The sequence below is a fragment of the Apium graveolens genome, chromosome 2 (assembly GCF_009905375.1).
Source record: "Apium graveolens cultivar Ventura chromosome 2, ASM990537v1, whole genome shotgun sequence".
In the NCBI taxonomy this organism is placed as follows: Eukaryota; Viridiplantae; Streptophyta; class Magnoliopsida; order Apiales; family Apiaceae; genus Apium; species Apium graveolens.
In genome coordinates, this window is record NC_133648.1 from 311,034,216 (window position 1) to 311,106,304 (window position 72,089).

The following is a 72,089-nucleotide window of genomic DNA, read 5'->3' on the forward strand; positions in this document are numbered from 1 at the left end:
AATCCTCATTTACCTTTGTTGTTTATCTCAACAGTCATCTCAATGTTGGGATATCTTCTATACTTGGTGTCTCCCTTTTGGGTATCAAGTCACAGGTGTTATATACACTTCACATTTTTTGTTTGAAGGTTACTTCCTTCATCCAATTTCTTAATTTCTTGCTTTCATGTCTCCTCAGTCCATCTGTGTTCCCTTATTAATCCATCAATCTATCTCGGAGTTTCATCGAATACTCCCAACTTAAAGGGGATAATATATATATATATATATCATTTATGCCTTCAACCATCAACTTTAACTCATGGTGAATCACCCTTGTCCTGATGATCACATACTTTTCTATTTCTATTACTACGAGTCTTTGGGGTTTCCTCATACTTAAATCCCTTATCATTCCTCAAACTCTATTTCCTTTATATTCCTTTCCACTTCAGTTTCTTTTTATTTTCCTTTCTTTTGCAATCATTTCATGAACCCACTAATCATTGACTTCAAACATCACGTCGTTCTGGGATTCATGTCCTCGGAACGAATATTGACAACTTTTACAACTTAGATTCATAATTCATCATACTCGTTCGCCTTTGTTCTGGCTCTAAAGCTTTTACACTATCTTCATAACCTTGGAAGTACTTTCCCGAAAACAATTGACTGAACTTTAATCAGTTTATTATAACCTCTGGCTCGGTGCCTTTCTTGGCCTTTCACCAGCAGGTGGCCTCTCTCTTAGGAAGGTAAGTGACAAAAATAGTCTTTTGCGCTTCGTCAGTCATTTAGAATCTCAAATGATTCCTATATTTCTTTTAGCCAGGCTCTTGCCTCGACCGGGTCAGCTTGTTCTTTGGAACTTTGAGAGCTTAGCGACTTAAAGGTTCTGAAAGAATTTCCCGCCGCATTGTTTCCTCAGGGTGGTGGTTGGGGATAAAAGTATAAGTTTTGTTTAGGCAGGTCCATGCATTGCCCCATAGGAGTACCGTCTGTTAGGAACAAAGCATGCGCTAAATAATTCACGCAAGTATACGTGTTCGCAAGCAATATAGAATGATTTCTAGTTCGTTCCCACAGAGACTCTTATTAATTATATTTAATTAACACTTACTCACCAATGTATGATTATTCTTCAATGCCAAGACAATTAACAATTAAGATTGATTAACTAATATTAACTACGAGAATTAAACACTTGAATTAACAATATTAAACACACATGAGATCATAACTTCATTACTACTTCATTCAATAATTATTATTACCCTTAGCATGTAATGGTGATGATATTAATCGAACAACACGAAACTGATAAACGCCAACTTTCGTTGTACGAATACTATTCTACCAAGCATCCACAATTAAGATAGAAGTTGAATAGGCATCAATTATGTTGAGACCCTATATGTCTACAGAATTTGACAACATAACGATTTAAGTGCAAGTTATTCATTATGATTACACAGGGCAATTAAAACGGTTAGAGTTACCCACTAATCATGCATACAATACATGAACCTATGCTAGCATGGCAAGTTCTAAATCTCAAGATTCACTGTCGCTTCACAAGAGATTAACAGGCTATCTTACATTTCGCGACGCACATAAGACGAATAAGCACAACCTATGCTAGATATCATACAATCACCACATACCAAGGTATTAAACAATTAACTAAAGAAATCCATAGTAAATCAGTTATGATCCCATGATCACGATTAGCCCATAATAAAACTCATCATCACCATGGGTTAATATGAAAACATGATAATAACTCAACGATATAAACTAATAAAAATACTTAACAAACAATGAAGTACGTCATAAGAGTATTAAGGTTCAAAGAGTAAAGAAAACTAGCATCCACTGTTATAACGAATTAAAAGAATCACAAGCTAAACGTATGCTTCCTCTTATTCGTTGTTGCATGCTAAAACGGTCTTCTTGATCTTCTCTCCTTGTTACTTGTAGTTGAAAACGTCTTCCAAGATTGCTTATATAATAGCCCAAAAGAATCAGCACTCACAGAAGCCCAATAGAACTCGAATTCTAAAAATCAGATTCTGAAAATCTACACCCAGGCGGCCGCCTCCTCCTTCCAGGCGGCCGCCTCCTCCTTCCAGGCGGCCGCCTGCTACCAGGCGGTCGCCTGCTCTCAATAGGCGGGCGCCTGCATCACTTCTGGAAAATTCTTATTTTTGCTTCTGCTTCTTCTGACTTCTTCGCACATCAACCCGAGACGGATTCCAAGCACTTCCTTAGGCTTTATTCAGATGAAATCCACCTATCTAAGCAGTTATACCCTGAAATGCAAAAACACTAGAAAAACGCATCAAATACACAAAATACTCGAGTTCAAGACACCAATTCAAGCCATTATGAGACGCTCTAAGTGGTATAAAATGCCACTTATCACACCCCCAAACTTAAATCGATGCTTGTCCTCAAGCGTCACAGATTCAAACTCAAAATAAAACATGCATGAATGCAAACTATATGAATGCAGCGATCCCCATCGCGATGACTAAACCAACCAACACATGAAATATCAACAAATGCAATTAGGCGACTAAAGATCAATAAAATCACGCAAGCTAACATACAACTAGAAACGTGGTGTGTGTGAATGCTTAACAGATATGCTTTGAAACTAGATCAATCACCATAATTTAATTATCCTCAAGGCAATCACAATCTTATACGAAGAATATATTCTAGACACAAATGACTTATAACACTTCAAGATTATTGGATTTTATTACTGAATCATGTTTTTATTCAACACATAAACAAATGCTTATTTGATCGTACAATGAAAGAGGTCCACAAAAGACTTATGCAATGGTACCCATTTAGCGAGCGTTAGGTTAGCGGATCCCAGACTATAAAAGCCTTAGGTCACTAGGCACAATGTCCCCTAAGAAATTAATAAGTCAAATACCAAAGAGCTCACCCGTGATCAATTGTGCATTAAACCATTTTTTTTCTTCCTTTTTTTAATTTCTGAGCAAGTGCATTTCGCTCCCTCTTGCTCAACCCTAGACTACTCGTATACAATACGAGCCAGCTACTAGCCATTTGACGCCTAGCCACAACTAGCAATAAATTCCAATTTTTTCCAATTTTTATCTTTTCATGTCTTTTATCATTAAGAGCCTATCATGCATTCTAAATATAAGCAATAGATTAACCTCAAAAACCATCAAACCATGACAACAATCTAGTCCTTAAGCATACTCTAAGACTTAGTGAAATTACAAGTGTTTCTAGCATGCATGCCAACCTAACAAGATTCAACATCACTATAACGCTATCACTACACTCGCATCAATATCACATATTAATCAGTAAAGCAACACAAAGGGATAATGGTATATGCATGAGCTATATGACATGATAAATAAAGCTATAAAATAAAAATAAAAAATAAAACTATATAAAAAACTATATGGCAAAAATATGCAACTACATTAACTAAACTAACATGAAAATGCAACTACATGACACACGCACAAATATGTTCCTTAACTACCACCCCCAAACTTAAAATCTTCACTGTCCCCAGTGAAGGTAATAGAAAGGAACACACGGTATACATACTCAGAAGAATCATCATCATCACCCTTAGAGGGTGGAGTGTCAGGAGGTGGATAAACATAATTCTCACCAAAAATGGGCCACTAGATGTCAGCTCCAAAGCCTCTAAATGCAGTCCCAAGTGCTAGGGTAAGATCCTGCGCAAACCGACTCTGCGACTCATACATCGCATCCATCCTCCTGGAAAGCCTCATGTACTGGACATCAACCAATCCTGAACCATCTCCTTCCTAGGCTCTCGAAGAACCTGCCTCTCCCTGAGCCTGACTGGACTTAGCCATGGTAGCACCAGCTGCTGGAACTCCTCCTGGGAGCCGATATCCCAAACCATGTGACTCAGGCTCTCCACCCGTCCACTCCTGTATCGCATTCAACGTCGATGAATCAATAGGAGTGGCCGGTATCTGCAACTGCTCATAAGAAGGCCACTGGACTCCAACTGCCTTACAAAGCTTTGTGACAATAGAGGCATACGGGATAGAGTACTGCGACTTCCCCCTCAAAAACTTCAAAATCCCTTGGTAGATGAACTCACCAAGGTCCACATAATACTCCTCATTCAAAATCCCCCACAATAACCTCGCCCTCTCAACTGTAACCTCATGTGCATGCGAAGAAGGAAGAATATTAGCACAAATAAATATATTCCAAGCACGAGCATACCTGTTCATTGCGACCGCAGGGAAAGAACGATAATCGTTGGATCCCCTCTTAAACTTCCACACTGTACCCGATTGACAGAGAGTAGCAATAATCAAATCTGAATCAAAATCCTCAGGGCCCTTTTCATTCCAATTCTCCTCTTGCGGTTTCCTTTGTCGCTGCCCAATAACACGGCGAATTGCCTCGGGCTGATAATCAACATTAATCCCACGAACAATAGAAAACCCATTCCTGTCAGCCTTGGCGTTTGCATAGAACTCGCGAATAACACTCAACGGAACCGCCTCAGGTGACTCGCATAATGTAATCCATCCCTTCTCAGAAATCATCGGTAACAACTCACCATCCCTCCCTGATGGAAAAAAAACCCCTCTCCTTCATAATCGGCTTAGTAAGAAGCTTGGCATACTCCTCTTCAGCAGCCTTATCCAATAATCGGGGCCTCGCAGCAGTGTTCCTCGAAGAATCAGCAGTTGAAATTGTGCTGCTACTCCCTATAGTTCATGATCTCTTTGGGGCCATGTAATCTGAGAATAAGAGTTAAAGAATTGTGTTTGGTGTGTAGGAGAGATTTTGTAGAGTTGAAAGTGTGCGGGATGTGTATGAAGAGGTTGTATGTATATATAGGGCAAATTAGGGTTAGAATTTGATTAGGAGTGGGGTTGTTGCAAAGTATGGGGGTGAAATCGTGGGTTAATGGGGATTGTGGGCTGTGGTTTTTGTTTTGTGTTTTTCTATTTTTTTTATAGGCTTAAAACTATTTTTTCAGACATCGGGTCCGCAGGTGGTCGCCTGGCACCAGCAGGCGGGCGCCTGCTAGCACACGGCCTCCTGGTCCTGGCAGGCGGGCGCCTGCTAGGTCTCTGGGAAAAAAAAATTCTGCCAACATTTTTCTGATTTTTTTGGGTTTTTAGATAAAGTACTAAATTCTAAGGGTTCATATGGTCTCATATCTTGGGTTGCCTCCCAAGAAGCACTTCTTTTACGTCATTAGCTTGACGTAGAGTAATGCGATCAAGTTGACAATAAAACGGCACTAACCACTTCACGGTTTGCCGTATCCCCATAATAGTGCTTCAATCTCTGACCATTTACTTTAAATGCTTGGCCCGGATCGTTCTCAAAAATCTCCACCGCTCCATGTGGAAACACAGTTTTGACGATAAATGGTCCAGACCACCTTGATTTCAACTTTCCAGGAAAAAGTCGGAGATGAGATTTTAATAGAAGAACTTGTTGCCCCGGCATGAATGACTTAGGCAATAGCTTCCTGTCATGCCACCTTTTTACCTTTTTCTTGTACATTTTATTATTTTCGTACGCTTGAAGTCGAAATTCATCAAGTTCATTTAACTAAAGCATTCGCTTCTTCCCAGCTGCATCTAGATCAAGGTTTAACTTCTACAATGCCCAATAAGCTTTATGCTCAAGCTCCACGGGTAAATGACATCCCTTACCGTAGACAAGTTGAAACGGGGACATCCCAAGTGGAGTCTTGTATGCTGTTCTACAAGCCCAAACAGCTTCATCGAGCTTCAAAGTCCAATCTTTCTTTGACGGACAAACGACTTTCTCTAGAATGCGCTTGATCTCTCTATTAGACACTTCAGCTTGACCATTAGTTTGCGGATGATAGGCAGTAGCAATGCGATGATTCACATTATAACGATGCATCATAGAAGTGAACTTACGATTACAGAAATGCGACCCTTCATCACTTATGATAACTCGTGGCGTTCCAAACCTTGTGAATATCTGCTTATGAAGAAAACTCAAGACTACCTTTGCATCATTAGTCGGTAGAGCTTTGACTTCTACCCATTTCGAGACATAATCGACTGCCAGCAAGATGTACTAATTATTACAGGACGAGATAAATGGTCCCGTGAAATCGATTCCCCAAACATCGAAGACCTCAACTTCAAGCATCACATTTAAAGGAATCTCATCCTTTTTGGTAAGATTCCCAACTCTTTGGCAACGATCACACCTTAAAATGAACTGATGTGCATCCTTAAATAACGTAGGCCAAAAAAAACCTGCTTCAAGAATACGAGCTGTTTTCTTTTCACCACCATATTGTCCACCATAAACTATGGAATGACAGTCTCGTAATATCCCCTCCGTCTCACAGAATGGGATACATCTCCTGATGATCTGGTCAGCTCCTTGTCGAAACAAATATGGCTCATCCCACATGTACCACTTCACCTCATGTAGAAACTTCTTCTTTTGAGCCGCATTCATATTAAGAGGCATTATATTGCTAACAAGATAGTTCACAATATCTGCGAACCATGGCTCTTCCTCTTGAATTGTGAACAACTGCTCATCCGAAAAAGATTCGTTGATCAATGTCTTATCATGTGAAGTAGAATCGGGATTCTCCAATCTAGAGAGATGGTCAGCTACTTAATTTTTAGTACAATTTCGATCCTTGATCTCTAACTCGAATTCCTGTAGCAAGAGAACCCAACGAATAAGTCTAGGCTTCGAATCCTTCTTTGAGACCAGATAGCGGATGGCAACATGATCAGTGAACACTGTCACCTTTGTCCCAAGTAGATAAGATCGAAATTTTTCGAAACCAAAAACTATAACCAAGAGCTCCTTCTCAGTAGTGGTGTAGTTTAGTTGGGCTCCATTTAGCGTCTTACTAGCATAGTAGACCACATGAAAGATATTAGACTTTCGCTGCCCAAGAACTGTTCCCACTGTATAATCACTTGCATCACATATCATCTTAAAAGGTTCTCACCAATCAGGTGCCGTAATAACTGGTGCGGTGATTAAACTCTTCTTGAGAGTATCGAATGCTGCCAAGCATTCATCATCAAATTTGAAATGCACATCTTTCTCAAGCAAGTTGCACAACGGCTTAGATATCTTAGAGAAGTCCTTGATGAAACGCCGATTAAAACCCGCATGACCAAGAAAGCTACGGATTCCTTTCACAGAAATAGGTGGGGAAAGATTTTCAATGACGCCCACCTTGGCTTTATCCACCTTAAGACCTTTACTGGAGACCTTATGCCCAAGAATGATGCCTTGCTGCACCATGAAGTGATATTTTTCCCAATTGATCACTAAATTGATTTCCACGCACCTTTTGAGCACCAAACGGAGATTATTCAAGCATTCATCAAACGAATGTCCAAAGACAGAGAAGTCGTCCATGAATACTTCGACATTATTTCCAATCATATCAGAGAATATAGCCATCATGCATCTCTGAAAAGTGGCAGGTGCACCACATAAGCCAAAAGAAACTCTGCGAAAAGCAAACATGCGAAATGGACAAGTGAAAGTAGTCTTCTCTTGATCTTCTGGTGCAATGCAAATCTGATTGTAGCCCGAATAGCCATCCAGAAGACAATAATATTCATGACCAGCCAATGTGTCAAGCATTTGATCAATAAATGGAAGAGAGAAGCGATCCTTCCTCATGGCTTTATTTAACTTTATATAGTCCATGCATACCCTCCATCATATGACTGTTCGAGTGGGGATGAGCTCGTTCTTCTCATTTGCTACCACAGTAATACCTCATTTCTTAGGTACACATTGCACGGGACTCACCCAAGAACTATCAGAAATAGGATAGATGATTCCTGCATCCAACCACTTTAGAATTTCTTTCTTCACCACTTCTTTCATGATAGGATTAAGCCTTCGTTGTTGCTCAACAGTTGGCTTGCTACCTTCTTCTAGCAGAATTTTATGCATACAGTACGAAGGGTTGATCCCTTTTATATCTGCTATAGTCCATCCGATGGCCGATTTGAATTCTCTAAAAATCCTCAAGAGCTTGTCCTCATCACTACCTGAAAGGTCAGATGCTATAATAATAGGCAAAGTAGATGCATCACCTAAAAAAGCATACCTCAAGTGTTCAGGCAGTGGTTTAAGCTCCAAAGTAGGTGCTTCCTCAATAGATGGTTTGAGCTTTCCCTCAGCATTCTTGAGATCAGTACTTCTCAGAGATTCAAATGGCATGTCTAGCTTTCGTTTCCAAGGACAAGCTAAAGAATCGACCTTCATAGACAGCGCCTGAAGCTGCGCTACAATAGCTGTAGCTGCATCAACTTCCATAATACCTGCTACCTTCCCAGGCATCATCCTTTGAGTCGGGTTTTAATGCTCGTTTGCAGCCATAGTTTCAATAAGATTATAGGCCTCAGTATAGCTTTTGGCCCACAAGGCGCCTCTAGAAGCTGCATCGAGCATGGGCCGAGATTGGGCCCCCAAACCATTATAGAAACCAGTGATCACCATCCAGTCAGGCATACCATGATGTGGACACTTTATCAACATCTCCTTGTAATGCTCCCAAGCCTCGCACATAGATTCTCCTTGTTGCTGCGCAAACTGAGTAAGAGCACTCCTCATATCTGCAGTCTTGGCCATTGGATAGAACTTCACCAGAAACTTTTATGCAAGATCTTCCCAAGTAGTGATGGACCCAGCTGGTAAAGAATGTAACAAGTCCTTCGCTTTGTCCCTCAGAGAGAATGGGAAAAGCCTCAGCTTGATAGCCTCATCAGTAACAGCATTATATTTGAAATTACTACCTCGACAAAATTCATGATATGCATGTTAGGATCTTCAGTCACAACACCTCCGAAAGAAACAGAATTCTGCACCATCTGAATAGTGCCCGGCTTGATTCAAAAGTATTGGCCTGAATAGCCGAATGAACGATGCTTGACTGAATGTCATCAATTTTAGTCCGAGAAAAAAAATCCATAAGGGCTGGATCAGCTTGAACTATTCAATCGCCCATTGTTTCAAGTTCTTTCGTTTCACTCTCTTTATCTGAATCTTTCGTTTCAATTTGTATCTGTCTCCTCAGCTTTATCCAGATTCATCTTTCGAGTGTGAGAACGTGTTTGCATAAACGCTCGCTAGAGTTCCTGAAACACAACCGAAAGCAGTAAGTAACAAGTCTTAATCAGTGAATCATAATGACCACTGATGGCAAGTACATAAACTAAACAAATTCACACCGAGTCCCCGGCAGCGGTGCCAAAAACTTGTTAGGCACAAAGTATGTGCTAAATAATTCACGCAAGTATACGCATTTGCAAGTAATATAGAATGATTTCTAGTTCATTCCCACAGAGACTCAGATTAATTATATTTAATTAACACTTACTCACCAATGTATGATTATTCTTCAATGTCAAGACAATTAACAATTAAGATTGATTAACTAATATTAACTACGAGAATTAAACACTTGAATTAACAATATTAAACACACATGAGATCATAACTTCATTACTACTTCATTCAATAGTTATTGTTATTAACCTTAGCATGTAATGGTGATGATATTAATCGAACAACACGAAACTGAAAAATACCAACTTTCGTTGTACGAATATCATTCTACCAAGCATCCACAATTAAGATAGAAGTTGAATAGGCATCAATTATGTTGAGACCCTATATGTCTACAGAATTTGACAACATAACGATTTAAGTGCAAGTTATTCATTATGATTACACAGGGCAATTAAAACGGTTAGAGTTACCCACTAATCATACATACAATACATGAACCTATGCTAGCATGGCAAGTTCTAAATCTCAAGATTCACTTTCGCTTCACAAGAGATTAGCAGGCTATCTTACATGTTCGCGACGCACATAAGACGAATAAGCACAACCTATACTAGATATCATACAATCACTACATACCAAGGTATTAAACAATTAACTAAAAAAATCCATAGTAAATCCACTATGATCCCGTTATCACGATTAGCCCATAATAAAACTCATCGTCACCATGGGTTCATATGAAAACATGATAATAACTCAACGATATAAACTAATAAAAATACTTAACAAACAATGAAGTACGTCACAAGAGTATTAAGGTTCAAAGAGTAAAGAAAACTAGCATCCACTGTTACAATGAATTAAAAGAATTACAAGCTAAACGTATACTTCCTCTTCTTCGTTGTTGTGTGCTAAAACGGTCTTCTTGATCTTCTCTCCTTATTACTTGTTGTTGAAAATGTCTTCCAAGATCGCTTATATAATAGCCCAAAAGAATTAGCGCTCACAGAAGCCCAATAGAACTCGAATTCTAAAAATCAGATTCTGAAAATCCGCACCCAGATGGCCGCCTCCTCCTTCCAGGCGGGCGCCTCCTACCAGGCGGTCGCCTGCTCTCATCAGGCGGGCGCCTGCATCACTTCTGGAAAATTCCTATTTTTGCTTCTGCTTCTTCTGAATTCTTCGCACATCAACCCGAGCCGGATTCCAAGCACTTACTTAGGCTTTATTCTGATAAAATCCACCTATCTAAGCAGTTATACCCTGAAATGCAAAAACACTAGAAAAACGCATCAAATACACTAAATACTCGAGTTCAAGACACCAATTCAAGCCATTACGAGACGTTCTAAGTGGTATAAAATGCCACCTATCACCGTCCTGGGTCTCCTTTCCTTACTCGATATCTATTTTTTTTAGTATGACATGTTCTATCACTCTCCCTATAATCGGGGTCATCATATACGTTAAAATCATTGTTTTACACTTCATTATATTATAGGTTCCTTCTATCTTGATGGCGACCTCCTTGACTATCAAATTCAGGGTTTTCCCTAAATCTTATTCCTCGAACTATGGCTTTCATCTAAGATCCCGTCCTTAAGCTCTTGAAGGTTTGGAACCAAAATTATGTAGGAATACCTCATCATTGCCTTATCATCTTTCTCGGTATTAATCTCTTCTCCAGTCATTGGCTCTCTGCCTTCATTCATCAATTTTTCTTGGCACAATATGATATTTTCCAATAATTCAGGCTGCATTACAATCTCAAACAACTTTTCAGTACGGGCTCCGGTTACCTTCACTTCTATTTCCATTTTCTCAAACTTTCTTATCAACTCTCCCAAAGATATTATCATCTTGAGTCTCTCCTTTCTACTAAGGGCATTAGCCACCATATTGGCTTTCCCGGGATGATAAGAATCTCATAATCGTAATCCTTAATTAGCTCTAACCACCTTCTTTGGCGCATATTGAGCTCTTTCTGCGTGGAAATATACTTGAGCTCTTATGGTTTGTGTAAATCTCGCACTTCTATCCATACAAGTAGTGCCTCCAATCTTTAGGGCAAAACTATTGCCGGGAGCCCAAGATCATGGGTGGGATATCAAATTTTATATTCCCTTAATTGTCTTGATACATACGTGATTACCTTGCCGTTCTGTATAAGAAGCACCCTAATTCCTTATGCGAAGCATCACTACAAATCACAAAATCTCCTTTTCCATCCGGCAACGCCAACATAGGGGCCGTCACCAATCTTTGCTTCAGTTCTTGAAAGCCGTTCTCACATTTCTCTGTCCATTCGAACTTCTCAGTCTTACGAGTAAACCGCGTTAAAGGGGCTGCTATCTTTGCAAACTTGAATGAACCTACAGTAATAACCGGCCAATCCTACCTCTGGTAGTCGCCCTAACCACGATCATCAATTCCTCAGCGGTCCTTTCTTCATTCTTGTCAGGATCCTCCACGGGATCCTTCTCAGCAACAATCCCTTTTGGGATAACATCCTTAATATGAACATCATCTGATCTTAGGGTGCTCCATTGGATCCACAATCTGATCCCCAATATGTAGTAAAACATCATCATGTTATTGCTCTTGAACTTCAGGGTTCGGAGTCCCACTATCATATACGATAACGAATTACGCTTCTATCACAATATTTATAAGGGTTCCCATAAGGGTTTTAACTATCAATACTACGTTAGGTAGTCTAACTATGAACTTGGCAAGAGTTTTTATTATCTTACTGAACTTCTTATCTTAACGCCGCATCATCTCTGAGGTTTATAACGCTTAGCTCTGATACCATTTCTTTAACACCCCCAAATCCGGGGTCGAGGATCTGGGTTGTCACGAGTTCCATTTCACTTAACAACACTTAATCTAAATAAACAACCAAATACTGCGTACGGTGACCCCACAATATACACACACACCACAAGTTATAGTCTCAGAGATGAATACCAAAATAACACAAGTCATTTTACACCACAATTATAAGTCATTACACCTCAAAAGGGTTTCTGAATATATTTACATACTCTTTGCCATTATTATAATTCATAAATATACATAAGTCTGGTATATCAAAAGTTGAAAGCCTAACCTATTGGTAGTTCCTACCTCAGCTACAACGGCATCAACGCCTACAGGAAACTGCGGAACATTTCCTATCCGCTCGCGAATTGGGAGTTTGGTCATGTTCATCTTGTCTAGTTGTTGTTGTGTGATGAAAGAATAAAGTAAGGGTGAGCAACAAGCCCACCGAAATAATATATATAATAATTAACAATATATGAGCATTCTCACAGTACTCACGAAAGTCTTGGTTAAGAAGAAATGAACCAAGTTTGATATCTTATCGTGACCAAGTCACAAAATATGCAGTATATATTTATATATACTTTTCAAAATCTTGGAAATCCTCTTACATGCATAATATACACAGAGTTCCAGTTTATAACTGTATAAAAATATCGTTGCAAGGTGATCTCGTATATCTAACCTTGTCCCAACATTTTTCTAAAAATCTTTGTCATGCATAAGATAATTCTTTACTAGATATAAGTTGAAAAGATGAAGTCACAAGATACTCCCATATACTTATATCTTTTACGAATACTACTTGAACTACCACCGTTCAAGGTATAATCAGTTTCAAAAGTTCATCACATAGATGAGACTACAAGATAAGACTTGAATGGATTCAATCTTTGAAATATCATTTGAAAGAAATGAAGTTACGAGATACTTCATTAAGTCCCGATATATATACATACACCTATATATATATATATATATCTCATACATTCCTTGAAAACCTCTGTCATGAAAAGTATAAACAGAGTTGTAATATCTAATGAATTTGGAAAGAAGAAAACTTTGGCATAAACCCGATATCTTGCTGATCATGCAAAGATACCAATTAAGTAACCTTTTCTACTAGTAGATGGATGAATCCCCCACCGGTCATCACCCTGGCAGCATTAGGACCTTGTGCTGGACCGCCACCCGTCCTCTTACGCATTGATGGACTGCCACCCAGCCACTTACACTTTGATAGACCGTACCCCGGCCTGTCGCTTATGCCGGATCCCTCAGATTTTTAAGCGAGTATTTAAATCCCCTTCGAAAGGAAGATCTTAAATTTGAAAACAAGTTTTGGGATCCGCTCTAGCCTTTAAAATCATTTTGAAGAATCGAAAATATTTTTGAAATCGTTTGGAATAAGGATGATTTGATAGAATAAATCAATTCCAAGATAACCAAAGAATATCTGAATATTATGCTATAAATAATATTCCAATAACGAATAGCTTTTATCAAAGCAAATGAAGTAAAAGTTTTAAATATAACTTTCTGAAAATATTTAAGGTAAGAATGATTGACGATATCAATCATTTCTCGAATACTTGGCGAATAACGAAACATTATTCTTTAAGAAAATAATGAATATTATTTAATAAAACAAACGGAGTCAATAGTCCTCGAATGAATAATCAAACTAATATTCACTTATAATTTAAAACTATCGAATAAACATTATTTGATTAATAGTTTTGAAAACTATATATATATAATATACTCTGGAACATCGCCTCCCGGTTTAGAAAAATGTTAACCTTTGGGTCCCTTATACTAAGGGTATACGCAAATAATTCCTATCTTCAGCATAGGTATTATGCAGTTTATAACAGTTGAATCAACAATGAGATAGCAAGATTATGAAACAGGCATGCATATATATATATATCATGCTCCAATATATCGCAAGATTTCCTAATAACAATCATGCATTTATCACAAGATAATGCATATACATATTTACATCACAACAACAGTATAACGGGTAGAAAACTTGCCTGATTGTTCTGTGGTATACTTAAGCTTAGAGTGGGTCCGATAACCTATGAACAACAACATAAGCCGGAATTAAACCACGGTCGATTAAAAAACTAGACTTTATACACTTAGACCCTAACGTTCGCTTTTGCGCTTAACGATTTACATAAGTCGCTCGAGTACCCTCGGCTCCACCATTTTTATAAAATTAACCATTAAATATTTTAAGACGACTCTTTCGCAAGTACTTTACCAACTGCCTAATCCACCTTACATAATTGTTTCATGTTTTGATTAATCATTTAAGAGTCTCAATTATGGTCTCAAAGTTACTCGAGGTTTCGGGGTGCGCTCGCGAAACGTCGTTACTTAAAACGGTCGTTTCTCATTGCTCGTAACTCGGATTTAGACGAACGACATATCAAAACGAAGCTCATAACATGAACTATCTAAAAACGGCAAAGGTCATAATCTTACAGTGATTTCACGGGTCCTAAAGTTAAGCATAGAAACAGTTAAGGAAATTTGGGCATTATGACGGCTAGAACTTAGCGATTTTCAATATTTTTACCGCTCCAAATCAATCCCTTCCAACTACAATCCATCTACAACTTTAAGATTTAAACCTAGGATACTGATCTTAGCCAAAACAAGCTCAAGATCCTCAATCCAATTCAATATCATACCATCTCCATAATCAACTAATCTACTTAACAATCAAAGTTCAATTCAAGCTTAATCATTCAAACAACTACTCATTCATCCAAACCATCCCAAAATTCAAGCAAACAAACTTAGTACTTAAAGGTACAGAAATTTTATACCTTTATATGTGAGGGGAAAGTTTCTAGGAAGCATTAAAACCTTGATTAATCCTTATACAAGCTTGGATCTAACAAACAATCAAGAAAACACAAGGTTAGATTTTGAAGTTTCTAAAATTCTGATTGAAAGAACTATAAAAATGAGGGTCTTACCGTGCTTATTTGGACGAGACTTGTGAACAAGAGGTGTAGGACATCTCAATACCTTTCCAAAGAGCTATAGAACATAATATTTGAGTGAGTATTGAAGGAGATATAGTAGTTTGAAGTTGTTGCTCTGGTTTTGGCCGAGAGCAAGGGAAGAAATGAAGAATGCTTCTTGTTTGTCTTGAAAAATGAAATGAATTGCTTGGTTGAAATTAATATAGGTAATTTAGGTGTTAAAAACATGTGGATGGGAATTAATTTTGAACAAATATCTTCCTCCTTGATGACATCATCCATCATGCATCACTTTCTTGTCATGTATCAATCCCTTGTGGTTTGATGATGTCATAATCCTTGACTTCTTGTACAAGCTTGTCTCTTGGTCGCTTATTTCTTTTACGGTTCGCTTAACTCTCGTTCTCATTAATAGTTTGAGGGATCATATCTGGGATCTTATTACTTGAGCTTCCTTGAACTTTTATTAATATCTTATATTCCTTTAATGATCCTCTACTATAATCCTTAAATAAAAATCATTTTAATTATGTTACCTTATACTTAATCCTTTCGGTATCTGGTGGATTTTCGGGAAAAACCAAAGTGTTCGAATCCGAAGTCTGATGACCTTTACATACACTCAATTACTTTATGGAATACTAATACGATCTCAGAATTTCCATAACAGTACTCTTATATAGTGTGGTTTGATAATTTTTCTCAATCAGCATCATCAGCAAAAAGTTACTATTCATCAGGGTTTCAAATATTTCCAAAAATTGGGGTTATTACAAGCGACATGGAGAGAGAGGGAGAGACAGGCAGGCTATCAGACAGAGAAGGAGAGAGACAGAGAAAAATAGGAAGGAGAGAGAGAGCGGGGGGGAGAGGAGAGATAGAGAGAGAGGGTGGGAGAGGGAAGGAGGGAGAGAGGGAGGGAGAGGGAGGGGGAGAGAGAGAGAGAGAGAGAGAGAGAGAGAGAGAAGATGAGCACATGCATACTTCAATACAATAACATACACACAAACATACTTGAATACACAGACATATGCTTAAATAAACACAACTCGAAACCCTAATTTGAAATAAAAGTACAAGCTCAATTTATGAATAACACCTGATGAAATAAGAAAGCACTAGTTCAAATCAATCGAAACCCCCAAAACTTGACCTACTTCAACTCCAATTATAGAAGCCCCAAACTGGAACCCCCAATCAAAACCCTAGTTATCAGTAATCAAACCCCTAATTAGCCAAATCGACGCTGAAATCTTGAAGCCGGAGATGAACACCTTGAATAACCCCAAATCTTGAGAGAGTATGAGTGAGATTGTGTGTGAAGGGTGAGTGATTGTAAGTGAGAGCGTTGAGTTTCTTTTTTTTGCGAGGAGAGAGTGTGGAAAATGTGTCTGAAAACCGCCCTATTATATTTGTTAAAATGTCAACCCAGTTCCCCAATTTTTTTTCTCCCGCCCACCAATTTCAACTCTCGGCCCAAGTTCATTCTTAAAAACAGTTGAGCCCATCTTTTTTTGCTGAAATTTAAATGATTAATTTCTATTTTTATTAAATATTATTTTTAACATTTAATTATGAGAAAAAATAAATTAAACAATATGTAAATGTTGTAAAATTATCAATATATCAACAAATTAATGACTTGTAAAGTTTTATATATAAAGCGTTCAATTTATCAATATAATATTATAAATCACGTAACTAATATTATTAATTTCTAAAAATAAATAAAATATGTATTTCAATTATTATTTCATTTCTATGTAAAAATATGATCTGCAACATTTGCAACCTTGCAACCTTAATAATTTCGTATTCAATTTCGAGTAATCTCCTCTGTAATATTTGCAATCTCATATTCAACTTCGATCATACGCAACATTAACAAAACCTTAGAAAACTTTCACGAGAAAATGATTCATCGGTGTATATTATATTAAATATCCAAATATACACTTTTCTAATTTAAAAACATAACCTCGATGTTACGTAAATATTTAGACAAATTTGTTTATGTGTTTTTCTTATTATCTCAGGAAAATATCATGATATTAACTCTATTCTCTTTTGTAAATAGCTTTTGGTATTCTTTTATAAATTTCCTAAAGTATATTGAGATAGTCAATTTAAGTAGTCGAAAAAGTAAAGTTAGTCATTTTTTACGGAATGGTCATTTTCATTAATTTTATTTAAACAATGATTATTTGTAATTGGTTTCATTTGAAAAAAACGGGAGAAGACCGGGTCTAGAAAAATGAAAATTTTATAATTCGGACACATTGACCTGCAGAGACCCAAGTCAAACAAAGATCATATAAACACTTCTTGATTTGTGGCAGAGAATACACACACTGATTTATCACACAGATAAACATGTCAGTTATTCATGGTAGTTACTTTCCCTCCATAATTTCTGCAAAACTAAGCAACTACAAAAGAAAAACAACAAAACAACCACCACTTCCAGTTTTCATATCCACCAATCCATCAGATATCAACCCTTTTCACCTGAGAGATCTTTACAGTCAATGCAACCATTCTCCTCACCGTTTTCCAGTTCGAGATGTCGATAATCGAGTTGAGGCAGTAGAGGTTGACAAGCTCAGCATTGCAGTTGACAACAGTACTGTTGTTGTTTCTGTTTTTACTAGACCAGAGTTTGATTTGTCAGAGGAGAATGAAGATTTTGAAGGTGGTGGAGATTGGTTACGGAGAATGATGCCTTTGTCGCCTGCTAATGGACGGTTGGTTGGGTTTGGACGGGCTGTTTCGGATTTTTGTCTCACTGCTTCTATCTATGATGTTATGGTAAAATATCTAAACTGATTCTATATAGTGTTTGAGTTGCTTAAGTTTCGATAAGCTCGAATTGGCTTTGAGTTGGTGATTTTAGATATTTTAATAATTTGATGCTCGAGTTCAGCTTAATAAATTAGTCTAACTACTCAAGCTTGAGCTGTGTCCCGTCCAATTGTTTTACATCTTGAATTATTTGACTCATTCACACCCGCCCCTAGTTTAAGTAACTATTCTATTTGCTCTGTCTGGAGAAATCGATGCATAACATTATCATCTGATGTATATTGATATAGTTATGTATTTTATTTTTATTTTTTAAAATTTTGGTTATCAGGTTGTTCCAACTTTGCGACGTAGAGGAATTGGTAGAAGGATTCTTCAGAAGATAGTAAGGTTTGTGGAATTTCATTCATAATATGAATTTTTAAACTCCGTCTGGATCATTTGCTTCATAGTTTTTTATTATGCTACGGGGTGTTTGAAATTGTTGTTGCCATTTTATGATAAGAGATGGTGATTGTTGTAGTTTCGGCAAGTTTCTGTTCTTAATAGTTTTTTAGGTACACTGTGATATTGTTGTTTGGCTAATTGACAGATAGTTTGTATTACTTTCTGGTGATAATCTACTTATATACTGGTAGTTTGTATTTCATATATGTCGTGGTCGCTATTTTCTTGTGATTTTATTGATCTTTTGTCTACGATTTAAGTGTCTAACGCTTTGTGTCCATTGGCAGATCACTTACAAACAGAGGCATATATGATATTGCTGCCCTCTGCTCTGAAGAAGAGAGGTATCTTCTTAATTGATCAGACATTGTCTTGTGACTGTTATTGCTCCATTTTTCTGTCATGGTGATACTTTATTTTCAAAAATATGAAATGTATACAAACAGTTTCTAGCAGTATATATGTTTCTTAAATTTTAGAAGGCATCAACAAAGTTACTACTCTCTCTATTCCACAGAAAGTGATTCATTTTAATAAAATGGTAATACAATTGAAAACCTTAAATTCAGATCTAAACCTGGTTGATCCTAATTCAGCATTGTAACAGCACTGAGTAAAAGCATATCATAAATTTGTACAGTCTGTATTAGTAACACTGGTACAGCTACTACAATCATGTAAGACCTAGTGCATCGTTTAATTCTGCTTTGAGAAGCTTAGTCTATATTAACTGTCACTCTTCTCCGTATCAATTATTGGATAGTAAAACCAGGTGATGTAGTCATCGAATGAGCATGGTATAGTCTATAATCTATGGTAATGGCTCAAATAATGTTTATAGAGGCTTCATCTCATAAATCAGCATGTTAGATTTCTGTGCTGTAGCCATGAAAAACTTTCATCCTAAGCTATTATTATTCTATAAAATTTTCAGGCCATTCTTTGAGGCATGTGGATTAGGCAATGACATAATGGGTTCCACCACAATGATGTATACCAGAACCAGTTCGACTTCTCAGGCCAGTCAGATGGTTCAGTGCGCTGGTAGAAAATTACTCTTATTGCCACCAGATCGGGAGCCCTTTCGGTCGTGATATAAACATGTTAATAGTGGTACATTGATTCTTCTGAAGCTTATAAAGAAACATAGGGATCTTCTGAAACTTTAATACTATAGTCCATTTAAATTTGGTGTGTTCACTTTAATTATATAGGACAGAAAATATTTGATAGATTGAAGAGGAGAGTAGAATGGGATAAATAAAAGATGGGAAAAAAAATCATGGTCTGTCCTTGCGATTATTCGTCACCTAATGGACGTTTCAGCCATGTCTTAATGCTGTAACTTTTGACTCACTTAGATTCTTGTCCCCCTTTATGAGTAATGGATGAGAAATTAGATGAAGATAAGTCCAATAATATAATTATATTAGGGAAAAATGGCCCTGGCATCAAAGTAAAGTAGCCTTCTAAATGATGCAAAGCATCTTCACTTTATCTTTTATCTCTAATCAACTTTACTGAAACACAAAATGGTTTGTCTTGTTCTTTTCAACACCTAAACTTACGGTTAATGGGAAAAATCTGGGTTGAAATCTGCTTGATTTCTGCAAGGGGGCTGAGGCGTACTTCAGCTCTTTGGAAGCTCCAATGGTTTGCTGTTGGATGGATTGATCCGGATAATAAATACTGCACAAAGATTGATGCATCAGGGAATGCAAATCCAATTTGGAAGACTAAGTTTTCTATATTAGTTGATAGCTCGGAGTCCAATTTTGATGACCTAGCTCTCCACGTCGAAGTCTACAGCCGAGAACCGATCTTCCTTAGAGAAAGGCTCCAGGGAACAGCAGTTATTGTTTTGAAAGAATTTCTAGACAAGTACATTAAGAATTCAGAGGTTTCAAAGCCAGTTGACGAAGTAGGGAGCTTTCAGTTGCGGAAAAGAAATTCAAATAAACCTCAAGGGTTCGTTGATGTATCAATTCGAATTTCAGAGAGAGAGGAAGAATCAGATTTTTACCCAGGTATGTTAATCTGTCATGCTCTCTATGAATTTTTATTTAATTTTGTTTGTAGCATTATTCCCTTTTCTTTCTAGCAAAAGCATTTGTAGGGGACTTGATGTGTGCTCAGAGGCTCTATATGCTGAATTCTTGCAGGTAATGGGGAAGGATTCAAACTCCGTGATCGTAGAAATAGCAATAACATGGCTAATCCATATGAACCAGCACAAGCTTACTCACCAAAGTTGCCCTTAGACCCGTCGTCCCAGCAAGCAGAGAATGATTCACATGAAAATTTGCCTTACATGCACCCAATGCCATTTCCTACAAACAATTCCAGTTCTTCTGCTGCAGGTCCAAGCTACCAATCATCAGCAGGACCTAGCTATCAACCGCAGCTAACTCCAAGACCACCACCACCTTCTGCAGGACCAAGTTATCAACCTCCACGAACTCCCCCACCTCCACCCCCGCCATCAAATATTGGTTATATATCGACATTCAATCCAAGAACGCATAATTTGCCTCCCAGTTACATAAACATGCCACCATCTGGAGCAGCCCCCGGACATAATGGCCGACCTGGTTTGGGACTGGGGTTGGGCGCTGGAGCATTAGCAGCTGGTGCAGTTATATTTGGAGATGATTTTATTTCAGGGTATGATCTGCCAAGTGCTAGTTTGAACATATCAACTGATCTTCCATTCTGAGAGAGAGGTATCTGATTTTATTCATAAGATTGTTTGTCAATAATAAATGTACATTACAGTGACCATCTATAATCTGGTAGATGTGTTTCTCTTTCAAATCTTTTATTTTTCATTCCGGAATGTAATAAAATCCAAGTTCGTATTTGTAAACAATGAGCGAGGCATCAGTCTTTGAATATAATTCCGTTGTCACTTCGCAGTAGCTACAGTTAAATCTCGTTGCACTATATTAAGATTGACCTACACAAGGGGACAAGTGCTTAATAACTGCACCAAACCTTTGTTGACCAGTTTCCGGCTTTTCGCAATAGCCTACTGGGCAATAATTTTTTGCAGTAGCAATACTAACAATGATCAGTTTATCACCATTCCTTAACACTTACCTATTCTAGTAGCAGCAAAGCTATGGTGATGAGCTGGTTACAAATAAAGCACATAACTACATATAGTAAAGACTAAAAACTAACACAATCTAGAGTCTGCTCATTTGAAGCACACCAAATATGATAGTATAAATTAATCCTGTGTTTAATATTCTCACGTTTTGGTTAATACAGAGCCTGACTGAGTAACCTTAGGAATATCTGAAGCACTCTCTTTTATTCTCTTCTCTTTGTGTTAATGGAAGCTTTAGTATGTAGAAATCTTGGTGATCCAACAATCCCTCCAGACTCATCATCTGATTCCCCACTCACTATCTCAAAGTATCACCCTATCCCTGCATTGAGCTCACCAACTTCAGTTCGAGTTCGAGTTCGAGCCAACACCCTCAACTTTGCTACTATGCTTAAAGTTGAGGGCAAGTATCAAGAAAAAGCAGCATTGCCATTTGTGCTTGGCTCAGATTATTCAGGTGTGGTTGAATCAATTTGAGTTGATGTTCGTAATCTTAAAGTGGGTGATCGTGTTTGTGGTGTCACAGATGTTGATTCTTTTGCTCAGTTCATCGTAGTTGACCAGACTAAATTGTAAGTCGATAGTTACACTATTAGAGCATTCCATTCTTCAGGCCAGTTTAAATGGAGACTCCATCCATCCTTTCCGATTATTTACATTTATGAGAAAGTGTCCGACACCCATTTTAAGGTACACATTAAGTACAGTTTTGTAAATTTTCTTTACAATTTTTTTTCTGAATAAAAATTTAAACATCCAACTTTTATTCAGAAAAAAAAATTGTAAAAATAAGCTGCATAACTAAACTTTGTATCGAGCTTAAGATGCGTTCCGGACGTAAACAATCGGAAAGAACTGACTGAGTACTAAATTGTAGGCCAGCAGACTAAACTGTTTTGAATCAAGTAGAAACTGGTCTAATACTGTGCAACACATTGTAGGTATCAAGTACCTGATGGGTGCGATTTGGTTGCAGCTGCTGCACTTCCCCTTGCATTTGGAACATCATATCTATATATTATAAATTGCTGAATAACCCTTTCCTAAGGTTTGGTATCCATATTTTGGTTCGGATATGATTTTTAACTTTAATTTGACCTAGTGGACTATCCATTTTTTAGGTTCGGTATCCATATTAAGTTAATAAAAGATTCATGATCCATGTACTTATTATGACCCATTTTAATTATAGAAACTTTGCGATACAATTTTAAATATGAATGTTGTTACTTATGGTAAGTTTTTAATACAAATTTGAAGTAATGTTTAAATTTTAATAGATCTATTTATAGAAATAATCTCATAAAATATATAACATAAAAATAACATATGTAACGAAAGTAGTTCTTAAATAAATTTATCATAATATGTAGATGCAATACACTTATTATATAGATAATTTAATCTTTCATAATCATATTATTCAATTTGAATTATAAATTTATTTATTTATTTTATTAAATAATTTTTGAGATACCCGTGTGCGTAGCACGGGCTATAAACTAGTTCTTCCTTAATTCATCGAGCTCGATTACATTCTGGTCAGGTGTTTAGTCCGCCCTGTCTAGCTTTACATTCTGTCACAGATATTGCTGATTGCATTTGCATCATTTCATTATGGTTCTTAATATTTGCTAATAATTTTTTTGCACTTCAAATGAGTCATCAAATTAAATGTTATATTGTTATTATATATCTGCTGATTACATTGTTTTAGGTATTGCTTGTTCTGGGAGCAGCAGGAGGAGTTGGGCTTGCAGCTGTGCAAATTGGAAAGATCCGCGTGCCCGAAGGGCAGATGCCCGAAGGGCAGATGCAACAGTGTAGTTCCAGGTGCCCGTCGTTAGATTGAGATCTGCAGGGCGGTGGGGAATTAACTGCTTGGTATCAGGTGAAGAGAATGGGATAGTAGTAGGTGTTCAAGAGTACTTCATGTCACAACCATCTATTTTTTTAGGTTATACAGACCGATGGTTGTTGCTTCATCTAGAGAGAAAAGAATGATAAATATACCGGTCATTAGAAATTTAAAAGGAAGAATGGCGATAAAAGGATTTCTCATGTATCGTTTGTAGCAAAACTATGAGCGGGAGCAAATCTTTGTTCTTTCTTAGTTCTTTTGGCTTGCCTTTCTAGGTAGTAGTAATATTAGTAAGGAAAAAATAGGGCAATCATATCATTCATAAATGTAATGTTATCCTGATTATTATGATAACGATTATATATATTGCAATATTCTGGATCTTGGTTATCATAGTACTACGACCTTCGAGAAAAAATATTGGATGTCTTTTCAACCGAGAAACAAAAAAGATGAATTCATTCCATTTTTTGTAAAATAGTGAAAGTAAACAAGAATACCCAAGATAACTACCACTATATAAATGAAGTCTGTAACAATTGCAATAACCCTATAGGAATCCAAAAGGGAGATTGGTCTACGTCACTCCGATCCCATTGTGAACAAGTAAGGTGACAACGGGCACCCTTTCCTCAGTCCAATGGTTGATTTGAATTAGCTGGTAAGAGTTTCAGTCTTTTTTTTTAAAGGGAAATGTCCCATAAATTCAGTTTGAGTCATCTAAGTCTAATTCGGGGTCGTCTGATAATAAAAGAGGTGCATGTCATACTATACTTAAACGAATTCAACCATATAGTCAAAGTGTTTTGTTTTCTTAGAGATGTATTTCATGATTTACGTACCAATTTAAAATGAGATTTATAAATACATGTATTTATTTAACTATCACATGAACCACAACATATAACATGTGATCTTTTCTTTTTAAGGGGAACAAAACCTCATAAATCTAGTGAGAGGTAACGACTACCATTATTTATAAAAAAATTACTTAAAGAGGATATAAAAGGGTGTATATCGACTTCCAATTTTCTGATTTTTCTCGTTGAACATAACACGGAAACTAATACGAATGAACACTCAACATAAAGCATAAAATTATAATATGCAACATTATAGAAGATACAAGGACAAACTCGTAAAAAAGTATCACAAGCATTTTTCACCATTTTTAACCTGGAGAGAAAAATCGAACTTTTCATTTCACAATAGAGAGAAATACCAAATATTGGGCTAAAAATGTTGATCGAAGATTCCCTCTTTAGAATTCAAACACGAGGTTCTTCCAATGTTATAATATGTCAAATTTGCAAGATTCATGATACCGCCAAATTAAATAGATTTTCACATAATTCTTTCTTGCTGCAAAAAAACAAGTAAACTCGAAAATGCAAGATATATTACAGGAGCAGGCCTTAAATTTTTGTAAAACCTTGAAATCAGTTATCTTTTATGGTAAGATACCTGAAAAAGTTAAAAAAATTACTTTATTGATAACTACAGTACTGAACTAAAAATCTGAAACCACACATATAGACTCAGGGTATAATATTACTTTACATCATTTCGTAAACTTCATCAAGACCACACAACCTTAAAAATCGAATATAGATTTCACCAATAATCTCTAGTACACCTTGTAATTAATTGATTTTTTCTTCTAATCCCCTTCATAAAGACGTCAATCATCTTGAGCATTTTTTTATAAATTCAATTTTTCGATGTCAATTCAATCCTGATAACACGAAATGTTGAACATTTTTTTTATAAATTTAATATAAGATCTGGGTTTCTACCAATAATTTGAGCACGATGACATAAAATGATAAATAATAAAGTATAATAAAGTATTAAATACCTTAAGAAAAGGTACATTAACTTACCCCGTAAACAGAAGTAATACAATTTTTTTTTCATGTTTTCATAAAAGAAATTTTATTGAGAAAAAAGAAAAGTAACATGACAACAAGAGCTAGCCGGCTCTTGGTCGGTTAAGAGGCCCCACCAGTTTCTACTTCTCTCCCCATGAAAAGAATTGATCAGTACACAACAGACAAAAGAAGGGATAGCAGGTGACATAATTAATTATCTTACTTAAGACTCAGGTCTAGTGACATTCCATCAGGCATCAAGCACAGGGGCGGAACCAGAAATCTAACATGGGGGGACCAAAATAAATAAAAGTAGAAAACATACCGATTTATTTGAGATGTGCACGCCTTTCTTTGATCAAATAAAAAAAATCAATGATCTCCTCGGCAGAAATGGTCTCCGCAATCTCCTTTTCAATATACACTATCAAATAATCCCTAAGAAATTCATCTTCCATTCGATTGCGAAGACTTGTTTTCACAATTTTCATAGCAGAAAAAACTCGTTTAGATGTTGCAGTAGATGCTGGAAGAGTCAAGACAAGCCTTAATAGTCTATCAACTAATGGATACATGTCAGCTTTCCCTGTGGTTACCAATCCATGATATAAATCACCAAGAGTAGACAGATTCTTCAAATCAGGTGGAACCGGAACATCTAACCCATAATGTTGTAGTTCACACTGTAGATGGATTTTTTCATCTCCCAAAAAATCTTCTGTATAAAACTTTTCAGCTAACTTGCAAATATTCTCTATGTTGAAAGACCTGTAACCATCCCTAGGATTTAGTGATGCACTTAAAATGAGAATCTCCGTCATTTATTCACTGAATCTATTGTTTAGCTCCTATAATTGTTGATCTATGGCAGTTGTAAAGATTTATACTCGGTAATGATGTTCCATTGTCACCATTTGCTTTTGTTTTCCTTGTCGACGAAGAGATTTAAGCACATCAAAGTAGGGAGCATTCATATCTGGAATCAAGATAGTATTTTCCTCCAACTGTTAAACCCCTTGACAGTAAAAGTATTCAAACCACACCTTCCTAATGGATTTTTAGCAAAAAGAAAATAATAAAAACAATATGCTGCATCTTTTTCTAGGGAGTACTCTAACCAAGAAAATTTATCAAACCAACTCTTTTGAAATCGACGGGGATGATTTTCTGAACCACAGAAGGGATAAACTTGCACAGGTTGATATGGGCCAAGATCAATGTATGCTCTCCTAATTAAATCTTTTTTATTTGGATGATAAGTCTCAATTTGTTTCCGCAAACCAGGATCACGTATTAACGAATTGAAATCAATAATTTCATCAGTGTTCTCATAATCAATACATTCATTAACAATCTCTGGATTTTGAGGATTTTGCTCGGAGTTTCTGTTTATCCCACCAAAAATCAGAGGCTCAACTCCATCTCCAGTGACTTCAATTGAGGCGGCAGAAGGTTCTTCATCTTCATAAGTAGTTGTTTGCTTCTTCTTGGGTTGAAAATAGAATGTAATCTCTTTTCTCTTACTCATATTTATGGATTAGATGCAAAGGTAGAGTAGATAAAGAGAGATGATATTAGGGATTATAATTTTGTAACTTGTATGTATAGTGTGTATTGGGGGTTTTGGGATCGGAGCAGGACAACTGAACAAGTATGTTCTGTTTGTAGACTTTAGTTTTAAGCATTTTTTTTGTTTCAAATTGTACTATCTTTATCTTATATGTTTATTTATTAATTATTAAGATTAATGAACAAATTCCATGATTTCCATCTAATCAATATTATTTTGAATGAAATAATTAACAAAATCAATAAAATTTTGTATAATCAATTCTCAATTTCAAATTTTTTTTTTAAATCTAGGGGGACCAAAAAAAATTTTGATAGTAAATTTTAAAATTTTATATTAAAATTTTGGGGTTATTCCGCAGTTGGCGGGGACCGGGGCTCCCTTGGGTCCCCCCAGTTCCTCCCCGTTGCCGTTGCAGTTGCTAGGTACTGGTTTAGTTTCACTCGTGAAGATTTTTGAGCATTTGCGATAGCTTTTGACAGAACCAATGAACTTTTATGACAGAGATTTTTTTTTCTTTTTTAAAAATTTAGGGGGGTTGAAAAGGTGCAACTCTTGCAATCAATTGGTGCTGATCATGTAGTGGACTTGAACAAAGGGAATATTACTGCAAGTATTAAGGAGTTCTTAAAGTCAAGAAAGCTTAAAGGAGTTGATATTTTGTATGATCCAGTAGGAGGCAAGTTGACGAAAGAATCTCTGAGGCTCTTGAACTGGGGAGCACAAATCATAGTCATTGGATTTGCAAGCGGCCAAGTTCCTATAATTCCTGCAAACATTGCCCTGGTTAAGGTACTTCTCAATGAATATTGTACGATCCAGTCCAGTCTCTTTTTAAGAATGGGTTCTAACTGAGAAAATTAAAATTAGTATGGAAATTAAATGATATTGCTAAAAGTTTTGCCAATGACCATTGTGTAGTTTGTTAGATGGAGTAAGTTGTCAAGCAAAGTAATTGTCAGTTATTTACTGACTGGTTAAATTTCTCCTGGGCCTGGGCGCGCTGGCTTAATGCATCATCTTCAACTTTCATATTCGGCTCCATAGATCCTAAACTGTTAAAACATGTTTTAATCTCATAAATTGTGTTGAGGTCTGGTTGATTTATTGATTATCACCTAAATCCTACTAATATTTGACGATTAAAACTCTCATCTATAGCAATTAAATCTCAGTTTTCACCGCTAGGTACACATTAAGATTCGCTAGTCATCTCTGTTAATCTGTCTGCAGCACCTGAGTGAGTGATTATATTGTTTACATTGGCTGCTTTCAGAATTGAACAATTCATGGATTCTACTGGGGACATTATAACGATGTGATCCGTCCAGAGGTTCCGATTTCATGTTTTCTCTTCTACAATTTTTTTGAAAGATTCTATTGACTCAGTTATTCTCCTTGGATTATGAGTTTATACACAACATTGATTTAGTTTAAAAAACATCATTACGATAGACTGACTTGATACTTGTAATATCAAATAATAGTCATCAACCTTCAAACTCGCAGAACTGATACTTGATTTTCTGAAAAACAACTAATGAAGTTTTAATTAGAAGGAACTCAACATTATTGATCTATTGTGTGACTCAACTTTCATGTTTTTTATCATATTTACTTGGAGCTTTGTACTGGCAAGCTCTCCACCAGACACTGGAACCGTGACAGCACTACTAGAAATAGTAGATACGACATCGGTGCTTAGACATCGGCATGTAATGCACCCGATGTTAAAAGCCTGTTTAACATCGGTTTAGAAAAAAGCGATGTTAAAAGCCTGTTTAACATCGGTTTTACATAGTAGCCGTTGTCTATGTTCAATTTTAAAATAATAACAAATTAATGTTTTTCACTTCAACATTGGTTATTTATGCTAACCGTTATCTATAACCATTTCTAAAAAATGATTAAATAAATATTTCAGTTCCCCCGCTGACTACCCAAATTTTCCCCCGTAACAAAAAAGTTGAAAAATTATTTCCCCCTTCTCCCTTTACTCACACACCCATACATCTCTATCTCTGTCTCTATCTTCATCTTTATCTCTCTCCCTCTCTCCCCCAAACCTTGACTCTCCCTCTCTCTCAAACTCGCAGCTCTCTCTCTCTTTGCTGTCTCTCTCTCAGACCACCGCTCTATCTCAAAAACCCTAATTCTCTCTCTCAAATATCGAACTTCATCTCCTTCAGCTCTCTCTCTCTCTCCCTCTCTCCCTCTCTCTCTTTCTATCTCTCTCTGTCTCCTTTCTTACCGCTACTTTCTTGTAAACCTAATTTAAACCTAATACAAAATCACTGAATCGAGATTTGTCTCTCTCTTTCTCCACTCTCTTCCGTCTCCCTATCTATATCTTGATGGAAGCTTCGATTTATGTAAAATTGATTGGTAAAGGTTAGATTTCGGCCATGGTGAAAGCCATTGACGATGCTTTGAAGAAAGGGAAGGAGTTTTCCGTCAAAAATCGGGCTAGAAATTGTTAGTATTATTTAATTTAGTAGCTTAAAATCGAGCCGAGAAAGCAAATATTTGGTTTGATTATGTATGTCAATTTTAAATTTATTTCAAAATTTTACGTTTTGATTTTAATGAAGCTTTTGTTTATAGGCCTGAAGCTTTGGAGCTTGAAACCAACCTTCAATCGGTAACATATATCTCTCTTTTAACTTTATTTACATCCATTGTGTATTTATATAGATCTGTCGGTGTATATTTATATTTGTATGTTCAATTTTGTTTATTCTATTATGTTCTGCTATTAAGTTTAGGTGTTAATAACACAATTAACTCTATATTTTTTGTATTAGATCTCTATGCTTTTATCATTGGGAGCTATGTCATTTGGACTGTTGTAACTTGGTGTTTTTCCTTTGATGTGTGGGTGGTGGCTGGATGTTTGTACCATAAGAATGCACCCTTTGAAAGTTCCAAGTCTGTTGTTGATAAGGATGCCAACACTAAGAAAAAGAACAAGTCTACTGACAGGAGCACAGCGTCTACAGCTCCTTTGAATAAAGGTATGATATTACATGTAACCAAGTCTCTTAATACATTCAACATTTTGACTGGTATTTCCTTTTTGCTAATATTATTATAGTGAGATGTCAATACTAGCTGGCGAACTACCACAGGTGTAGATATGAGTGTACGGAACACTCCAAGTCACACAAACTTCACTTCTGATAAAGATAACAGAAGAGGAATGGTGGTTCCTTTCAAGCCCCTCTCACTTGCATTTGAAAATGTGAATTACTATGTTGATATGCTTCCTGTAAGTCACCTGTCCTTTAAATTGATATTATAATATGCTGTTTTCTATGAGAGCAGAACATATGGTGGTCAACGATTCTCACAGTAAAACCATTTGTTTGTTCAGGAAATGAAGAGTCAAGGAATCACAGAGCACCTTCTCCAATTGCTATGAGATGTGAGTGGTGCATTCAGGCCTGGTGTTTTGACAGCATTAGTGGGAGTGAGTGGTGCTGGAAAGACCATGTTGATGGATGTATTAGTGGGAAGAAAAACCGGAGGGTATATCGAAGGAAGTATTAGCATTTCAGGTTATCCAAAGAACCAAGCAACTTTTGCTCGTGTCAGTGGTTATTGTGAACAGAACGATATCCATTCTCCACATGTTACCATTCATGAATCTCTTGTGTACTCGGCATGGTTACGTCTTGGTCCAGATGTGTCAAATAAAACACAAAAGGTTAATTCTCTTTTGCTTGCTGATTCTATTACAGATACGCCTCAAAACATTCACACTCTTGTTAAATACCTTATATGATTTTGACAAAAAGATGATGCTACAAAATCCCTGTTTATGTAGAGCATTATTAACATTGCTGATTCATTTGTATATAGTGAAGAAAGATCTGCAGGTTTCGGAGAATCTGGGAAATGGGTTGCTGAATATGTATGTTAAGTCTGGAGATATGGATTCGGCTGAGAAATAGTTTGATGGGATTGACATGAAGACGGTTTTTTCATGGATGTCTATGATAGAGGGCTATATGCAGAAAGGTGATTGGGAAAGTGCCAGTGTGTTCTTTGATCGAATGCCTGAAAAGGATGTAACTGCCTGGAATGTGATGCTTAATGAATTCATTGCGGGGAATGATTTAGCTGCTGCTGAAGTTTTGTTTAGAAGAGCGCCAGAGAAAGATGTGGTTTCGTGGAACTGTATGATTGCAGGGTATGTTGAAAACAAGAACTTCACAAGATCTTTGGAGTTGTTTAAAGAGATGATATTAGCAGATATCAGGCAGGATAGAATAACAATAAGTAGTCTTCTAGCTGTTTGTGGCTTTACAGGTGCAGTGAATTTAGGTGAATCAGTTCATTCTATCATGAAGAAATAGAACATCATGGGGGAGGAAGTTGAAGTAGCTTTAATGGATATGTACAGCAAGTGTGGTGCTCCAGATGAAGCTATGAAGTCATTTGACGACATTTCCATAAAATCCGTGTTGGCCTGGAGTGCCATGATTGTTGGTTTGGCGATGAATGGTCTTTCCAGAGAAGCACTAGACTCTTTTGCACAGATGCATCTTTAGTGATCTATCAGAACCTGATTAATTGTTGTTAATCAGCTTACAAAGTAATCATCGAAAGGACCCCAGAGAGATAACTCTTGAAGGTGATGAGGATGTATATATGCTTGCATACTCAGATAATACATTTTTTGTGTCATTGAATAATTATTATTGATGCAATATATCGAATAAAAAATTTGTCATTTTATAGATCATCACAATCTGATAGGACAAGATATGGTTATTTCTTTTGATTAGGTACCACTATTTACATATCCTTAAATTTCTAGTATTGATCTATATAATTAAGTTTTGCAATTAGTAATTTTGTTTCAATACAGAATGCAAGAAATTCTATAAGCTCCCCAGATTATTTTGTCCCTCGTGTGGGTGCAACTAGCAGTGCTGAACAACCTGATCCTTCTAATCAGGAGAGGCTTGATTTGCTAAGTGACAACCACGGTTCTATAAGTTACCCGGGAACTGAAATCAGGCGCGATGCTTCCCTTCAGTATTTTTCTGAAAATGATCTATTCCGAGAAGACCAAAGTGAAGACAGATTGGAACCAGATTGGGAATTAATGGAAGAAATAATGGAACAAACAGAAGTCGATACTCTAGCTGATGAGTTGGTTCCTGCAGTTTCTCCTCCACCTCAGCAGCACCAACAACCGACTTTTGTCATGTCAGAGCAGGATCTCGAATTTTTAAACTCTGATAATGTCTATAGTAAGTTCAAAATTTTCAAAATAATCTACTTTAATGATCCAAATTGTTTTATAAAGAAGTCATGTTGTTTCCTTCAACTGCAGGCCATAAATCACGTACATTAGAGATCCATTCAACTCCACCACCTCAGCAAACAATGCCGGAGCAAAGGATCCAAAGTCATCATTATGATCACATAACAATATTAAGCAACAGGTATTGTCCATGTTTTGCTTTCAAAATAGTTGAAAACAGTTTTTTTAACTCTTTTTTTGGTTTTGTTTTATGTGTTTCAGGCTTATGAAGAAGAGGATTATTGATTGTAGTGGCATACTCCGTACCAAAAAGGAACGCCCCCGAGATGCTCTTGTCAGCTGGAGGTTGAACAAGAGGCTAAAAAAAGATGCAATATTTTTTGAACCTTTGTTGACTGGTGGCTCCCTTTTTTTAGTTTCTTCACTTAAATTTGTTGGGCATCTTTTAATTAGATCTCTAAATGGATGTCTTTTTTTATGTTCAGGGTTGGGAAGTGACCTTTGTCAGGCTTTTCGGACAGACTTTATTTCTGAAAAACCTTATTTAACTACTCAGTCTTCAAATTTTGTTTTGTCTTCTCCCAGCAGATTGGTGCCTTCCCCTACTGGAGGACAAGACTCCGTTCCTTCCTTTGGCAATGATACCAGCTTATTGTCGGATCAGGCAGAGGCAACCTGTGGTGACATATCCGACCTGGAAGCATACACGGTTACACCCAGGTCTGACAACGTAACACCATTAATGTTGTTTAATGGACGAGCAGTTGTTGAGGACACTTCTGGTCCTGATGCTCCAGAGCTGAGGAATTCTGATGATGGAGTAAGTTTATAACTTTTGCTAATTTGTTCCTACTGCAGCTTTAGCGTTTTTGATCTTGAATTCGGAGTTGAATTCTCTCAATTTCAAAATTCATAATTAATGTAGGTAACAAAACTAAAATATATAGAGGGCTTTGAAGTCAACTACTTATCAGTTAATTGATTTGGTAATCGTTGGGAATTATGAGTTTCAAGTATTAATTTTAATGTTTCGAAAAGGTTATGTCTGATATCTATCGTTTACCTCAGGTTTTAAAGAATAGCGGCCTTGTTGATGTACAGCAAGAAGAATCATTTGGCGATGTGACTTTGACAGTGACACCAAAACTTTCAGAGGAATTAATTTCTACCTAAGTGTGTGGCACATGTTCTGGCATATCTTACTGGTGAGAGAGAAAATTCTTTAAAAATATGGCCTGAGATTGTTTTGCTCCTATCTTAAGGAAGATTTGTAATGCTTCAGTAATCAAGGAAAGTTCTAGTGACATATATGTGGCAAGATTGGGTCATGTCAATGTACTCAAACAGCTGCTAACCTTAACAGTGTTAGTTTTTACAATAGCGATGAATTAAGAAGACAAAATTCTATTCCAATTTTTTGAGATGTAATATTATTCACAGAATTAGAAACAAGACACCTGTTAAGTTTCAGACTATCTCATTCAAATTGACAGTATGCTATAACATGATCCATCTTAATATATGTGATCTGAGTCATTCTTTTACTAGGTAAGACATTATAAAGTAATTATTACTTACTACTTCTATACTCAGCATGTTTTTCTTGTAACCAGGTCAGTATCTTACAGAAGTTGTTGGAAGTCCTTATTATGTTGCGCCTGAGGTGTTGCATAAATATTATGGACCTGAAGTTGACGTATGGAGTGCTGGCGTTATTCTATATATTTTACTATGTGGAGTTCCTCCTTTCTGGGCAGGTATTAGGAGTTAAAAGTATCACATGTTGAGCTTAAGAGTTTTTACCTGTGTGTAGTAATTGTGGCAGTTGATGATATTCCTCTTTGTTCGTATAATTTTTGGCAGAAACCGACTCTGGAATCTTCAGAGCGATTTTGAAAGGAAATATAGATTTTAAATGTGAACCATGGCCATCGATTTCAGACGGTGCAAAAGATCTAATAAGGAAGATGCTTGACAGGTCTCCTAAACAGAGAATAACTGCTCACGAAGTCTTATGTGAGCCATTGATATGCTTGATAGTTAGTATACTTTCGTGAGATTTATGTAGAAACTCTTTGTATTGATGTGATTCATGAACTTGCAATTGAATTCTATTGCAGATAATGGTAGCTTATGTTTATATTGCATTGTTTGGTATTTTTTTTGTTTGTAAATGTAATTGGTTCATTGGATGTGAACAGTATCAGGATGGCATGCAATATACAAAATATTAACATCACATTGGTAAATATAAAATGATGTAAAAAATATAAGAAAGACATCAGGTAAAATAATATTAAATGAAAAAGAACTAAAAAAAACTGATGTGAAATAGTCATTTGACATCGGTTCTGAAAAGAAACTCAATGTATTTTAAGTCAAATAACATCGGTTAGAGAAACTGACTGATGTTAAACAAAAAGATTTAACATCGGTTTCGTGAAGAACACCCATGTCTTATCCATCATTTCACATCGGGGGCTAATTTAACCGATGTCTGATTAAACATTTCACATCGACCAACTTATCTAACCGATGTCTGATCTAGCATTTCACATCGGTTTGTTCGAAAGAATTTTAATAAATGGCTTTTAGAGCTTGTAGGTTTCATGTTTTAATGGATAAATACCTCATAATATACTCATATTCACCTTAAAATAATGTAATATAAGCTGAAATTTGTTGCAAAGACATCACATTTAATCTTAAAACCGATGTATAGCACTGTAATAGACATCGGCTGTTAACCGATGTCAAAAGCTAATGACATTTAACATCACACACGAATACATCGGTTCAGATTTTTTTTAACATCGGTTCTGAACCGATATCTGATCCCGTTTTTCTAGTAGTGCAGTCTCACGCTTACCTGTAATAATTTCAGATCACAAAATATTACTGATTAATTCTCCCTGCCTATTGGCAGATCAACCTTGGTTTTGCGGCTCTAAGGGAGAGAAATGCTATTGGAAAGGTGATGATTGTTTTGGATGATCTGCATATTGTCAACTCTAAGCTTTAGTCTACTCATCTCAGTGTTGCTTGCTGCCAAAAACGATTTCCAGCCCTAGTTGATATCATGCTATGCTGCATTCCCATTCATTTCGAAAACATGTACTCATATTAAGACAAAAAATTTAATCATCTGTCCCAGTCCCAGACCTATGTACACAAGGCAGGAGCCTTTCATCAAGAATTTCTTTATTACTACTGGTTGTATCATCTATGGCCTCGTGTCTGGACTGTTGGAGTCCATCCATCGCATCTAGGACGCCACCAATATTACTGTCAGGAGGACCAACCAATGCTGCAGTGCCTCAGGTGCTCTGGAAAATGTTAGTTTGTGTCCAGGAGAGCATGGTCTTCAACGGTTAGTCGGTTAAATAATTCTGTTTATTTGGTTTGCGGGCCTGATATATGTATGATATTTATTATGATTTTAGTGATTCAAATGATACCCCGTTAATTTTGATGATTAAACTGATATATGACCTTCAGTTGAGTGAACATTTTGATATTTAACCCTGTATTTTTTTGATTTGGTCTGGATATAACTGGATGGGCTTGGAAATGGGCTTGACTAGACTATCAAGTTTACTACCATTGCAATCACTTCCTGTTCTGATAGCAGCGAAGTTATGGTAAAGCCCTGACAGACTACACTGTCGCTCATTAGAAACACAACCACCATTTGTTTGGATAGTGAAGCACACCTACATGCTACATAGTATTTTAGTTGTATATTCATATTCTCACATTATAAAAGTCAAAACAAATATAATCAAACTCAAATACGGTGAACGGAAAAATGTACCGAGTACAAAAATGAGGTGTAATGACTTCTCCCATCTGCATCATGGAGAAGAAATCACAAAAGCGATTCAAACAGAGGCTGTTAAACCATGGCGACCAGTGGATCCTCAACACAAACATGGCATAGAGTCATCCAAATCCAAAAATCAATATGGCAAAAGGGCGTTGCGACGAGTTATCATATTCAAACGGCACTCTGTGGACTCCGAAAAACAGGCAACTCCCCTCAACCATCAACTTATCATCAATCAAGTGTTTTTGCATTACCCACAGTGGCAATTTTACTCAATCGTGCCAAAAGAATTTCTTACTAAATCATAAGAAATTACACTTGAACCAACCAAGTTCGAAACATCAATAAGTTCACCAAAAACAATGGTTCTATTCATTTATAAACATGTATATGCTATATAGACTAAAATTATTCAATCATCAGGTTTCCAGAATTATGTACATCAGGCAAATTCCTTTAATCTGGAATATTTTCTTTGTCGCCATTTGTTGTATCTTTGACCTCGTCTACCCATTTCTCTTATTGTCAACAGAGAAAGAGAGTCCAGGACTGCAAAGAAAATGCATTCTGTGGAGGGGAACAAAAATTTTAATATAACTGGACAAACAAACTAGTAGAACCATCACCATATGATTTCAGATCAGCTGGTCGAACCAATGCCCTGCATAAAGGGCAAGTTCTTTCTCTTTCAAACCTGTAATATCAGAAGTGCCGGTCAGTTGGTTTTCTCAATACCATGAAGGCACACACTAAGGTTTCACCACTTGCAATAGGTCATATACACAAAAAGAAACACAAGCCAATGAATGTTGAACATGGACGAACCAGCATTAACCCATACCATATGCATAATAAACTTCCCTGATAAATAATTATAAAAAAATAAAAATCCTTGGGGAGTGCTATACTACAATTATAAAGATTGTATCATAATTCATACAGCATTATATAGACAAGTAGGCTATAATCATTTGGTTATTGCATCCTCACATTTCAAGATCAAAGTAAGCAAGAGAAAAAGTTCTTCTAGATGTCTCGGCACAACAGCATGATTATCTATCTAAGTTATGTCAGTTTGTTCTAGGAAGGTAAGAGTGACAGGGTGCATCATCGTTTAACTAACTGAAAGAGGTTTTCCTAGTCCACCTAATAGTGCATTCCTGTTAGATTTCTATTGAAAAGCCAGATTTAACAATTTTGTTAGAAGAGACATTGATGGTTCAGCATCAGCTGGTAATAATTCAGGTATATGTGTATCATAACTTAAGGAATCATGAAGGACTGTCATAGTTTCTTAGTCATAAAATGGATTATCACAATCAAGCAAAAATAACTGTAATGCTACTAGAGCATGTACTACAATTAACTGATTGAGAACTAGAGCCGGTCATATTGTACATGACACTATAATTTAGTGTTTGCAACAAGAGAGTGCACGATATGAATGTATTTATATTTAAATATTTATATTTATTCATATACATATACATATATATATATATTAATAAATTGTATGTAAATATAACTTAACAATATATATAATTGATATATAAATTAAAATATAATATTTTCAATTAACAGTTTGTTATATATACTTATCTTTATTTAGAGTCATACGGAAACATGACACGAAAACCAAGCTACACGGCACGAAAATGCACGACATGACGCGAATTGCCACGTCTGTTTAGAATACTTATTGTACTCCAGCCTGCAGAGCTTCGTTATTTGATGTACTGACTTTGCATAGAGGGTCTTCAATCAAGTCAATATTTAGAAAGAAAAATAAGGTTCTTCAATAAAGCTAAATCAGCATCGTGATGAAGTATTAGCTTGATTGCATATGGAACATATCCATGAGAAATGTATGTAAATGCATATATTATTCCAAAGTTGTGCATGCATAATGTATGCTCATACTCCACTATGAACCATGTTAAACTACAAATTCTTCAAACCTACAACTACAAGATTAGCTTTATAGAATATAAGATTCACGATGAATATGAATAAGATTCAAACGAATAAGATTCACCGAAAATTATCAACGTAAAAATTAGTTTTTAAATGCATATTCTTTATACATACTTAATTTAGCAAATAAAAATAAATGTATATGCAAATTTAGAAAAATGAAAAATATGATTCAATAAAGATTGAAAATAAGATTTAATAATGTGACATGAAGATAAACATAATATACTTTTGTAGGCTGACTTAAGTTTTTATTTTAACCAACCCCTATACATATAAAACACTAGATTAGATCCAATAAAAAAAATGCCAGAAACTAACCATTCCGAGACACAGTCTTCACAAAAGACATGTTTACAACGCAACAGAACTGGAACATGCATCTTTTCCTGGCAAATAGCACACAAGTCTCCTGCATCATTAACCTGAAAAAGGTAATTGACAAGCTTGCACTTAGAAAATTAGTAAGCCTGGAAAGTGCAAAACGTAATCTCTAAGGAGTCATTTATTTTAATACAAGAAACATAAGAGGTCAATACTCATATTTTAACCTTGTGAAAATCATATGAAGCATCCGTTCCTGGTTAAAGGAACAGCATATACTCAACTCAATTATCCAAAAATATTCTCGTCTGACATAACCATCAATTCATACTTAAACATGGTATTATTATTGTGAACGTTTAGTTTTCATCAGATTAATATATTAAATGTAAAATTTAGAACATTTGGCATGGAGGAAGAAAGAAGCAGTACAGACTTAAAATATGCTAGCATGTTACAACCAAATTATGTTCCTGTTTGTTATCCATAATCACACTGTCCAGGCAGCTCCTAGAATTAGCTAAAGAACTTCTGGACAATCAAACATGCAACTTAATACCTGCTCCGGTGTGGCATAAGACCCATAGTGCATTTCCTTTCGTGATAATGCTTTCAAGGCAGAGAAGAAGGATCGAACCTAAGAGAGAGATACAGTATTTAAAATCATAACTTAGCCAAAGTATTACTCAAGAAAATGAAAGACTGCTGAAAACTAACCTTTTCAACAACTGATGTTAGCTTAAAAGTTAAGTATAGCCCTGTTGTCAACGACGAAAAGAGACTTCCATAATCTTTGTTCAAAAAGAATCGGTACCAGACAGGTGTTGGCAACAATGTGCGATACAGCAGCAATGTGTACTCGACCAGAGTTAGCAGTTGACTCTGAAAGAAAGGAAATCACAAAGAAAGTTTTGTTACATTCTGTAAATTATAATGGAATTTTTTTGTGTGTCTTTCGCTTAAAAAGAGCATTAACACACTATACCTGTCTACGAAAATCATGAGCCCTGCCATTCCTGTAATACATTAGCAGAATCAATTTAAAAGCCATTGCTGCTTGCCGCACCATAGTATCTGGAGAGTTATAAGTTTCAAAAAGTAAGAACTATGGACATAACAAGTTACGGTCAACAAAGAATAGTCATACAAATCATACAATAGGTAACCAAAGAAACTAAAAGCAAACAAACATAGATGTAGCTACTGTGTCTGACACAGATGTATGTAACGAAATACAATTTGGGAAAGGTGACGCCACATATATTGCACTGGTAAATGCCAAAATAAAAATATACGATCAACTAAAACTGCAAAACTGATCTGGAACAAGTCATTTCCAGAACATTTCAGCCATCTATGAGGAGTTAAATGGTGCAACTACTTCATAGATATTCTACACAATTATAAACTTTTTAACAGATTTTATTTAACGAGTCCATTTACTTCCTTTCAATCGTACATGAACTGATGAACATGAGTGCAATTTTCATTAGCAATCCAGAAAGATATGCCTGTATCTACAGCTATCACACTCAATTGTATTTTATGTAAATATACCGTGAAAAAAAAGAGAGAGTATTGATACCATTGACTAGAACTGCAAAAATAGCATGCCAAAACGGTGGTATTGCTTTTGGAGGAACCATGATTAATGGGTTTAAAATATCGTCATTCCAGTACCACCATAAATATCCAATTACATGGAGCATAAAAACTAAGAAATATCCAACCAGAACTGACAATTTCCTTTCTCCCTGCTCAAAAAATGAGAGAAGAAAATAGTAATCATCAAGCCTATAAGTGTACATGTGTCTCTTTCATCATTTATACTTGCAGAGGAAAGGGAGTTAAGAGGGAATAAAAATATAGTTTCAGATAAATACAACCGCACTAGTATATCAAAGAATTGTCTCACCTTCAAAACTGTCTGCTTCTTAAGAATATCATTTGACTTGAACATGAAAGCGGTTATGTAAATTGTGACAAAGAATCCTAGATATTCACCAAAAACATAACAATTATTGTAATTGGAATCTGAAGAACAACAAAAGCAAAGCAGGAATGTAAACTAAGAACTTATTTGCAGAGATCTTCTAAAATACACATGTGCAATCATAAAAGATTCCGTAATCAACAGAATAAGAGTACAAATTCATTCTGAGTTTATACATGTAGAACATTTACATTACATTCTTATTTCTTTCGTTTTCTTGTTTACAAGTTTCAGTCTTTAGTTTGATAAATAGTAAGTGTGTGTGTGTGTGTGTAATTTATAAATATAACAACATTGAAGAGTAAAGAATTAATTAACTAACAACATTTAATTTTTATTAATGTAAGTAGAAGATTAAGTAGAAACCAAAGCATTTAAGAGAATTTAACTTAAACAGGCATTAGTTTTTCTCCCTTCAATATAGTATTAAAGTGAATAGCATTCATGTCCCCACTGAACTATAAGCCCAGGTCCACCCCATAAAACCTTGAACATTGGAACCATATTGCTTCAAGGTTTCCATTTTCTCACTACTAATTCCATAAGAATGGTCAATTGTGAAAATATTGTTGCATATCCCCCGCCCCCAATGTCGTCTAGTTCTAAAAATCAGGTATACATCTCCTTTCATCTATCGAGTTCGACTTTATACTGTTATACATTTAAATACACAACAGCTAATATTTACTAGTTTAGCTATAAACAAACAGAAACATCTTCACATTATCAACCATTCGTGAAGCCAATACATTCTTTCCAGCTCTTAAATTAATACAATGATACTTATACTTTAAGATTAATAAACCAAGTAGATCATTACTTGTATAGTCTATAAAGCCATAATTCCAGTAAGCAATAGGGGTTATATAAAACGAAATTCAGCACTAAACTGACTAAACCAAGAATCATTCTTTATTCATGATCAACTAATTTTATAACAAATAATGCATCAAATCTTTTAAAAAAACAATCCCGAAAGCAGCTGTAAATGAGTTATAAAATCAAGAAAGAGCAAAAAACTATTATCGTAAACAACAAAGTTATACCTTGCAAATGCTGTCGAATAAAAACAAGCAACAAGAGAAAAGAAAACGGAATAACCCTTTCAATCAACCTCGCAGCCTGCTGCAAATCATACCGATGCTCATACAACGACGACGACGAACCCGAATCATCCCCACCAGAACCTACATTCTGCTGAACTCCACTAGATTCTCTAATCAACCCCTGATCTTCACCTTCCCCCTCCCCTACCCCAATCTCTCCCAAACCCGCATTTCTCGACACCTCATTAACCCGTAAACCACCATCCCCGCCATCATTATCACTCTGATTCGAGTCATGATCAGCCACAATTTGAATAGAAACCTCAGTAGCACCATCACCCCCATTGTTATTATTATTATTAATAATTTGATTTGAGAAAGTGAAATTAGGGTTAGGGTTTTGAGGAATGGGGAAGTAATGAGAGACTAAAGAAGAAAGAGGGGCTTGTAAAAATTGAAAAGTTGATATAAGTGATGAGTATCTTGTTCTTGAATTATTAGTATTAGTGTTGTTTTCTTGCATTTGTGTAGGTGAATTGGGAGGTTGTTGTGTGTGTATGTGTGTGTGTATAGGTGGGGATTGTAATGGGGTTTGTTCTTCTTCCATGGTTTAGGAGGGAGAGATGAACAAGTCAGAGGAGAGAGAGATAGAGAGAGAGAGAGAGAGAGAGAGAGAGAGAGAGAGGGGGAGAGAGAGAGAGAGAGGAGAGAGATATTAAGGGCTTGTTTGGATGTTTAATTGAGGTAATTTTGGGGAGATTGCTTTGAATTGGAGGTAAGTATATTTTTTATTATTTAATGTGTCGGTCTACGCGGGAGAAAAGTATTAAAATTGTAAAATAATACTAGCACGTTCGATGGAGTATTGTATCATGTAGCACTTGTTTTCTGAAGAAATAGTGGTTGCCAAAATTTTATTTATGGAAGAATATAGTAGGAAATCGATAAATGAATATTTGATAGACGATTTTTTTTGTTATATTGATATTTTTTCTGAATTTTTATATATAGAGAGAATGTATTTTTAATTTTGATAAATAAATAATTTTAATTAATAAATAAAATATTTTGATTCCAAAAATATTCCTTTATCGGGTTTTAACTATAATTGCAAGTTTGAGAATTTTTGAATTGCAGTGATTTTAAATTTTTTTATCGAAGATTTTTGGTTACATTTTAAAAAATTCGTACAATTGTAGTATCGAATATCAGATAACATAGTGAAAAAGGTTAGAGAGTAAGATGATTTTTTTGTCAAGGAGAATAAGATGATTTTTATTTGATGTGAAGTTTGAGAATATGTTAGTTATTGAATTGACATAAATAAATTAAGAAGTGTAATTTTTATGGAATAAACCTCAAAGATTATAAGGTCATGCCAAACAACTAAGTTTAAAATCATACATCAAATCAATCAAGATTTGTGTAATCCATCGTATAAAAATCAAACGAAATAAAGAAGACCCGAGAATATGTATAAAAAGTTTTACAATAATATAAATAGTACTATCTTCGTCCCCCTCAATTCTTTATATTGGGATCGGAGCTTGACACGCACTTTAATGCTCTTATTAAACATAGTTGTATAAATTTTTTAAAATTTTCTTTTCTTCTAAATAAAAATATGATGTTCAAACTTTAATATAAAAAAAAGGAAAATTTTAAAAATAAATTATAAAAGTATACTTTATAGTTGTCTTAAAATGCGTAAAAACTATAAAGAAGTGAGAGGGACGGAGGTTGTAACATATTTCGGAAATCGAAATTAATTGATTAAAATACTGATTTTTGATTTATTATGCAGTTTTTAAAAAATTAGATGATTTATTATAGATCTATTAAAAATTTAACAAATTAGTCAAATATTTTTTACCAATTTATCAGTATTTTTTCAAAGATCGACTAATAAGTCCACTTATAAGCCACTTATGACTAATAAAAAAGCGCATACTACAAAAAAATTAATAAGCTCATCTTACTTAACTTCAACCAACATGCATATTTTATTTAGCGTTGGAAAAGTTGAGGGTGACAAATTTGATCTTTCCTGCCTTCCATTTCACACAAATCTTTACTTTGAATGCATAGGATCTCCTCCCCCTCCACTTCCAGCAACTAATAAAGAATGTTTTCCACTTTTTGAATTATCCAATCTCAAAGCCCCTTTTAATTTTACAGAATAAAGAATTTTTATTTCACCTTGATATATGTAGTAAAAATGTTTACAAGATTCTTACATGTAAAAAAACCTAAACATTCAACAAAAATATTATGGGTTGTTTACTTTTACACGTGGCACGTCACGGGAGATGAAAACTAAACACAACACATGATGATTTTTTAGCACAAGATCAGGCTTGTACTTTCTGGGAGCCTGAAAGTATGCATGCAGCTTGTGCCCAATGTAATAGGGAATTTGGTTTGTTGTAGAGAATTTGGTTTGTTGTACAATTACATTTGTATAAGGTTACATTACAAGGTACTGAATGTTATATAATTAGACACCGGCGAAATGGTTCCGCAGATGCTGCCTCCTAAGAAATTCCATCATGTTCTATGTTACATGCTCGTAGATGTAGTAAAAACAGAGATACCAAAAATTTTCCTGGAAACGAGAACATGAATCAATCAGAAAATGGAACATTATTGTGTGTGTGAGTGGAGGTGGGGGTAAGTACAGTTTTTATACCTGCACTATGTTGCAGAAACTGCTTTGTACCCTTCTTTCTCAAGAAGTTTGGCGATGGATATATCTCCCGTCTTAATTATTTTTCCATCCTCCTAAAAAAGCAACAAGATTTTCAGCAAACAAACCAATGATTAAAACCAAAAAGGCCACATTAATGTCTCCGTTCAAACATAACAATGCAATTCCGACTTCCCTTGTAAAGAAAACAAAGCTGATTAAACAACTTGGTTCATCACTAACACCCTCAACTAAGTGTGAGAAACAGCAAACTTCTAAAACATTGAAATTAATAAAGGTCGTTTATGTTTAATTGCTATTAACAGGGAGGAACATTATTCAATTTCATTATTCTTCTATTCGGCATATCCATAGGAGATGAGGATGCAAAGCAGAAGACATAGCCTCGAGACCTCTCTGAGTCAAGAGTAATGCCAAGCCCACATAATTGTACACTAGAAAATGTTACACGTGCACAAGATGTCTCCCACTTTCTTAAGCGGTACAAATTATTAAAACTCCTCTTCATCTTAATGATATTTGTAACACGGATATCACATTTATAAAAAACAATATTATTATATTATTAACCTATAACTAAAGTATCTAAGCTGGCTATTTAAATTTACATGTTTATGTTCTATTTTTATTAGTTTAAAGCAAAAAAACATTTATATTTTTATGCTTTTACAACTATAATTAAAAAAAATTGTATGAACAACACTATGAATTGTATATTATAATCACAAAATTTAATCCAGATACAAACTATATAGTATAATACAAGTTACATACTATTTAGTATGATCTAAAATTTTGAATAAATACATTAGTACCATTTTATAGATTAGTAGAATCAGTAAAGTTATAAAATATAAAATGTCCCGTTGATTTCTTTACATTTTCCAGTTATAAATGTCCTCTCAATTTTTTATATTTCAAAAGTTTCCAGAAATAGTAAAGCTTTATAATATAAAAATTACTTACATCCACTAAATTTCTCCATTATAGCCACTTTATACATTAAAAAATTGATTGGTCCCACCACTTTAGGCACTTCTTAATTTTCTTCACTAATTTACATTTTTTCTTAACCTCCATGCTCAATTCCAATGTAAAAAATTGGGTAAGACGGAGGGGTATATTTTATTTATACATTATTCCACAATATAAATATGCTGGCATATATAATTTAAGCACAAATGTGATACAAATTAAGTATGTGTTTTAGAGATATAATATATAGATTATGTAAATAAATATAATAATAAATTTAGATATAAATTTAAAATTTTTTAAACTAAAGAAGAATTTACACAAGAATGAGTAGTAATAGCAAGTAAAGTGAATTAAAATAGCAGGATAATTATGAATGTCGGATACAACTTGCATGCCACGTGATTTTGTGATTTTGTGAACTATTATGTATACAATTTTGTGGATTTCGCATTATTCTAGCCTCAAAGACTCAAAGACAGTCTCAAATATATTGGAACTTGAGGATGTTAAATTTTTTCCGCAAGAACCTGATATTTTATTCTTGAATCTTGATTATTAGCAGAAGTATGCCTACACGTGCACACAACCACATGTATTGCATATAAGTTTATGACCTACTTCGAAGCCAAGTCTAGTGTAACAATTCAATGCCTAGTACAAATCAATACCAGAGTAAGGCTTGTGAGTAGAAACTCATGTGGCGTGTAAAAGTAACCGAATCGAAGTTTCCCCAGAACATAGATGGCATGAAAAATATTAATCTAAACCTTCTTTCAAATTTAAGAAATGTAGCAGAGAAATTTACAGAACTTACTTACCATGATATGGATAAAGTTGGGCTTAATATATTCCAAAAGCCGGAGGTAGTGGGTGATCATCAGCACAGATTTTTTCGGGGTCAGGAGTCCATTTACGGCCTTTGATACATCACGAAGAGCATCAACATCTAGCCCAGAATCGATTTCATCTAAAATGGACAATTCTGCACCCAGAACCTGTAACCAAAACGAGGTGAAGTCAGTCATAGAAGCAAAGCTTTTGACACACTTGCAACTTGCAAGTACATTATCTAACAGCTTTTGTGCAGAGAAAGGGGGTGCATTTACATTTTCATTGCCAAATATTTATTACGCAAATACACCACAGACACATAGCCATAGGAAAATCATAAAATTGACACTAACAGACGAATATGAGCAGATAAACATGATAAAATAGAATTATGGAAATTATACACATCGAAAAATATGAACTTGCACATGGTAGAGCTGTATAATATGAGCAGATAAACATGATAAAATAGAAATATGAACTTGCTCATGGTAGAGCAGAAATCATTGTCTAAGTTTCGATAGAAAATACTATTTTTCAATATGCTATTTACATACCGCAAGTTGTAGAATCTCGTTGCGCTTCTTTTCACCACCACTAAATCCTTCATTTACATTTCTGTTCAAGAAATCTGGCTTTATGTTCACAACTTCAAGCTTTGGCATGATGTAAGCGTAGAACTGCAAGAATAAATATTCTCAGTTAATCACTTAACCAAAATAAATCCACGGCTTGTTCTTGTGATATATGTAATGACTAAAAGAGATTTGGTAGTTTCCATTGCTCAGCCACATTTAACCTTTGAGAGAAGATTTAGTATATATTTACATAGTGATAACATAAATAACTCTAATGCACATCAGTTCCATCTGCATTCTGTTATAATTTTCATGATACATCTTTTATTTATGGTACCAATAGGAGCATAGAAAGGTCATATTATACTGATCTTATACAATTATCAAGAACATAATAAGTGGATATCCGTAGTTCAAAAACATGCACCTCAATAGGACTAAACTCTGGCAACCCCAGCTTTCTTCTACGGGCATTATATGCCATCAAGAGAAAATCAATATTACTGACTCCTGGAATTTCAACTGGGGATTGAAAACTCATAAAAAGCCCTGCGATTGATCGGTCCTCTGGTTCCATGTCAAGCAAGTTCTCTCCTTTGAACACAATGCTGCCTCCAGTAACTTCATAATCTTTATGGCCAACGAGAACCTATATCAAGGAGTTATCAAAATGTACAAACCGTTACATAATTTGTTTATAGTAAATATACTATCTTTTTTTGCTAAAGAGAAATATACTATTTTTAAAAAGGAAAAAAATAGAACATTTTATCTAATTTTTTCTGGGTGTGTTGGTTTAATTACTGCAAAGACTACACAACTAATGAAATTAGAGAAAAGGAAAATTAGATGTTGATCTACAGATTTGTTAGTGCCCGACAATTAAAAAATATCAATGATGCAGTACAGTGTGCTGGTGCTTAACAAAAAGTTTTAATCTTTATGTTGCCAGACAGTCAAAGGCAATAAAGCTATCAAGCGAAGAGCATCACCAAGAGTTTTACAAGAACCTCTATGCCAATAGGTTATTCGTTAAAGTGTTGAAGTCCCTCATCTAGGCGCCGACGCGGGTTTTATATAAAACACACACAAATATACTCTAAATCATAATCACAAATTTACATGTGCGATTCAAGTAAACTCTCATAAATACATTCTCATATAGAACTAATTCTACAACTAAATAAGAGTGAATTAAATCTCGACATACTCATAAATGAAGAAATTGATCATCAACCGAAAAAAAAAGAACCAATGTTAACATAAAGTTTTAATCTTTATGTTTCCGGACAACCAAAGGCAATAAAGTTATCACATCACAAAGAAACATAAACTCTTCTCTTTTCATCAACCTATTTCCAGTTTACCAATCTGCTGTTATTAGTCAGTTCTTAAACTTAGGTAGTCCCTAATGTTTTGTCTAAATCACTATAATCATCTCTTAGCTCATTCCACATATTCGTCAAACACAGCGCCTCATTCCTTTGTATTTCTTCATCATCACTGTCCAGCACAACTTCTTCATCAATATCAATTTCTAAAACCTCAGTATCAGCATGAAGACTTTCCAATTGGGTTTCTGAAAAGGGACTATCCGCAATAATAATGTCGTCAAAAGGTACAGTGTCTTGATATTCATCTCCGTCAGAGTTGGGGGTGATTAAGAAAGGGCAGAAAGAATTATTAGTATAAACAAATCTCGCGTATGTTCTGTAATTGTATTATGCAAATAAATTTATCAGAATATAATGTAAAAAGGAAAATCTGGTGCTAGATACTCGAGTTGATAATATGTTATAATTATGCACTACTGGTATATTCAGAAACTATCTTGTTTTTTCTATTACTGTCAATCCTAAAATTATGGAGCTGGTTTATGCTCTGATCATGATTCTTTATTATTCAATTTCAAACTACATTCATAAGCTTTGTTCTGCTTCTAGTTGTGTTTGCTGATTTTTGTAACCATGATTCAGCCTCACATAGTTGTCACCGAGAATCTTGTTTTGTTTCTATCTGATGCTTACTGCCTCCAGTTAATATCTTAAAACAGTTAAATGGCATGAATGTATATTGCAGGGGCTGACAAATTGAAGAGAACTCATTACATTTTTCAATTTTCATCGAGTTCACAGCTCCTTCGCCTGCTACATCACTAGAGATTTATCCGCGTGCAAGTGATGGCAATGCTGGAAGTAGAAGTAAACGCAACAAATTAATTATAATTATTGGATCTGTAGTTGGCTGGGTTTTTCTTATGATAATTTTGGCTATATGCGTAAGGAAGTGCAAATGTCAGGTCAGGCTACAGAAATTAGAAGAGGCAAGCACAATCAGGCATACCATTACCATTGCTGAAAATATTCCCTGCTTGACAAAGAGCATTCATTTGATAACAGTATGGGGTATTCATTTTATGCTCTTAGTTAATCAGTACAAAACTGTATACAGGTTATTTACTAGTTTAGTCTATCTTCAATAAATATGCATGCTCTTGCCCTCAGTTCCTCTGTATTAATATTTTTAAGAGTAATAAAGATTTACAGAAATGACATGTAGAAAACTGGTGACTAATTTATTGTTCCATTTTCAGCATTAAAAATATATTTTTATATTGCAGTATTCTTTTCAATAGATTTAAATACTACACTCATGTCAATCTTGAGTTATATTAGGAACAATACGAAGATTTACTTAATTTTATGATAAGGTTGTAATTTTATGAAAATTTAATTCTTTGATTTAATTATATAAGTTTTTCATTTTTTTTCTATTTGAAAATTTTCTGATTTTTAAAAAATATTATAAAGTTTAGTTTAATATTTTAGATAAAATTATTCAATAAATTTTCAATACATATTTCAATTTTCAAACATTGTAAAAATCAACCTTACTCTAACCCCCAAACCAAACAAGGTAAGGGTTGAACCCCTACTCATCTAACCCCTACATCCAAATGAGGTAAGGGTTCCACCTAGCCTAACCCAGCCCAACCCAACCTAGTCTAACCCGACCCAACCCAACCCCTCCATCCTCAACCCCCAATCCAAACAAGGCCTAAAGGAGTTAATATTTTGTATTATCCAGTTGGAGGCAAGTTGACGAAAGAATCTCTGAGGCTCTTGAACTGGGGAGCACAAATCATAGTCATTGGGTTTGCAAGCGGCGAAGTTCCAATGATTCCTGCAAATATTGTCCTGGTTAAGGTACTTCTCGATGAATATCGCATGATCCAGTCCAGTGTCTTTTAAGGAATGGTTCCTATGATTGTTGTCCTGAGTAATAAGGAAATTAAATGATATTGCTACAAGTTCTGCCAACAACCATTTTATCGTTTGTTAGATGGGGTAAGTTGCCAGGTAAAGTAATTGCCAGTTATTTCTGACTGGTTAAATTTCTCCCGGGCTCTTGGCTATGACCTAAAAAAGATAATATATATCCGGGTCCATAGATTTTATACTGTTAAAACATGTTTTGATCGCATAAGTTAAGTTGCTGTCTTATTTATTCATTGATTATCCACCTAAATCCTACTAATTTTTGATGATTAAACTCCCACCTAGAGCATTTAAATTTCCGCTTTCACCGCTAGGTACACATTCTGGTCTTAATTTGAATTACATGCATACACATGAAGGTTCGCTAGTCATGTCTCTATTAGTCTGTCTGCAGCACTTGAGTGATTATATCTTTTACATTTGCTGCTTTAAGAATTGGACAATTCATGGATTCTACTGGGGACATTATAACGACGTAATCCGTCTAGGTGCGCAAGAAGATTCTGTGAAAGAACTTCTGTCCTACTTAGCGAAGGGCTTACTCAATGTTCACACTTTCCATGTTTACGGCCTATCAGAGGTTATGATTTCAAGTTTTTCCTTCTACTAATTTTTGCGATATTCTATTGGCTCAGTTATTCTCCTGCTTTATGACTTTAAACACAAACACTGTTTTAGACATTACAGTAAAGTGACTTGATACTTGTAATATCAAATAATATTCATCAACCTTCAGTATCGCTAATAGCTGAACAGATACTTGGTTTTCTGAAAAATTATTGAAGTGTCAAATAGATGGAACTCAACATTCTTGCTCTATTGTGTGACTTGTGTCCTTCGCGTGTCACAAGTAGTATGCTATAATAAAATCCAGAAGCTTTGGCAAGTTTCATGATTTTATCATTTTTACAAGAAATATGTTCTGGCAAAGCCGCAAAGCCATCCAACAGTCACCTGGACTGTGACAGTCATTACCTGTTGCGCTTTCATTTTATTTCAGATTACCGAGTGTAACTGATTTATTCCCTGACTATTACAAGAACCACTTTGCTAATAGACTATTCGTTAAAGTTTTATAGTCCCTCGCCTAGGTGCCAACACGGGTTTTATACAAAACACACACATAAATATACTCTAAATCACACTAAATTAACATGTGCAATTCGAGTAAACTCTCGCAAATGCATTCTCATATTGACCCACTTCTATAAATAAGATTGAATTAAATCTCGACCCACTCTTAAATGAAGAAAATGATCACCAACCGGAAAGAAATAAAAAAGAAAAGAAAAAGAACCAACCTTGGCAAAAGTACTCTTCCCAGAACCATTCTTCCCCATCACAGCATGAACCTATCCAAATCATAATCATAATCATAAATAAACAAAATTCATAACCAAAATCACACATTAAACATAACAAACCCCATTAAAACCCCCCAACAAAAAACCAAAAATCACCCAATTAAATTCTCAAAACAAACTAAATTCACACATAAACACACAAAGATTCAAACTTTATACCTCTCCTTCAAAAATAAGCAAACCCCATTAAAAACCCCACCAAATAATCAAAACCACCCAATTAATTTCTCAAAAAAAACTAAAATTCACCCAAATAAATTACATATACACAAAAAGATTAAAACTTTATACCCCTCCTTCAAAAATAAACAAACCCCATTAATAACCCCACCAAATAATCAAAAACCACCCAATTAATTTCTCAAAAAAAAACCTAAATTCACATAAATAAAATACATAAACACAAAAAGATTCAAACTTTATACCTCTCCTTCATAAATACAAAGATTGACTCCTTTCAAAATGGGCTGTTCAGATTGAGCTATAACTGCAGTTAAGTCTTTCACTTGTAACAGAATCTTGGGAGAATCTCCGCCGTTGTTGGTGCTAGAACTCGCCGGAGATTCGACGGCAAGGCTGTTTTTTAGCCGGAAAGAAGGGAAACTCCGGCGGGTGCGAGTGGCAGGGATGGTAAATAAGAGGGAATTAGATGGGTAGTTTCGGAAAGAGAGAATTGGAGGTGGGTGTGAAGGGGATGAACAGTTGAGTGCCGCCATTGTAATCCGAATCAAATATGCTCACAGATATGCTTATATATGTTTTAATTATTTTGTATCATTGTATTAAGAATTTTTTTAATAAATATTCAAGTTTTACAATATTTTTGTCATTTTTTTAAAAATATTTATAAAGTTAAGTTATAAAACTTTAAACCGTTTTATGATAATTTTTACAACCCCATTTGTAATTTGAATTTTAAAAATTATTTATGAAAAATATTTAATTCAAATTTATAACTATATGTATAATATAATTTGTAATTCAAAATGTAATATATAATGAAATCCAAATATATCATAAAACATGTGTGCAATTATTATGATAATATATTGGGTTTTAGTGAGTTTTAAAATATAGGTCAAATGTGGTGGAAATAAGTATATTTGTAGTCCTTTAGCCCCCTCGCGGAGACATTGGGGAATGTAGAGTAGTATATAATTTTGTTGGCAACTTGGTGCTGTTAATGGTCCTGTTTGTTCAAATTTAGGTTAAGCTTTTTTGATGCACCCTAAACAAATTATCAAAAGCACACTTAGTGCCTACACTTGTATGCTGAAATACTTAACTGTGTTCAAATTTTACAATAACAGGGTCTTATCACAGGTAAAGATGAAACCCACAAAAAAACACAGCTGAAAAAGAAAATAATGGAGGCAGTAAGATTTTTTTGATAATTAAAAGAATGTATATATTGTATAAAAATATTACTATAGATGTCTTTCGAAATTGTCCTTCGATATACTTAATTTATGCAACCAAAATTAACTCCAGCTCATATATTTAAGGAAATACATAGCCGGTATACTTGATTCTACATTGTTGCTTGGTGGACCAATAAACGTGCATATTCACATGTCTTATGACAGGGTATAAGAGATTCGGCTAGGATTCAACTCGGATCTAAAGGATACCAGGCTCGATCGATGGACCGAGACCCCCCTCTCCCAGAACAATCAAATGGAGGGACCAGGCCCGGGCCCATCTCATGACCCGGATCCGGATCCAACAGGGAGCCCGGACCTAATGCCCACCCGGATCCGGATCTGGACTCAGACCGCCATGAGCGGGGTCCCATCAAACACATGCACACCCTGCAACCCGCCAAGGAGGGGTACGTGGGCACGTGACTATGACAACTATCAACAACCGACACTCCAGACAAGCACGGCGCGTGTCAGAGGCCGTTAGGACACTCTGGAGGTGGTCCTCCCCTGGACACGTGTAAGCAATCCACCCAAGTCAGGCGTCCTCCGCTCCCAAGATCCAACGGCCCAGGTTTAGAGGTAACTACCCCTAAACCCTACCTTGGGGCTATATATACCCCCAAGACTGAAGGGTTTAGGGGTTGGAAAATAATTTCTCTTGCACTCACACACTCTCATACACTCAAAACACTCAGCAGCCATCACATATAGACACACATACAGAGCAGCCTCTAAACTACATAAAAATATATACCCGCATCTTCTCCAAAGCCTGTTCTTATTCTCACATATAGGGTTGTTTTGCAGGTGCCCAACCAGCAGCTACACCTCATCCACGCATAGAAGGTCCAGGAACGCCGTCGGACGGAGCCGCCCGCTCACCGGAGTTATCATTTGGCGCTAGAAGGAGGGGCGCTCCATCCTTGGGTCTCGGTGCCCCTGGATTCATCTTCATCAGCAAACTCTTGAGAGAGTCCACTTTCAAACCTGTAAGAACATAAACAACCAAACCCTTTCTTGAATATGAATGTTCATTTTAGCCACGTTTGTGTGAGCTTGTTGCTTTAGGCCACGTTTGTGTGAGCCCGCTCTTATTTGTTAAGTTTTAGTTGTTTAAGGTTTGATAATCTTGATAATCTTGAAGCCTGGGGTTTAATAGTCTTGGTGATTTTAAAACCCAGAACTGTTTTAGCTTGCATATTTTCTTTTGTGTTCAAGAGCCTGCTGTTCTTGTTTGGTATTGTTGTTAGAAAAACCCGGAAAATTTGCTTGCTGTTATTCTGGAAATTTTTTGTAATCTTCAAAAAAGCAACCTCAGATCCACATTTGTAGCCTCAAATCTTGGTCAGTTATTTGTACATGTGTGGTGATGGCAAGAGCAGGAAAAAGTACAGCTGGTAGGCCCTCCGCCAGTACCCATATTCAGGATCAAGACGCCTCTCAAGTTCAAGAACCTGGAGGAGACAGGGAGACCTTCCAGGAGCAACCACTGACACAGCATACCCCGATCAGGGATGCTAGAAATGTCATAGAGCTAAATCAGTACAAGTACACCAATGTTCCAGTTGCAGAGGAGCATATGGCTAACTTAACAAGCCATGAACTTGCTGAAGCAATCAGGCTCTACAGAGATGAACAGGCCCGGGCTCAGATGGAATTTGAACAAGATGATGAGCAAGAAGAGTCCGGGGACTCTCAGCAATCCAGGAGATCCGTCTTCGACCGAATTGGGGCCAAGGCAAAAAAGAATCAAAAAGAGCCTAGTAAGAAGGAGACAGAAGCAACCAGAAAGAAAAAGTTAGATGAAATCAGAGAAAAGATAAGAAAAGAAGAGGAGGAAAAGCTGGAGCAAAAAATTCAGAAAAGAATGCAGATGGAGGAGGAGAGGCTCCTAGCTAAAACAAGAGGAAAAAGAACTCGGAGGGACCCTACCCCCGAACTCATTTCCGATGACGAAGAGGAGGGTCAGAAAGACCTCAAGGAAATGATCTACGAGCTCCAGAGAAAAATGGAGAAAGAATCCGGGGTGGAAGTTGGGGAGACCCTCACGCCCTTCAGCCACTCCCTAAAAGCCATCCCCCGACAGAAAAATCTCAAACACTACAACTTCGATTCTTTCGATGGGCTGGGGGATCCGGAAGAGCACCTCAACTACTTCGAACAGATAGCTCAGATATACTATTACAATGACTTGACGAAATCCAGATTCTTCGCCTCGACCCTCAAAGGGGGGGCTCAAAGATGGTTCAGCAGAATCCCATCAAGAAGCATCCACTCCTGGAAAGAATTCAGAGAAGCCTTCCTTAGAAGATTCAGAGCCAACAAAACACATGAAATGCACATGTGCCACCTGGAGACAATCCGCCAGTATGATAACGAAGCACTCTCAGCCTACTTGCGGAGGTTCCAGGAAGCCATCAACAAAGTTTCGAATCTCGATGAAAGGGAGGCTCTAAGCATATTTCGAAGAAACCTGGATCCAGAACACAACGAGAGGTATATTGTGGAGTTGATAAACAAGGAACCCCAAAGCCTAGCCGCTGCTTATTCTATGGCAGCCCAGTTCATAAAAGAAACGGATGTTAAAAGAAACGGATGTTCTCCAGGCAATGAGAATGACTTGGAATGGAGGGAACGGGAACAAATCTTCTGATGACCGACCGAAAGGGGGTTACCATCAGGAGAAAAAGTTCAAACAAAGCAACCAAACCCAGCAAACAAACGTTGTACAAAACACCCCAATATTCCAAAGATTGGGTCCTAAAACAGAATCCAAAAGTGATCCCGGTCCCCTTAGGCAACAAAGGGAGCCTAGGCAAGAACCAGAGTGGACACAACTAAACAGGACCCGAGAAGAGATACTGAAGGAGATCAAGGGAAAGCCATTCTACTATCCTCCAAAGCCAATGCAGACTCCCCCAGAGAGCAGGCCTTACAACAGGCAGTGCGACTATCATGAAACCCATGGACACAAGACTGAAAATTGTCTCTCTTTAAAATACTTCATTGAAGATCAAGTCAAGAAGGGGAACCTGAATCAATACATCTCAAGGGAGAAAAATCAGAGAGAGGAAAGGCAAAGAAAAGGTAAGAATATGGTAAATGTGGTCCTGGGAGGCTCACACTCTCCCCCTAGGAGCCCGGGCTCAGGAGATGAGGTATTCTCAATTCAATCCTACCCGGAGATGATGATCTCATTCAGCAGCAAGGATTATGAAGGGGTCAACCCAAATCACAACGAAGCCTTGGTGGTAACACTTGATATCTTTGACAACGAAGTGAGAATGATGCTGATTGATAATGGATCTTCAGTAAACATACTCTTCAAGCATACTGTGGACCGGATGAAGCTAGGGAGCGTGCGCTCAAATGAATGCCGAGAGGACCCTCTGTATGGGTTCGGGAACAACTTGGTCCCGATCCAAGGAACTTTGTACTTGCCAGTGATATTTGGATCGGCCCCAAGCCAAGTTACCCATGTGATTAAGTTCTACGTGATCAATACTCCCTCATCTTACAACGGCATAATCGGGCGCTCAGCCTTGACCAGGATCCAAACAATCACCTCCATATCATATTTGAAAATCAAGTTCCCAACCCCAACCGGGGTAGGAGAAATCAAGGGAGACTATGAGGTAGCTGAAAGATGTTATAGCCAGGCTCTGGTAATGGCTGAGACCCATCAAGACAACAAGAGAAAGGCTGTCGTGCTCCGGAAACAGCAAAGTATTAAGAAACATCGCCAACAATCAAGGGATGACGGGAGAAAAGAAGTTCAGGTAATAAAGACCCTCTCAGATCCAAAAACAACCAAACAAGGCTCAGAAGAGCAAAAAAGCAACCAAGTCACAGAAGGGATTGAATTGAGCCTAGGCCTTGGCCAAACCAATCCTACTGTGCAAGCAACCAACCCAGAACAAATTGGAGAAAGAAACAATAAAGAGATGAAAGCACATGCTCAGATTTATACGAAAAAGAACACAGAAGCTCGGATCCATAAGATGGTATCAAATATGGATCAATCCAAGATAGAGGCCGCTGTTGAAACATAAACAATTCTGATCAGTATAAGCGATCCTTCCAAAAAGATAAAGATAGGATCCGGGCTCGAGGCTAATTTTAGAAAAGACCTGGTGTCACTACTCCAAGGGTACTCTGATATATTCGCTTGGACCCCGAAAGAAATGCCTGGGTTGGATGAATCCATAGCGATGCATAGCTTGGACGTCAACCCGGAGAGGAAGCCAGTCAAGCAAAAGAGAAGAAATTTTGCCCCGGAAAGGCAGAAAGCAATCGATGAAGAAATTGAGAAACTACTGAAAGCTGGAATAATATGCGAAGTCAAGTACCCAGAATGGCTGGCAAATGTAGTGATGGTGAAAAAAACAAACGGAAAGTGGAGAATGTGTATCGATTACACAGACTTGAACAGTGCATGCCCCAAAGACCCCTACCCCTTGCCAAATATTGATCAATTGATCGATGCAACCTCTGGGCACATGATGCTAAGTTTCATGGACGCCTACTCGGGGTACAACCAGATCAAGATGAATCCCAGAGACATTCTAAAGACAGCCTTCATCACCCACAGGGCGGTCTATTCCTATGTAATGATGTCGTTCGGATTGACTAATGCGGGAACAACATATCAAAGGGCAATGAATAAAATCTTCAAGGACCAGATTGGAAGGAACCTGGAATCATATGTCGATGACATGATTGCAAAGTCCACAAGCATCCCCGGGCACATAGGAGACCTGAGAGAATGCTTCGACAACCTGAGAAAGTACTCACTCAGGCTCAATCCAGAAAAATGCACATTCGGAGTAGGGGCAGGAAAATTTCTTGGATTCATGATAAGCAACCGAGGAATTGAAGCCAACCCAGAAAAGATAAAGGCAATCCAAGAGATGAAGGCCCCCAGAACGCAAAAAGATGTGCAGAAGCTAGCAGGGTCACTGGCTGCACTAAGAAGATTCATCTCCAAGCTAGCTGAAAGATGCATACCCTTCTTTGACCTGTTAAAAGGAGCAACCAACAAGAGAGAAGTTAATTGGAGCCCGGAATGCCAAAGCGCATTTGAAGAAATCAAAAGATACCTTTCTCAACCCCCTGTGTTAACAAAAGTTCAACCCGGAGAACCCCTATCCTTTTACCTGTCAGCAGGGGCCCTGGAAATTGGAGCAGCCTTGATCAGGAAAGAGAATGGCAAACAGCAACCGGTTTATTATGTGATCCAAGTGCTAAAAGATGCAGAAACCCGGTACCCGAGGCCAGAAAAGTTTGTTTTTGCCTTAGTCACAGCGTCCAGAAAACTCAGACACTACTTCCAGGGAAGGGAGATACGAGTTGTAACAAATCAACCATTAAGGAAGATAATACACAAGCCAGATGTCTCAGGGAGGTTGGTAAATTGGGCAGTTGAGCTAAGTCAGTTCAACCTAAGTTTCATTCCTAGAACAGCAATCAAAGCTCAGGCTCTAGCTGATTTCATCATAGAATGCAATTTCCCAGAAGAAGAGCCCGTGCCCATGTGCATTGACCCTGAGAGAAACACAGATCAAGATACAGAAGCCTGGGCTCTCAAAGTTGATGGTTCTTCAACCAATGAAAGATCGGGAGCCGGGCTCATCCTAAAGAGCCCAGAAGGGTTCACAATCCAAACAGCGATCTCCTTTGCATTCTCAGCAACAAACAACCAAGCAGAGTACGAGGCCTTGATTTCAGGATTGAAGCTAGCAAGAACACTCAGGATCCAGAATCTCAAAATCTACAGCGACTCCCAGATCGTCGTAAAGCAAACAAATGGCGAGTACATAGCCAAGGATCCAGTTCTAGCCAAGTACCAGGCTCTGGTCCAAAGCTACCTCGTCTTGATACCAAAAATACAAATCATCCAAATCTGCAGAGAGGAAAATTCAGAAGCTGATACACTATCTAAGCTTGTTCAAAATTCATCAGACCTGGATTGCTCCGTCTACTTCGAAGAATTGCAGAAACCAAGCACAGATTCTGAGGAAGTCATGGAAATAGAGAACAGTCCAAATTGGATGACCCCATTCATTAACTACTTGGAGAAGGGAGAGCTCCCGGAGGATAAAGGGAAGGCACAAAGGTTAAAGGCAAAAGCTTCAAAATTCTTCATGGAAGAGGGAATACTCTATCGCCGGACCTTCTCCTCCCCAATCCTCAAGTGCATAGGCCCAGGAGAGGCACAGTACTGCCTCATGGAAGTTCACGAAGGAATCTGCGGGGACCACATGTCCGCAAAAGCACTAGCTCACAAAATCATATGGCAGGGGTACTACTGGCCTACTATCCATCAGGATTCAATAGACTTTGTGAAAAAATGCAAGGAATGCCAACTCTTCAGCAATGTGACACGGGTGAGCCCAGTCCTACCTTCTTCAGTCTTGTCACCAATCCCATTTGCTGTATGGGGAATTGATATCATGGGACCCTTTCCCAGGGCCAGAGGAGACCTCAGGTACTTACTAGTCTCAATTGATTATATAACAAAATGGGTAGAGGCAAAGGCAATGAGAACAATAAACCAACAAGACTGCATCAAGTTCATGGACAAGATATTGATGAGATTTGGGATCCCGAGGATACTGGTCTCAGATAATGGTCCGCAGTTCGTTGGTTCAGAATTCGAATCCTACTTTCAAGAAAGGGGCATCCGGCATAAGAAGTCATCAGTAGCCTACCCTCAAGGAAACGACCAAGTTGAAGTAACAAACCGAATACTTCTCAGGGGAATAGAGAAGAGACTCAGGGAAAGCAAAACCAAATGGCCAGAAGAATTGCCTAATGTACTTTGGGCATACAGAACAAGCCCCAGAACAAGCACAGGAGAAACCCCCTTCAAGCTGGCTTATGGAACTGAAGCCATGCTACCAATTGAAGTAGGATCCCCCTCCCATCGAGCAATCAACTTTGATGAGATAGCAAATGAGGAGGGGCTCAGAACGAATACTGAGCTAATTGACGAAGTCCAAGACCAGGCAGTGGCAAGAATGGAAAAATATAAGCAGAAAACAAGAGAGCACTTCGGCAAGAAGTCCCGGGTCAAAAACTTTCAAGTTGGAGACCTGGTCCTTCGAGACACGGAAGCTTCAGACCCCACCAACACTGGAAAGCTAATGCCAAAGTGGGAAGGCCCATACAAAGTCAAGGAAGTTCTAAGGCCAGGAACATACAAGCTCATGAACATGGATGAGTCTGAAGTACCGAATACATGGCATGGACTCAGGCTCAGAAAGTTTTACCAGTAGAAAAAGCAACCAGAACTTGTAGCCTATGGCAAGCAACCAATCTATGATCCTATATTTTGTATGAAAAAATTTGCAAATCAATGAAAAGAATTTTCCTTTCTTAGAAAGTTATTACTTCTAAATTACCAGTTATGGAAGCAAAAAACAACCCGGGTACCTTCTCATACCCGGGTTAGAAGCAAAAAACGAAAGCAACCACTATTTGCTTAGAAAAATTCTAAGTAAATGGAGCAATCACCAATCCGGGTTAGACATACCCGGATTGAAAGCAAATTTAAAAGCAAAAAAAAAACAACCCGGATTAGCATTCAAATCCAGGTTGCAAACAACAATTATGTACTTAAATTTTCCAAGTACATAAAGCAAAAAAACAAACATCAATCTGGGTTAGACATACCCGGATTGAAAGCAAATTTAAAAGCAAAAAACAACCCGGATTAGCATTCAAATCCTGGTTGCAAACAACCATTATGTACTTAAATTATCAAGTATATAAAGCAAAAAATTAAACATCAACCCGGACACGGTTCCATACCCGGACCATCCCTGATATGAACCCAATCCGGATTAAGGGCCATAACAGGATCCGGATTGCTAAAAAAAAACACAGATCGAAGAAAAGCAAATATTTTCTACAACGAAATAAGAGTTTAAAACACAATCTGGATTGCCATCAACCCGGAACAAATCCAAATATTACACAAGGTCCAAATCAAAGTACGACAAATGGGAAATCCTAGAAAATGAAATTAAATGGGTTGGGCCCGAGAAGCTTAGCAAAGCTGGTCCGGATCTAGAGGAAGCTGGGGCTCGGACCATCATAGGGTTCCGGTTCCCCTTGACCCTGCTCAACTGCAGCCTTTGCAGCAAGGAACTCCTGAATAAAGCTCTCCCAGGAAGCCAAGGAGTCAGTCTTGATATGGCGCTCGGCAACGACCCAGGACCTGCGCACCTCGGGAACCCCGGCCTGAGCGACCTCGAAGTCATAAACATCACTAGCCTTGAACTCAGCAATGATAGCCTCCTTGTTCAGATTTTCTTTAGCAGCAAGCTCGGCCTTGAGCCTCTCCACTTCCTTGGCCAGCCCCTCAGCCCGGGTCTCCGAATCCTTCAGCTTCTCGTTCAACCCGGCCTCTACCACACGGAACCCCTCCCGGGCCTCCTCCAGCTCACCCCTCAGGGAATCTGAAAGCATCTTCTCAGCTTTAGTCTGGTTGTTGGCCTCCATGAGCTCAGTGAAAGCAACATCGGAGCAAATGGATATTGCACTCCCAAGCTGAGAAACAAAAAAAAACATGTTATTAGCAAAGCACAAAGTAAATTAGGGGGCATAATCCGGAACTAAGAGCATAAAAATTCAGAAATTACCTGCCCCCATTGACATGTGACCCTCTTCAAGGCAGCAGTCATATTGTAGCCCTCAACCTCCTCCCAATCTTCTTCGGAGGGGATACTAGACATGAACCCGGCTAGGTCGATTAGAGTTTTGGTGCCTATCTTCATGGCCTCTCCGTCGGGCCCTCGGCCTTCCGAATCACATATAACCTGGTTGGAAACCACAGTTTTACCCCGGGGTGGCTTGTTCGGAATAGATTTTCTTTTCTTACTCGGGGGGCCATCACCGCCTGGAATCTCCTGAACCTCGGGCTCAGACTCGTGGCCCGGATCCGGGATGTTCTGAGGGATGGAGGACTCGGCCCCTCCCTCATTATCTGCGGAGCCAGATCCGGGACCAGGGGCTCCCTTACTTGTCTTAAAGGCCAGCCCGAGGGTGTTGAAAGCAGCAACATATGCAGAAGAAGACATGATTTTTAGGAAATTGCGGTTGAAATGAGGCAGGCCTGCGGAAATGAAACAAAGGGAGATTAAATACCGGATTGAAACTTATGCAAACGGAAAACCAAACTGGACTTTGATCCGGATCATCAAGCTGGATGAAAGAGATCCGGATCAGAAGCAAATTATATTCTAACAGATTAAAAGCAAATTGGACCTTGATCCGGATCATCAAGCTGGGTTAAGGAGATCCGGATCAAAGGCGAAAAACTTATGCAAACAAGTTACAATCAAACTGGACCTTGATCCGGATCATCAAGCTGAGCGAAAGAGATCCGGATCGAAGGCAAGCATCTAATCCACAATCAGAAAGAAAAAAGGAAAACTTACAGCCTAGATTAAAAAGCAGCTTATGGTTCATAAATGTGTCCCGAGTCGGCTGGAACTCGAGAGATTCACAGAAACATCTAATCTGGGTAACAGCCCGGTCTTCGAGCACAGCCGGGTTAAACTTAGTTTGAACCCCCTCAGTAGTAAAGTAAGGGAGATAGGCCAAGTCATATCCCTTCAGAAGGATTATCTCCCCATTCCAGTACTTCAAAGAAGACTGGTGCATTATGGGCTTAGCTCTACCCGGGCCGTAACCACACTCCGAGGCCCGGAACCTGATCTCATAAAAAGGTTTCTGACTCAACTTGGACTAGAAAAAAAATCTGATGAAAAAGCTTCAAGGTGGGCAAGAATCTGGATTTGTTGCAGCAAGCGATGAACCATGTCATCGACTTTATCCCATTCGGGGTGACTTGCATCGGGCATATTCTGTACACGTGCTTACAGAGGTGCTTGATAAACATATGGCACCGGGGGCTCCACCCGGATCTGAGATGTTCCATCCAGACCGAGACAAAACCATCTTCTGGTCGATGATAGATCCTCTCATGGGGTTCTGGCCATCTCCACTCAATATCTGGAGTCAACTGGAAAGTAGCCCGGACCGCCTCATTCATCTCACCCGGATCAGCCTCAGAAAACGAGTCCTTCAACTGGTAGTGATCCCGGCTTATAGGGAACGCAGCGAACATCCTCTCAAGAGCTTCCTGGTTATATACCCCGGGGTGACCGTCAGGCTGTCTATCATATCTAACCCGGCTATAATAGACCTCGTTTTCGATCTCGATCGGCTTCTCAACAAAGTGATACTTGACATCTATCCAGTACCCCTCGGGCGTGAAGGGAACTGAGCCCCCAGGCATTTTCTTATACCTGAACTTTGAGATTATCTCGGCGGAAACAGAAGCTTTCTTAGCCATCACTACCCGGATCTGTTCTCTACCAGATGAATCCGGGTCACTCTCCTCTCCAGAAAAGTTTGGGTAGCAGTTATAGACTTTTCTAGCCCGCTCCTTGATCCGGACCATATACCTATTAAAATGAAGGTCAGTTAGCCTGGTCCCTACATATTTTAATTGTTTCACTAAGAGGTCCGGATCAAGTGTGTAATGTTAGTATTAGCATAACCTAATGATCCGGACCACCAATGCAAGTCCAACCCGGAAAAACATCAACGATCTGGATCATGCTAACTATAAGCCAAAAAATATCAACTTATAAACCCGGATCCCGGTGGCAACCACCCCGACCCGGATCCAAAGCCACAAAAAACAGATTAAAAAACACAGGTCATATAATCCTAACAAAACACCCCCAGGATCCGGATCCTATACCCTCGACCCGGATCAAAATCAAAACCCTAACCCACAAACAGTTAACCCAAGAATCAAACAGCGAAATCCACCCTTTTAACCTATACACACATATATTTCAGCCAAGAACACGAAGAACACAAACAAAAAACCCAGAAAAACCGAACCCGAAAACTCAGTTTTCACACAAAAATACAACAAAAACAAGCAAAAATAAACAGATCTAAACAAAAAGCATCCATACCAACCACAAAAAAGACTAAAACACTAATTGTTACCATGGATTCGAAGGAAAAGAAACAAAATCGAAGCATGCAAATTTGGAAAATCTTGAAAAAACTCGAAGATAAAGCAGAAGAAATCGAACAAGGGAAGAATCAACTTACGAGTTACAAGCAAATAAGGAGACGGCGGCACAACAGCGGAAAGATCCAAAAACAAGAGCGGCCCTTCAAGAAACTTTTAGAGAGAAAGAAAGACTGTTGATTTTCTTTCTAATGGAGAATAAAGAATGAATGAAGAGGAAAGAGCAGCCTTTTATAGGCCCAAGAAAATGAACAGCCCTGCCACGTGGCAGGGTATAGTTGGCTGGCGTAGCGGTTACAAAACTGCATTGAAAATCCATAATCATTATAAGACCGATTTTTTAGGAATTAACTGCAAAAAAATCAAATTCATAGGGGGAATTAACCAAAAAACGTTACAAATCAAAAACTTTTCAAATTCCACAGCCCACTACCCGGACCAAGAGCCCTAATCCGGATCTTCTTATATTACTACTGGTACGGATTGGCCACAACCAGGAGCAGAAAATTTTCTGAACCAACTACTCTACCTTAATCCGGACTGGAACCTAACACCCATATCCGGATTGCGGGGCAACCAGGAGCAGAAATTCTTCAGACAACAACCATTCTACCTTAATCCGGATTGGCATCTACTACACCAGATCCGGATTGGGGGGCAACCAGGAGCAGAAATCTTTCTAAGGCATCAACCATCCTACCTTAATCCGGATTGGCACCCACTACACCAGATCCGGATTGGGGGGCAACCAGGAGCAGAATTTTCTCTGAAGCAACTATTCTACCTCAATCCGGATTGGTATCCATTACACCATATCTGGATTGGGGGGCAACCACGAGCGCAAATTTTTCTACCAAGGCGACTATGTGTAATTCTACTCTACTCCCTCATCCAGAAAATCTGCATAAGGGAGTGGGGGCAAATGATAGGGTATAAGAGACCCGGCAGGGATTCAACTCGGATCTAAAGGATACCAGGCTCGATCGATGGACCGAGACCCCCCTTTTCCAGAACAATCAAATGGAGGGACCAGGCTCGGGCCCATCCCATGACCCGGATCCGGATCCAAGAGGGAGCTCGGACCTAATGCCCACCCGGATCCGGATCTAGACTCAGACCGCCATGAGCGGGGTCCCATCAAACACATGCACACCCTGCAACCCGCCAAGGAGGGGTACGTGGGCACGTGACTATGACAACTATCAACAACCGACACTCCAGACAAGCACGGCGCGTGTCAGAGGCCGTTAGGACACTTTGGAGGTGGTCCTCCCCTGGACACGTGTAAGCAATCCGCCCAAGCCAGGCGTCCTCCGCTCCCAAGATCCAACGGCCCAGGTTTAGAGGTAACTACCCCTAAACCCTACCTTGGGGCTATATATACCCCCAAGACTGAAGGGTTTAGGGGTTGGAAAATAATTTCTCTTGCACTCACACACTCTCATACACTCAAAACACTCAGCAACCATCACATATAGACACACATACTGAGCAACCTCTAAACTACATAAACATATTGTTAGGTCCCAATGTGTTTGTAGAAGGGGGGTTGAATACAAACAGTACCGAATAATCGAATTAAATGCAGAATAAAAAATGTGAAACAAAATTCAAGTTAAATAAAAATATTATGAAACTTGAAAGGTGTTACAACAACTGTATCGATTACAAGGAATTAATCTCAAATTAATTATCACAAATCTAGAATAAATTCGACATGAACTTTTTCTATTTTTGTAATAAAAAGATTCAAATGCTAAACGCAATTTGAGATTAAGTTCTAGGGATTTTGATCCGCTAGATTGTTACACAAGAACAAGAGAATGATTTCTAGTTGATTGGATTTTACATTACAAACTAGAAATTGTGATCTTGAATTAGCAGATAAGATGAAATATTTTTCTGCTTCTTTTTCTTTTGTTCTCGGGTTCTGTTTTTGTTGGATAATTGAATAATGAATGTTTCTGCTTCTTTTAATCAATTCAGCTGAATGAAAATAGAGCTGGCATGACAATCCTTTGGCTCAGTAAGACAATCGGTAGGACTATCTTTAGAGCTAGCAAGACAATCAGAATGAACTAGCAAGACTTTCGGTATGACTATCAATTGTCATACCGATTGTCATAGTAGTTCAAACAGATTGTTTTTGCTGAATTAATAAGTGATTTTAATCTAATAATAATTCTGGTAAGACAATCAACTGAATTAGCATGACTTTCGGTATGACTATTGATTGTCATACCGATTGTCATACTAATACAATCAGTTATCTTTTTGGAATTAAAACAGATTTTAACCAATTAAAAATTCTGAAAAACCATAATATTAATTCTGAATTAATTAATCAATTAATTTAATTAATCAAATAAATTAATCTTTTGTAGATATAATTTATTTTCTTAATTAAATTATATGACTTAATTAATTAATAGAGAATTAATACTAATCTTGAGCAGCATCAATTCTTCTGTATATCTTCTGAAAATCATTGAAATATATGAATCAATTCCACCACTTCAATATTGACACTCGATGTACTGTCTGGTTCATGAGTGACTAACTTCCGTGACGTTTCTTCATGTCTTGACTTTGACACTTTGATTTTCTTCAGATTAAATCCTTGTAATTAATTGATACTCTGACGAGATCTCTGTCACTTGATTAAATCCACGATCTTGATTTATATCACTGAGGCTTGATCAATTTCTTGAACTTCTTCCAGTGAATTAACTCCTCAAGTCTGTAGATGAACCTTGTTTCTGAATCCTCTGACAGATGTTATTTTGCGAGATCTCTCTGACGGCCGATCCACTATTTACTTATTACATTCTTATTTGAGTTGAGTTGAATCCTCGAATATACAAATAGGCTATGACATATGACTTACAATCTCCCCTTATTTGTTTGTTAAACAATAACACACAAATACCTAGAGGATAACTCAACTAACAAATAAGAAAAAGATATAAAAAGAAATGCAAAGTAAATAGTAGAAAAGTTATGGATGACATTTAACATTTTCCAGATTCCAAATAGATGTTCCTCTAGACTGAATATATCTTCAAGTAGTTCCATCTTCATTTGTACAACCACATTTCCTGTTGAGAAGCCCATATCTCTCTTGCTTCTCCCCCTATGAGAATCAACTGATTAAAGAAGATCACATTTGTTTACCACCTCTCCCGTATAATAGGATCCGCAGATAAAAGCCAATGGTACTCCCCTTTTGAAAACAGCTTCTTCCCTTACTAGAAAATCACCTTGTGTTTACCACCTCTCCCATACAATAGGATCCGCAGTTACAAACAACAATGGTGTGGTGTAGTGTACATACGTAGGATCTTTTTCTTCCTCCCTGCTATTTCTCCCCCTTAGTTGAGGAATCCTCCAAACTATTACTTAAGCTTTTATCTCCCCCTTAAAGAAGGAATGTATGCCGTCTTCTGAAGGAATTCTCATATTTCACTTGGTTGGAAAAGAAGTAACAAGTAGTTTCTCTTTCTTCCTCACTGTGAGTGTGTGATTCTGTTTAGTGTACCTCACATGTGTTTTACTCTTCTCTACACTCGTGTTTACACTCATTCTCACAAGTGTATCACTCTTCTCTCATAGCTCCATAATCCAGTTGTACCTGCAAGGAAAATCACCTTAGCCATCCTTAAGGAGGTCACAGGTGGTGCAATGGGAGTTCGCAAATCCCCATCCTTGTTAAACTCGTCAGATGAATCTGAGTCATAATTTACAAGTTGCTAGTTTCCCTTTTAGGGTTCCAGATTTGAATTCTGGGAAGGTAAACAATGATCCATCGAATTTAGCATAAAGATCAAAGTTCCCTTCTAATGTCTGTGAAGACATTTCCTTGTGACTCATCAGGTAATATCTGAATCATTGTCAACAAGTTGCCGATCTGCGCCTATGTCAGATCCACTATCCGCGGATGCATCCAGGGGATTTAAGCCTGGGGAGGTAGACACTGACCACTGACATATGGCTTTTGGATCAGTTTCCTCTCCTAACACCTGTAAAGGCAATTGGTCCATTAACGAACCTTGAACAATCGAATCTGACCTTAAAATGGTCGAAACTCTTGTTTCCGTCAACTCATCCTTTGTGTGTGTAACCTTTCCTTGTGCATCAAGAATTGTTTATATTTGAGGTGGTGACACTACATCGGATACCCTGGCCGACAGGCAAATTTTAATAGACACACCCTGTTGAGAGAATGAATCTAGTAACTGTTTTTATGCCTTTTCAACCATTACATCTTTTTAAGAAGATGTATGGGGGGTTAGCAGTTGTCTCGGTTTAAAGACTACTCATCTTTGTAGGAGACAGAGCTACTGGGTTGACTACAGAACCTTCCTTATGTGGTGCACTAAGGGACTATCTCCCTCACGCTCATTCATACTATATTTAGTGATAAGAGAGTGTTGGTTGGTTCTGTTTTTGTGTTTGTCTTTACAGTCTGGGATAGACGTTGTGGGTTTTCAACCTCATGACTGTCAATGAAAGAAAGTCATTGGAGACTGAACCTGTATCACAGAACATATGGCAATAGAGAGAAAATGATTTACAATAGTGATTTCAAAAGATTTTACATGAAATAAGAAATCACTAATGTAGAAAGAAGTTTGATTTTGTTTTTCAATATGAATGAGTTTTTTTTTTGATAAAACATTGATCACTTAGGGTAAAGTCTAAGTAATTCTCATTCATATCAAAAGCTCACAAATATATGCAACATAATGTTAACAAAATATCATTGACCGATACTTGTCAGGTACTTTATATACCAACTGTTATGTTGCATAACATTTAAATAAAATAAAAATAAAAAAATAATACAATACAAATAATAATAATAAAAACAACTATCAATGAATTAAATACCAAATATCTATCAACAAGATATCAACATTCAATTTCATATATCATACAATATTTACAATTACAGAAAATACAAATAAAAACTTATATAAATATAGCAAAAATTATAGAAACTATTTACAAGTTCAATGATAACATTACCAGCTTGCAAATAGCCATATCCCTCGGATAAACCTTTGCTGTTATCTCCAAAGGTAACCATGGGGCCAGCTTTCTCAACCACATTTGATAGCAGGGCTCTATCTCCGGATATGTCTTGATGATCCACTGTCAAGAATCCACACTACCGGTTATACCTGTTTAATGCCCTGCACTACAAATGGATTAGACCTTCTTCGGAACCCAAACTTGGTTGAGCCCGGCATACTTGTAGAATTGTCCTTTGTCAGGCAAAACAACATTTTTAATTTTAATTGTCTCAACTTTCTCAATGACTGAACATTTGACCTTGTAAACAGCCTTAACAAATTTCTGTTTAAGCTTAGGCACAAATGTCTCCTTTCTAGCCTTAGAAGGACTGGCAGTCTTAGACCTATCATGCTTCTTGTTATTCACATGCTGACGAGGAGTAGTCTTATCATTAGAAACATGCATACCATTAAAATAAGCATACATCGTATTAAAAGCACAAGACATACAATTAGAAACACCACATGCTTTATGAGAGTGATTAACAGCAGGCAATTTATGCATGGTAGACATGGCATTTTTGTTATCCAACTCATATGTGTCTGAGTTAGTCTCAGTTGCTTTCACAACTTTGACTGGAATTTTCGACACACTTGACTTGGAAACAACCTTCTCATTAGCAAGATCTTCAGCACGTATTTCTTCTTGAATAACAGAAGAGGTCGCATCAAATGGTTCAGCAATTGATGGTTTATAGAGGGGTTCATCAACACCCTTAAGCACATGTGGTACTTCCCTCCCTTTAGCACAGACACGATGAGGGGAGTTTATGCCTAATTCTCCAATAGCAACATTGTAATCATAACCTATTCCGGATGTTTGATTAACAGATTGCTTACTGTAGAACTCTTTAGCCTTCGAATAAGAATTGAAGTAGGCTCCAACCTTAGTCTCAAGACCGGTGATCTTGTCTTTGAGAATAGTTTTGAGTTTTCTATAACAGTCAACTCTATTCTCTAGAAAAGATACTTGTTCTTTTAATTTGTCTTGATTAATGTGCACAAGTCTTAATTCATTGACCTCTTTCTCAAGGTCTGTGATCTGTAAACTTAACAGTTCATTATCACGACGTGCACAATCTAAGTTACCTCTTAGATGATAAACCATTTCAGCATCAGAAAGTTTTACCTCTATTCTTGACGATGAAGCTTTTCCATCAATAGCCATAAGAGCAAGATTTCCTTCATCTTCATCTTCACTGTCAGTATCATCCCAGCTTCTTCCCTTTGCCAGATAAGCCCTTTCAGAGTTCTTTCTTACTTGCTTTGGCTTCCTATATTCTGTGGCAAAGTGTCCCAACTCATTGCAGTTATAGCATCTAATGGTGCTCCGATCAACCATCCCTATTTTGTATCCACCACTGCTGGTGTTAGAGGATGAAGATCCACCTTTCTGGAATTTGTTGTAGTTGGACTTGTACTTAAGCTTGGGATTCCTCTTGAATCTGACATGGGAGAATCTCTTGACAATTTGGGCCATTGACTCGTCTTCCAATTGCTCCGGCTCTTCCAAGGAATAAAAATCATCACTTGATTGATTTGTAGTAGGAGGATCATATTCTGCTACTAACATATTTTCCTCAGCCTTGGAACACTGTACCATTCTCTCCAATTGTTGAGATTGCTGTTGTTGTTGACCTTCAGCTACAAGTGCAGTAGATGTGCTGACCATTCTATCCTTCCCGTAGACTTCCTTCTGTTGAATCTGCTCCAACTCATAGGTTTTTAACACTCCATAGAGCCTGTCCAAAGAAATCTCACTCAGATCTCTAGCTTCTCTAATGGCAGTGATTCTATGTTCAAGATGAGTTGGCAGTGTTAAAAGGAACTTTTTGTTGACCTCCCTGATTGAATAATATTTCCCATTTATGTTCAGGTTGTTGATCAACGCATTGTACCTCTCAAACACTTCAGTAATTCCTTCTCCTGGATTTGATTTAAAATATTCATACTCAGAGGTTAGGATCTCCAACTTGTTCTCCCTAACTTCCTCTGTGCCTTTATTGATCACCTCAATAGTTTCCCATATATGTTTGGAATTTTTACAGTTCATCACATGTCTGTTCATCAAGGGATCAAGGGAATCAATTAAAATTAACTGAAGGCTGGCATCCAAGGAGGCTTCATCTTTTTCAGCAGGAGAAAAATCCTCAGGATCTTTAGGATAGGTTCTGGCTTTGGTGATCACAACATCATCTACTATCACCTCCGGTTCAATAACCATCGGAGTTCTTATCCCCTTCTTTAACAAGTTTGAATATTTGGGATTTGCCACTTGTAAAAATAAGAGCATCTTCTTCTTCCATATAATATAATTCTCTTTATCAAATTGTGGAATTTTAACGGTTCCAACTTTTTGTGAAGTCATTATGAATTTTTGAATGAATAAAAATTCAAGGAGTTGAAAAATCACAAAAGTCTAGGATCTTGATTTGTTCGTTAATCAGAAGGCTCTGATACCAATTGTTAGGTCCCAATGTGTTTGTAGAAGGGGGGTTGAATACAAACAGTACCGAATAATCGAATTAAATGCGGAATAAAAAATATGAAATAAAATTCAAGTTAAATAAAAATATTATTAAACTTGAAAGGTGTTACAACAACTGTATCGATTACAAGGAATTAATCTCAAATTAATTATCACAAATCTAGAATAAATTCGACATGAACTTTTTCTATTTTTGTAATAAAAAGATTCAAATGCTAAACGCAATTTGAGATTAAGTTCTAGGGATTTTGATCCGCTAGATTGTTACACAAGAACAAGAGAATGATTTCTAGTTGATTGGATTTTACATTACAAACTAGAAATTGTGATCTTGAATTAGCAGATAAGATGAAATATTTTTCTGCTTCTTTTTCTTTTGTTCTCGGGTTCTGTTTTTGTTGGATAATTGAATAATGAATGCTTCCGCTTCTTTTAATCAATTCAGCTGAATGAAAATAGAGCTGACATGACAATCCTTTGGCTCAGTAAGACAATCGGTAGGACTATCTTTAGAGCTAGCAAGACAATCAGAATGAACTAGCAAGACTTTCGGTATGACTATCAATTGTCATACCGATTGTCATAGTAGTTCAAACAGATTGTTTTTGCTGAATTAATAAGTGATTTTAATCTAATAATAATTCTGGTAAGACAATCAACTGAATTAGCATGACTTTCGGTATGACTATTGATTGTCATACCGATTGTCATACTAATACAATCAGTTGTCTTTTTGGAATTAAAACAGATTTTAACCAATTAAAAATTCTGAAAAACCTTAATATTAATTCTGAATTAATTAATCAATTAATTTAATTAATCAAATAAATTAATCTTTTGTAGATATAATTTATTTTCTTAATTAAATTATATGACTTAATTAATTAATAGAGAATTAATACTAATCTTGAGCAGCATCAATTCTTCTGTATATCTTCTGAAAATCATTGAAATATATGAATCAATTCCACCACTTCAATGTTGACACTCGATGTACTGTCTGGTTCATGAGTGACTAACTTCCGTGACGTTTCTTCATGTCTTGACTTTGACA

At 37.0% G+C, this 72,089-nt stretch overlaps 5 protein-coding genes, 1 long non-coding RNA gene and 2 pseudogenes across 7 annotated transcripts; 5 read left to right on the plus strand and 3 right to left on the minus strand.

The window, feature by feature from the left end:
- Positions 1 to 8,533: 8,533 nt before the first annotated feature.
- On the plus strand, positions 8,534 to 8,648 carry LOC141709430 (small nucleolar RNA R71; annotated as a pseudogene).
- An 8,790-nt stretch (positions 8,649 to 17,438) lies between these two features.
- On the plus strand, positions 17,439 to 20,149 carry LOC141708709 (GCN5-related N-acetyltransferase 3, chloroplastic). 2 transcript variants are annotated; one of them, XM_074512465.1, is made up of 5 exons: positions 17,439 to 17,957; positions 18,283 to 18,341; positions 18,686 to 18,742; positions 19,333 to 19,511; positions 20,013 to 20,149. In XM_074512465.1, the coding sequence occupies exons 1-4, from the start codon at positions 17,523 to 17,525 to the stop codon at positions 19,490 to 19,492; spliced, it is 711 nt and encodes a 236-aa protein (XP_074368566.1). In that variant the 5' UTR covers positions 17,439 to 17,522; the 3' UTR covers positions 19,493 to 19,511; positions 20,013 to 20,149. The 2 variants fall into 2 exon arrangements, with proteins under 2 accessions (XP_074368566.1, XP_074368567.1); XM_074512466.1 differs by lacking the exon at positions 20,013 to 20,149 and having other exon boundaries at positions 17,440 to 17,957; positions 19,333 to 19,585.
- Positions 19,534 to 21,161, plus strand: LOC141708707 (uncharacterized). The gene is made up of 2 exons (XM_074512463.1): positions 19,534 to 20,425; positions 20,561 to 21,161. Exons 1-2 carry the CDS (start codon positions 19,972 to 19,974, stop codon positions 21,112 to 21,114), a joined length of 1,008 nt encoding a protein of 335 aa, XP_074368564.1. The 5' UTR covers positions 19,534 to 19,971; the 3' UTR covers positions 21,115 to 21,161.
- Positions 21,162 to 21,311: 150 nt separating this feature from the next.
- LOC141708710 (uncharacterized) lies at positions 21,312 to 23,675 on the plus strand (annotated as a pseudogene).
- A 1,896-nt stretch (positions 23,676 to 25,571) lies between these two features.
- LOC141703409 (uncharacterized) lies at positions 25,572 to 26,063 on the minus strand. The gene has a single exon (XM_074506949.1). The coding sequence runs from the start codon at positions 26,061 to 26,063 to the stop codon at positions 25,572 to 25,574; it is 492 nt and encodes a 163-aa protein (XP_074363050.1).
- Positions 26,064 to 29,323: 3,260 nt separating this feature from the next.
- Positions 29,324 to 30,039, plus strand: LOC141708712 (uncharacterized). The gene is made up of 3 exons (XR_012569596.1): positions 29,324 to 29,453; positions 29,617 to 29,826; positions 29,907 to 30,039. It is a non-coding gene; the product is annotated as an uncharacterized LOC141708712 (long non-coding RNA).
- Positions 30,040 to 36,262: 6,223 nt separating this feature from the next.
- Positions 36,263 to 41,943, minus strand: LOC141708706 (uncharacterized). The gene is made up of 8 exons (XM_074512462.1): positions 41,251 to 41,943; positions 40,127 to 40,203; positions 39,797 to 39,965; positions 39,197 to 39,285; positions 38,929 to 39,093; positions 38,771 to 38,848; positions 38,209 to 38,312; positions 36,263 to 36,607 (listed from the first exon to the last, which is right to left on the minus strand). Exons 1-8 carry the CDS (start codon positions 41,855 to 41,857, stop codon positions 36,502 to 36,504), a joined length of 1,395 nt encoding a protein of 464 aa, XP_074368563.1. The 5' UTR covers positions 41,858 to 41,943; the 3' UTR covers positions 36,263 to 36,501.
- Positions 41,944 to 43,939: 1,996 nt separating this feature from the next.
- Positions 43,940 to 51,736, minus strand: LOC141708708 (ABC transporter I family member 6, chloroplastic). The gene is made up of 6 exons (XM_074512464.1): positions 51,412 to 51,736; positions 50,924 to 50,974; positions 46,772 to 46,993; positions 46,324 to 46,446; positions 45,754 to 45,930; positions 43,940 to 44,031 (listed from the first exon to the last, which is right to left on the minus strand). Exons 1-6 carry the CDS (start codon positions 51,700 to 51,702, stop codon positions 43,945 to 43,947), a joined length of 951 nt encoding a protein of 316 aa, XP_074368565.1. The 5' UTR covers positions 51,703 to 51,736; the 3' UTR covers positions 43,940 to 43,944.
- Positions 51,737 to 72,089: the final 20,353 nt, after the last annotated feature.

Excerpts from the sequence above, each read along its gene's own strand:
- LOC141703409 (XM_074506949.1), bottom strand. The coding sequence starts at position 26,063 with ATGACGGAGATTCTCATTTTAAGTGCATCACTAAATCCTAGGGATGGT.
- LOC141708709 (XM_074512465.1), top strand. The coding sequence starts at position 17,523 with ATGTCAGTTATTCATGGTAGTTACTTTCCCTCCATAATTTCTGCAAAA. Across the intron at positions 18,342-18,685 it reads ATTCTTCAGAAGATAGTAAG|ATCACTTACAAACAGAGGCA; the intron begins GTTTGTGGAATT and ends GTCCATTGGCAG. Across the intron at positions 18,743-19,332 it reads CTCTGCTCTGAAGAAGAGAG|GCCATTCTTTGAGGCATGTG; the intron begins GTATCTTCTTAA and ends TAAAATTTTCAG.
- LOC141708707 (XM_074512463.1), top strand. The coding sequence starts at position 19,972 with ATGGGAAAAATCTGGGTTGAAATCTGCTTGATTTCTGCAAGGGGGCTG. Across the intron at positions 20,426-20,560 it reads AGAATCAGATTTTTACCCAG|GTAATGGGGAAGGATTCAAA; the intron begins GTATGTTAATCT and ends GAATTCTTGCAG.
- LOC141708708 (XM_074512464.1), bottom strand. The coding sequence starts at position 51,702 with ATGGCGGCACTCAACTGTTCATCCCCTTCACACCCACCTCCAATTCTC. Across the intron at positions 46,994-50,923 it reads GGAAGAGTACTTTTGCCAAG|GTTCTCGTTGGCCATAAAGA; the intron begins GTTGGTTCTTTT and ends TCCTTGATATAG. Across the intron at positions 46,447-46,771 it reads CAGAGTTTAGTCCTATTGAG|TTCTACGCTTACATCATGCC; the intron begins GTGCATGTTTTT and ends TTATTCTTGCAG.
- LOC141708706 (XM_074512462.1), bottom strand. The coding sequence starts at position 41,857 with ATGGAAGAAGAACAAACCCCATTACAATCCCCACCTATACACACACAC. Across the intron at positions 39,966-40,126 it reads AGAAGCAGACAGTTTTGAAG|GGAGAAAGGAAATTGTCAGT; the intron begins GTGAGACAATTC and ends TTTTTTGAGCAG. Across the intron at positions 36,608-38,208 it reads GAAGACTGTGTCTCGGAATG|GTTTGAAAGAGAAAGAACTT; the intron begins GTTAGTTTCTGG and ends CTGATATTACAG.